Raw genomic sequence first — 60948 nt, forward strand, 5'->3', positions numbered from 1 at the left:
AGCTGAGGCTCAAGTTAGTAGATCAAGTTAGTAGTTAGTAGAGCTGTGAGTGGAAAAAGATAAGGATCAGCAGCTATACCCTGAGTTCAAGTTCCCAGTACCATCACCAAAAAGAAAAGAAGTCATCAACTTTTGTGGTTATCCTAGTAACACTAGTCATAGGCACCTGGAGACTCACTAAACGAAGATTAGAAATTTAGACAAAGATTAAAAAACTTGCAATTGACCATTGAGGATGCTTGCAAACCACCAGTTAGCTGTTCGCAGGCATGCACCGTGCATTCTTTTCCCCTGATGTGTCTCTGCAGTGGATGCAGTGGTAGTGTCTTGAGAAACAAGTGTCATCAGCCATCTTCTGCATATACCAAGCACATGCTCTGCCCATTAAGCTACACCCCAGCCTGTTAGCCACTGGTTAAACTCCTCCTTTGACCTCACTGAATACATTGGAAAAATTAGGTGCTCAGTGATCGTCAGCACCAATACCATCAAGGAGAAGCTCTAAAGCTAAGTGCTGTTCCTTAACGTTATGGTGAAACATTAATGCTCTCTCTCACCTTTGAGAGAATGGCTTCTACCTTCTGAGCTTAACTACCAGATCCAAAAGTATCCCCAACTTAGAGGTTAGCTTCCAATTCAATACAACTGTGGCACCCCACTACTGCCAAGAGTGAGTGACAAAGGACCCTATGAAAACGTTTTCTCCTGCAAAGAGGGTGCAAATTTTTATGATGGCTGCTTTTGCCTCTGATTCCAAGAAGTAAGGGCATGGGTAGCAAAAATATTCAGAAGGCGGGAGTAAGCCAGGCCAAAGACTAAGATTTAACCAAGCCAGAAGGCTGAACTGAGTGGACCAAAGTCTCCAGAACTGGGGCTGGAAGAGAATGCAACCTGCTGGCTGTTCAGCTTGCTTGTCCATAAATCTGCATACTTTCGCAACAACATCCATGAGAAACCTTCGTGTTAAATCATCCCTCTATACCACACTTTCCTTTTTTTTTTTTTTTTTTTTGCCAGTCCTGGACCTTGGACTCAGGGCCTGAGCACTGTCCCTGGCTTCTTTTTGCTCAAGGCTAGCACTCTGCCACTTGAGCCACAGCGCCACTTCTGGCCATTTTCTATATATGTGGTGCTGGGGAATTGAACCCAGGGCTTCATGTATACGAGACAAGCGCTTTTGCCACTAGGCCAAATTCCCAGCCCACACGTTCCACTTAATAATACATAACCTCATTTAGTGGAATAAACCTTACTGGTCTGGATTTAAAGTGATATTATGTAAGGTTTGTTCATTAAGTAATCTCCACCTTTTTTGTTTCCTGCTTGTATGTCCCAGGACTGGGATTTGAACTCAAGGCCTGTGCACTATCCCTGAGTTTTTGTGTTCAAAGCTAGTGCTCTACCACTTGAGCTACAGCTCAACTTCTGGATTTTTTTGTTTTTGTATTTGGTTTTGCTGACTAATTGGAGATAGGAGTCTCATAGACTTTCCTTCCCTGGGCTGGCTTTGAACCACCATTCTCAGATCTCCTGAGTAGCTAGAATTACAGATGTAAGCTACCCCTGCCTTGCTGCATGTCTTATCAAAGTCAGTGGTAGCTGACTTAGCATGAAAATCTGCAAGTCTTCCCCTTACTGTTAATTAAATCTTGTTTTTCTTGATGTTTGGTTAAACATCAACCAACCTGATGTTTATGAGGCATTTAGTTTCATCATCAAAGGTCTGAAAATTCTTATCCAGACCAATGGAAAAATCTTAAAGTTGTCAGAACCCTGTAGTTGACAGTATTTTTCATGAATGTCCTTGAACACCAAACTCAACATTCTACAAAATTCTTATCCACCTAGTTTTTTTTTTTCCTATTCTTTCTTTTCATTTTGGAACAACTAGTCTTTGACTTTAGGACCCAAATCAAACTCTTTATTTTACGCTTAATGAAAAAAAAAAATAAAACCCATCTTCTTATCTTATGGTATTACCAAAATCACATGCTCCATTCCTGTACAGTGGCATACAGAGCTTCTCCCCTGCTATTTCTAGTACCTTTAGTTTCTTATGTTAATTTAAAACTTTAACCTTTGGTGACCCTATTAGCCAATGAGCCTTGATGAATGCCACACCTGCAATGTGCCAGTGGTAGACTCTGGATCCGAGCTGCCGGAAACCAGGAAAATTTCTCCATGTTCCACACATGTGTGGACTAGCATTTCCAAATAGTTTTAGGCTCTGGAACGAGGAACTGTAGAGGAAGAAGATTTTATTGGTATACTCATAGGTCTTGACAGTTTGTTTCTGGATGGTCATAAGAATCAAATTGGCCTGGCTGGGCACTGGTGGCTCACATCTTTAATCCTAGCTACTCAGGAGGCTGAAATCTGAGGACCACTGTTCAAAGCCAGCCCAGGCAATAAAGTCCATGAGACCCTTATCTTCAATTAACCCCAAAAAGCTGGAAATGGCATGGTGGCTTTAGTCTTAAGCACAAGATCTCACGAACAGTGCCCAGGCCAGAGGAAAAATGAAAAAAAAAGATGAGTTGTACAGATTTCCCTCAGCCCCCAACTTTTAATTCCTGATAAGAATAATGAAATATTCTATGATAGGAATAACATCCTTTTACATGTATTTAATTTGATCTCTAAGATTTATGTTTGGATTATTTATAAAATGAGATATTGAACAGCTGCTAATCATCATAAATTATTCTTGCTGACAAATTAATACAATGGAATTACCACAATTACTTCGTTGATCAGTAAACTTTCATAGGAACATTTCTGTTTATATTAACTATAATGGAAAAAACTCTAAAGTCATGTCTTTAAATATTAAGCCAATATTGTTTTCTAATTAACCAAAGACTACCCAAGCCAAATAAATTTGAAATGAATGTGGGTAGCTCTTCTTCTCCTAGTCCTCTCCTTGTCGTCGTCGTCATTGTCGTCGTCGTCGTCGTCGTCGTCGTCCTCCTCCTCCTCCTCCTCCTCCTCCTCCTCTCCTCCTCCTCCTCCTCCTCCTTCTCCTCCTCCTCCTCCTTCTTCCTTTTCTTCCTCTTCCTTTTCTTTTCTTCTTCTTCCTCCTACTCTTCCTGCTCCTGCTCTTCCTCCTTCTTTTTTTTGAGACAGAACTTCATTTCTATTTTCCTTTTTTGAGGCAATTGTAAACAGGGGAAACAAGAGGCCTGCTGGCCTGTGGGAATCCATCAGGACTTACCTAGCTGGACCCCAGCTCCCCAGCCCTGCCTTGTCCTGTGGCTGGCTGAGACTCAGGGTCACCTCTGTCAGTTGCCTCTCAGTATCTTCACAGGCTTTCCAGCACAATGACTATCGCTCCCTCATAGGACCCTCTCATCAACCCTGGGACCCACATATTTTCCACAAACTCTGGTGATCTCCTTCCTCCTTTAAGCTTTTCAGGCCTTGGGGTGCAGAATAAGGCCACCTTGTGTTTCCAAAGACACACTTACTCTGGATTCATCATTTTTGTGAATAAAGTTAGCAGGAGTCTCAGCAAGTGGACACCTTAGATTTGGCAGAATCAGTTTTCAATAGGGGGTCTCTGACTGGATAAGAGCCAGTTAATTATCAAATTCAGTGTGATCCTGGATTTAGTTTTGGCCCAGAGAGCTCAAAACACAAATTTGTGGAGTTCATATGGAAGAGAACACTTGGTCACAACCCACAGGTCTCCTGAGAGATGGGCAAGCACAAGAGGCCCTGGTGGGTCCATCCTGAATATTCCATTGCTGGTCCTGCTGAAGGGTAAATCAGCTTACACATCTCATGTCGGTCTTCAAAGGAACAATTAACCAGGGTGGGGGGCTCATGCCTCTAATCCTAGCTGTTCAGAAAGCTGAGATCTGAGGGACGCAGAAGACAGCCCTGCTAGGAAAAGCCTGTGAGACTCTTATCTCCAATTAACAACTGAAAAGTCAGAAATCCAACGACGGTTCAAGGGGTAGGGGGCTGACCTTGAGTGAAAAAGCTCAGGAACCCGGCCCAAGCCCTGAGTTGAAACATGAAAGGAAGGGGAAGGGAAGGGAAGGAGAAGGAAGAAAGAAAGGAAAGTAGTGTATGTGGTACATTTAGAATTTTAAAATGACCTCAAGAATAGCTTATTGTTGTAAATTTAATGTAACATTATGCAAGATATATGATAAATAAACAAATAAATTAATTTGTTTTTGCCATGCTAGAGATTGAACACAGGACTCAGGCAAGGTGGGCCAGGTGACTTCTATTCCCAGCCAGCTTTCAATCCATCCTTTTTTGTTCTTTTCTAATTTTGAAGTGGTTGTATAAAGAAATACTATTCTCAAGGTAGTCTTTCAAGGTACTAGCCAAAGAGCAAACTACAACAAAATGCTACAAGAAATAAAACATTTTTGAGAATTGCAGAGGTTTTTTTTTTTTTGTTTGTTTTTGGAGTCAGTGTCTAGCTATATTAGTCCAGCAGGCCTTGAACTTGTTATCATCCTGCTGCCTAAATACTGGAATTCAAGCAGGGATAACCACAACCAGATTAAATTAAAAATTGTGACAAGAAGAAAACAGTTGGAGTCTGCAGCTCTGATGATGATAGGAGAGCCACTGTATGCATTTTTTTTTCTTTTGCCAGTCCTTGGGCTCAAACTCAGGACCTGAGCACTGTCCCTGGCTTCCATTTGCTCAAGGCTAGCACTCTACCACTTGAGCCACAGCACCACTTCCAGCTTTTTACTGTTTAGGTAGTCCTGAAGAATTGAACCCAGGGCTTCATGAATGCTAGGCAAGCACTCTACCACTAAGCCACATTTCCAGCCCTGTAAGCATTTTTCTTCCTGTGGGCTCTCAGAAGTATGGAACCTTTTGGTGTCAGAATGGGACACTCAAGAGATAAAGGAGATTTAGTCCAGGCAATTCACTTTTGCACAGAAGGATGCATAGCCACTTGACCCAGAGTTTGACAGGTATACCTGGTCCCCTTTGTTCTTATCCGAACATAAAGAGTGGTGCCCTCCCTCCTTCCAGGTAGGAGTCAGGCTTACATTCTATTTGTGATTGGCTGTCAAGGTCATGGGGTGATTTAAAGAAGCTAGAAAGCATTCTATCAGTGAAAAGTTCCCACTTGGGAAAATGTTGTCAACAAACCCCAAAGGGGCTATTCTTTAACCCCCTTGTAAGGACTCATACCCCTAACACAGCTGCCTGGTTACAAACAACACAGATGACAGTTACAATTTGAAGAAGCAAACAATTCCAGAAATGTAAGTGCAAAATGGTGACTGGTTACAAGACACTTTGGCATCCCAGGGTCTTGACATAATTCTCTATTTCTTTGTATCCTCTCCCCACTTTTCTGTAATGGATGCAAATTAGAGGCATATAACTTTGATGATAAGTAAAAACTTTGGGCTTTTTTTTATATTTCAGGGAATAAGCGCTTCTATACTGGGACCCACATTTCAAGATCTGGCCACTAATGTGAATTGCAATATCAGCAGTCTTTCTGAAATATTTGTGGGTTGTGCTTTAGGATATTTGTGTGGCTCTGTGATTGGAGGAGTTCTTTTTGACTGTATGAATTATTTCTTACTTTTGGGTAAGGAAACAATGATCTTTGCACCTTTGTACATGTCAATGAATTTACAATCTCATATTTACAATATAAAAACTTGTTAACTGAGATGAGTGGTGTTTGGGGGTCCTCCACAGAAGCTGGGTGTCCGTATCCTGCTCTTATCTTGCAGCCACAGGGCATCTGAGCTTGCTCCCTCCTCCCCACCCCCCCCCATCCTTGTGTAGCCCCAACTCCACTGGAACTGCGGTCCATGTTACACACTTGTCCCAAAGCTTTGCACCTCAGGTTTCTAGGGCTGTCTGGGGCTAGATGAGCTCTGGAAACATGGTGTGCCAGGCTCTCTGGACTCTGGGTTGAGAGTAAGAGGCAGGGGATGGTGATGAACTGACACAGGCTACACATTTGTCCTCATGTTAGTGATGAGCTGAGACCACTCTGCCGCAGCCTGGAGGTGCCTGGCAACACTTGCTGTGGTTTGAATAGGGCAATGTGTTTCAAGAAAATTTAATCAATCTGACAAAGCACTGTTGGAAACAAGGAGAATAATCTATGTTTACTGATGATTAAATGCAATATCCTTCTTATTTTTAAAGTAGGTTTCAAATATATGCACACACATGTGTGTAACTTTTGTGACTTTTCTTTTTTGCCAGTCCTGGGGCTTGAACTCAGGTCCTGGGCACTATCTCTGAGCTTCTTTTACTCAAGGATAGCTCTCTACCACTTAAACCACAGCTCCACTTCTGCCTTTTCTGTTTATGTGGCACTGAGGAATTGAACCCAGGTCTTCATGCAGGCTAGGCAAGCACTCTACTGCTAAGCCACACTCCCCAAAATTTGTGATCTTGATAATCCAACTCATAGCCCCATACATGCTACCTAAGAGCTTTGTCACTGAACTACATCTCCAGCCCCAAAGTAAATGTGTCTTTAATTGTCTTCATGATCTGCCCAAACAGTTTATTCTATGTTTTACTAAGCACTATCACATTACTTACCTCATATTTAAAAGTTCCTTTTGTTTCCCCCCCCCCCCCAGTCTTGGGGCTTGAACTCATCGCCTCGGTGTTATCCCTGAGCTCAAGGCTAGCATTCTACCTCATTCAGCCACAGCTCCACTTCCAGTTTCCTGGTGGTTAATTGGAGATAAGAGCCTCATAGACTTTGCTACCTGAGCTGGCTCTGAACTGTGATCCTCAGATTTCAGCCTCCTTAGTAACCGGGATTATAAGCCTGAGCCACCCAGTGCCCAGCTCCTTTTGGTTCTTATATGTAAAATATTTAAGTAAATAAATTTTAGCTCTTCTGTAATAAAGATTTGCATAGTGGCATAATATATAGCATTTAATAATATGCAAACATCTTAAAATATTTTAATGATAGGACCACTTAGAGAAACTTTTAACTCAACCTTATTTTGCATTTTGGAAGTTTTAATGACAATGGTGATTCAAGGCCTTGCATTAATGCCAGTTCTATAGCTGACTTCTGACTCTTGTTTCCAGGGCTATCAATGTGGGCCATCATCGTGAGTTCTTATCTTATTCCATTTTGCAAGACTGTAGTGGTGCTAAAAGTGATGATGTCTGCCATTGGTGTCTCTTTTGGGGTTCTAGATACAGGTCAGTGGAATTGTCAGTGTCATTTCTAGAATCAGGACACTACTTCTGGCAAAGGGAGAGCAGGAGGTATTAACTTGTTCTTTTAATGCTATTGAAGTAACATGACTTTAAGTTAATCATGGGTTCGTCTAGTCAGAACCCCCACATGTAGGAACCACTCTTCTTGCCATTTAGGGCAACTGAATTTTGAACATCTTACTATGAAATGATGGAAGATTGTTCATTTTAAATATTGTCAGGTGCTGGTGGCTCATGCCTATAATCCTAGCTACTTGGGAGGCTAGATCTGAGGAACATGGTTCAAACCAGCCCAGCCTGGGAAGTCTGTGAAAGTCTTATGGCCAATTAACCAGCAAAAAGCTGTAAGCAGAAGTGTGGCTCAGATGGTAGAGGGCCAGCCTTGAGCAACAAAGTTAAACAACATTTTCCACATCTGAGTTCAAGTCCCAGTGCTGGTACAATAAAATAGAATAAAGTAAACATTCACTCACTTTCCCTATGGGTAATTAAAACAAAAGTGACTATCATTTTGATATCAAACTTTATCATTGCGATATAAGAGATAACGATTGTTTGATAGATAAAATAAGTGTGGAACCACTATTTGGCTGCACAAGTATCAAGGCACAACTTTCGGAGTGTTTCTTTTCTTTTCTCTTTCCCCGCCTCGCCCCCCTCAACAGTTCCTATTCTCCCACAGAAGTTCCCTAACTGCCATCAGGGTCTTCAAAATTGTACTAAATAACACATATGATAGGTCTTCACCCTTTTATTCCAGCCTCCCTGCTTGCTCATTGTCAAACTATGAAATATTTTATCCTTCTCATTTTGTTTGGCTATAAAATTCCAGGGTGAAATTATGTGCTTACCTGAGAATATATAATTACAAAAGACAATAATTGATATTCTTGTCTCCTGTAATAGGCATACCAGAATCCTGTAATCAAGTCATTCCTAGGTATTTTGAATCTGCTTTATACATAAATAAAATACTAATCTTCAAGGGTCTCCTTATATGGGACCCTTTGGTGATTTGCTCACTATCCAATTTCCCTTGTAAATATGTACAACTATTTAAAATATACAAGTAGGATAATAATATTAATATTCAATGTAGAGTTGACACTATTTGTTTTTGTTTTGATCATGAGGCTTGAACTCAAAGCCTGGGCACATCACTGAGCTCTTTTGCTGAAGGCTAATGTTCTACCATTTTGAGTCACAGTGCTACTTTCTGTTTTCTGGTGGGTAAATGGAGTCTCCATGGCTTTCCCGCCTGGACTAGCTTCAAACCTCAATTCTCAGATCTTAGCCTGAGTTGGTAGCATTACAGGTGTGAAGCACTGGCGCCTGGCTTATAGGTGTGAACCAATAGAGTGGGAACTGTTTTTATAACAAGCTTTAATAATGAGCCTTGGCAATCTTCTTTGCAGCATGTTTGCGACCTGCCACCATGATTGTGCTGAGCAACCTTGGCAGCCTGGCCTCCAGTTTGTTTCTGGTGCTTTTTGACAAGAGCCCCCTTTGTCTGTGGATAGCAACCTCCGTGTATGGGGCCTCCATGGCCACCACGTTTCCCAGTGGTGTTTCTTGGATTGAACAGTACACCACCATCAGTGGCAAGTCTGCTGCATTTATTTTGATTGGTGCTGCCTTGGGACTAATGGCTACTCCTGCATTAACTGGAATTCTTCAAGGACAATATCCAGATTTACCAGTAGTTCTATATGCCTGTTTTGGGTCTGCAATATTCACTGCTATTTTATTTCCTATGATGTATAAGGTAGCTACCTTGCCTCTTGGAAAAGAAAACAGAAAAGGTGAGTATTTGTGGGGCGCTGGCTGTGGCTTTAAGGGGCAGTCCTAGGCCCGCCTCTTCTCCTGGCCTGGGGCCGCAGTGGCTGCCAGCCCCGCCTCCTGCCTCGGACCGCGAGGGCACCAAGATGGCGGTGGGCCGAACCCAGGGGGCAGTCCTGTGGGGCATGATGACAGCGCATAGAGGAAGTTCCCTGACATCACTGTGATGGACAGCTCATATCAGCCTATCGCTGTGCCTAGCTAGCCACTCCAAATCCCTCCCCTTCCTGCCGCCATTACTGTTATATAAACCCCACCCTGAAATAAAACCTTTGGATTTTTGCATGACGTGATCCCCGAAATGCCTGGCATCCTGAGTCCGTTATTTAAATGTAAGGGGACTGGGTGGGCATATTCGCAACTACACACCATCCATAGCTTCTCACACTAGGGCACTCCCCAGCTACTCCACCTGCGGTACGGTAGAGGACGCCTGCAAGGGAGCGAGGGCCCTGCAAATATTCTGGACTATGAAGACAAGAATGAAAAGTATGATTCAGAAAAACAAAATGAAATTGGTTTGTTCTCTCCCTCCCTCCCTCCCTGCCTGCCTTCTTTCCTTCCTTCCTTTCTTCCTTCCTTCCTTCCTCTCTCCTTCTCTCCCTCCCTTCCTCCTTCTCTTTCTCCCTCCTTTCATCTCTTCTTTCTTTCTCTGTACTGGATTGGATCCAATGATTCCAGAAATCCTCTACTTAATCTAAAACTTCAGCTAGGAAATGGATTTTGAACTGGTTGAAATGAATGGTACAATGAGGCCTTATGTAATATAGACATCTAGTAATACATTGATGGAGCCCACAGTGAGATTTCAAACCAGTTAGTTCCTCTCTAATGCATTGATGACTGAGTCCATTGCAGTTCATGCTGGCCATCTTCCATGAAGCTCCATAAAAGCTCTTCTGTTGGAGAATTAATATCTCCGACTGGTGGAAAACAGCCCTGGCACAGTTACTCCGATGCCTCATTAGCACACTAATAGGCCCTTGGGAACACATTCCCAGTAAGGAGTTCCTTTGTGTTTGAGGGCCAAAGGAAGCCACCTTTTGTTGTGAGAATCTCCCTTCCCCCCTCCCTAGCAAGTCTCCCTGAGGAGACTTGCTTGACCAGCTGCCTTTAGTGTTAGATTCTCACTGTAGATAGGGAAGTCTCCTCACAAGTCTCCTCACAAGTCCTTGGAGAAGTCAAGATCAAAGTTGTCTAGCCTTGAGGAGATAGTAGCTAGGAGATAATTATAGTTCTACCTTGACTGGTTATAGTTCCTTGTTTTGATATCAACAATCTTTGTAGTCACTACCTCCTGTAATAGGAAAAGCATTTGTATCAAGTTCCTGCCCTCACAGTAGTAACCTCCACTTTTGTATTTGAGACAAATGTCATGCTGTATTGATCTGTTACCCTTATAGTTGTGAAATTGATTACTAACCCTATATAAACCCTGGCCCTCTTGAAATAAAGTATGCCTTGGTTCACTCGCCTTGCATCCCCGGTGTCCTGACTACGGCTGCAGTTACCCAGGCCCAACACTCTTCCATAAAAGGGAACAACATAACACTCAGAGAAGATGGATAATTCCTGACTTTTAAAAGTTAATATAATTTTATTGTTTTGATTAAGTTGTTAGGCCAGAGCAGAGTGTATCAGATTTTCAACACACTTGGGGATCATATTTTCTAGGTTGAACCAGGTGTTGGTGGCTCATGCCTGTAATCATAGCTGCTGAGGTGGCTGAGATCTGAGGATTATTGTTTTAAATCCAGCGTGAGAAGGAAAGTCCATGAGACTCTTATCTCCATTTATCCAGCAGAAAATCAGAAGTGGAGCTGTGGCTTAAAGTGGTAGAGCACTAGCTTTGAGTGAAAGAGCTTAGGGAAAGCACTCAGGCCCTGAGTTCAATCACCACACCCAAAAAGGAGAATTTCTAGGTTCACTTAGAGCTCATGCTAAAAGAGTTTGAAACACTCTGAGTCCAGAGTCTTTCCTAAGCTACCATATTTACATGCAGTGGGATCTTGTTATGACACTCACATTTGGTAAGAGCTTAATTAGGTAGATGTTCTATGATCTCCCCCTTTCACAGTGGTTTTCAGGCATTTGAATTTGGCTGTTGTTTTTTTGTTAATTTGAGACATAGTTTGGTTATCTAACCCACGTTGGCCTGGAAGTCACTATATATTTCAAGTTAGCCTCAAACTGTGATCCTCCTGTTCTCAGCCTCCTTTATGCTGAATGAGACTTTTGCTTTTGAGAAGTTGGGTGGTATTCTGATTTCAGAGAAAAAGCAAAGACATGTGGAAAAGGTTTGCTGACCAAATTGTCAGGTTTCTACACTCTACTTGGATATTAGGGAGGGCAGTCTTATGGAAGTGCATCCTTGGAAAGTTCATGTGCTTTGCTTAACACTTCTTTGTAGGTTGAAGTGGAGGATGCTGATCTCTCTTTTGAGTATTTCTGCTCCATGAAGAGGACAGAGTGCAGTGCCAAAGAGAACTGGCTTCAACACAGAACTCAGCCTTCCAGCAACACAGAGGCACTTACTGCAGGCCCCATCTGTGACTTGAGCAATGAAATGACATGATTTCTAAATTGAAGATCTACACTTTCCAGATTTTCTCTAAGATAGCTTCTAGGAATTAATGTAATTGTCAACTGAGTAGTGAAACCAAGACAAATAGCTTTAGGAATTTGCTAGTGATTATTAATATGCTTGAATTCAATGTACTTAATGATGATTGTGTTATTTATGATTTTCTCAATAATGTTTTTTTAATATTGCATTTTATGAAACCTGTCCCAAATTAACTTCTGTGTAATCAGGATATATCCTATAAGAAATGTACCTATACAGTGAGATGTAACTCAGGATAGAAGAGATGTTACTCAGTTGGGTGTTTTACTTTGTTTTGGCACATTGGGACACAGTTGACAGTTTTTTCCTATACATACAGAAAACAATGTAAAAAATATTTTTACCATGTATTAGAGTCAGCAACACATCATTAATACATTACAAGAGCATTTATGAAAAGATGGTGCACTTTTGCCCACATTACTATGAAGTTATTTTTATATTGTATGCTAATTTATGCTGAGATGGGAACTGGATGTTTCCAGTTAGAATCTGGGAGAGTTACCTCATTTCTGGGAGCACTGTAAGCAAGACCTTTTGAGGCCTTCCCTGCCTTCAGAGATTTGGTCTGGTCTTTCCTGTTTCAGCATTTGATTTTCACTGTTTTTCAGAAGTAATAACATTGTATGCACTATGTATAAATGAGGTGATACATCTAATTGACAGTGAGGCATTCTTTCTCTGGTGTTGGAATACCTTCTAATGAATCTGAGTTTGAAATGCTTGAAAAACCAAAGTACACACTAGACGATGTCTTGGTGGTGAAGAATAGGAGTGAGGGATAAGAAAGGAATTTTCTACAAGTCTGGAAAATCTGCCCTTAGAACTGAGGAGTGATTTTGTTTACTTCTTCCCAAGTTTCATGCTGAATGAGATCTAATTTCTACCTGATTGTGATATATTTGCTTTCTCTAATTTCTATAGATTTGCCTTAGGTGAAATACAGCACCTCTCTTGACCACTGCCCATTCATTGTTTGTGACTATTTCTCAATCACTTCTTGTGACCATTTCCCATTTACCTCTCATTACAGCTACTCATTTGTCTCTCATTCATCACTGCCATTAATGTCTCATGACCACCTTTACATCTAGCATGCATTGGCTCATGTGCAAAACTTAACAAACTTGGAGAGGCATGGTAAACAAACTGATAGTGAGTACCTGTTGCTCTTTTCACAATACTTTTCCCTTAGCCAGAACTTGGAAACTAACTCTTCTCCATGTATTTCTTTCCTTGGGTAAGGAAAGGTTGTTGGTCTTTAGGCAGTAGCAGTGATTTGATCACTGTGAAGTTGTTAAACATGGATTCCACTCTCAACATATACCTTTAAGGTATACAAGATAGAACTCTGGGAGAGAAGCATAGTCATAAGAAGAACATGATGTACATTGAAAAACTGGGGTCCACAGTTTAGAATGAAAATAGCCATTGTCTATGTCATCTTTCTATTACTATAACAAATACATGAGATCATCAACTTACAAAGAGAAAAAAATTTGGGGTCATATTTTGTTTATAGCTTTAATACTTCCAAATGCTGCATTGGAGGCCAAAGCCTGTAAATGTTGAACATTTAGAGACATGCAAGATCCAAACTATGGTATTTTGAATTTAACCTCAAACATGAGGTCCATCTCACAGTGCAAAGTACATTCAAGTCACATTCTGAGTCCCTAACATTGCCTGAAAGTATTGCACAACATTGTTCCTTTGACAGGTCTTGCCTCGACAAAGCTCCAATACTTCTGGGAAACAAACCTTTAACACATGGGCCTTTGTAGGCATTCAAGATCCAAATTATAATATTCCTTCTGGCTGTGAAATGTTTATATCCATCTTGCTTTTTTGAGTGTTGCCCATGTCTCCATAATTTATTGAGGCTATCTTCAAGAGTCATTAGTGTATTTAGTACTACGTGATAGCTCAAACACTCAAGTCTAAAGGCTTCTTTGAGATGCAAGGCAAATTCTTCCCTGTGAGCCCCTGTAAAAATAAAAACACAGCCATGGGTGCAGCTCAGTGGTAAAGCATGTGAACAGCACACACAGGCCCTGGGAACAATCTCTAGGCCTCTTGTCACAATCAAAAAGAAAATTAAATATTTCCAAAATTCAATGGTAAGACAATTCCTCCAAAACAGTCCCTCCACAGGGAGAAACAGAGGAATGGAAAGAAGCAGACAGACCAAAGCAAGACCCAAACCCAAGAGAACCAGCATTATGTCGTATGTGCCTTGCAACATGTAGGATACACTAGCAAGCAGTGGTCTCCTCTGGCCTGGGCGGCCCAGTCCCTATCCTGTGGTTGATTGTAGCCCAAATGATTTACTCTATTTGGTTTTGCTCACTGAGGCAGTTTCCCTTGACAGGCATTCCTGTAGTCTCCATTGGAGCTTTGGTTTCATTTCCACAGCTCCCTGAACTGCTTTGCCATTCTGCCTTGGTCAATAGCCCCTGCCAAAATTATGAGTTATATCTTGGCTCCCTTGGACTCTGCCTGCAGCCATTTCTGATTATCTTGCTAGCTGAATACTAGGAAACCAGTACATAGATACTTCTGGGAACACACAGTACTCAAGGATCTTCAAGGGAACTCTTTGAACTAAATTACATGCTCAAGTTTCTGGCTCCTTCTTAGTCTCTGAGCAAAGCCCTTAGCTTCTTTTTGCTACTGTAAATGCTATTTTCTTTTTTTTTTCTGAAAGATTATATATACTCTTTTTGTAGTCAAGCAGCAAATTAAAAAAAAAATCTTACTCTATTTTTTTCTGTCCCTTTTTGTTACTGTAAATGTTGCTAAAAGTAGCCAATAACACTCAGGCCACTGCTTTGAGGTATGGCTGACCTGAAACCTCCTCCATCAAGTTTAGAAGTGGCTTTTAGAGAAAGATTCCCTGAAGTCCATTAAGTTTAAAAGCTAATTCTTTGAAAAATAAGTGATTGTAAGAGCCATCCTTTCTATGCCTACCTGCAGAGAAAAGAATTTCAATGACAAAAACTTGGAATAGATAGTTCATCCTTTGAAACAGTTTAGCAATTGACAACATAATCTAGTTGCTTCCACTGTACTCAGTATTTTAAGACAATAATTAATACTGACAGCATTGCGGCAGCACCTTAGGCTCTCTTTGTTACAATTAGGAATACATAGTCTGCAAAATGCATCACTGACAATTTTACTTGGAAGGATAATAGTTTGGTAATGAGTTATCTGAATCTTAGAAGGGGTGAGGGGAATTATGTGAAGTAGTTATTTAAAGAAGCAGACACTCCATTGAAGTTGGGACTCAGTTAAGACTCAGTTTCCTTAGTAATTAAGTGTTTGACAAGATCAATAGAACATAAGACATTATCTTGATAATTTTTCCCTTTCAGCCATTGTCTTGCAAGTGTTGCTAAAATATTATTTTAGGAATAATAAGAACAAGGTTTTTAATTTAATCTCGTTATTATAGAAAATTGGGTGCTAATTTTACATGAGTGCATTAAATCTTGCCCTTAGAAAAACCTTTTGATAACATTTTTTTTTTTTTTTTTTTTTTTGGTCAGTCCTGGGCCTTGGACTCAGGGCCTGAGCACTGTCCCTGGCTTCTTCCCGCTCAAGGCTAGCACTCTGCCACTTGAGCCACAGCGCCGCTTCTGGCCGTTTTCTGTATATGTGGTGCTGGGGAATCGAACTTAGGGCCTCGTGTATCCGAGGCAGGCACTCTTGCCACTAGGCTATATCCCCAGCCCCTTGATAACATTTTAAATACAGACAACTTAACTAGCTGCCAGTGGCTCTTACCTGTAATCCTAGCTATTCAGGAGGCTAAGATCTGAGGATTGTAGTTTGAAGCCATCCCAGGTAGGAAAGTCCATGAGAATCTTATAAACTATTTTTTTTTAAGCCAGAAGTGGAACTCTGCTGGCTCAAGTCATAGAGTGCTAGTCTTAAGCAAAAGATGCCCAGGCCCTGAGTTCAAGTCCCAGGACTGGTACAAAAATAAATAGACAAAAAAATAAATATAGTCAACTTAATCACATCACACAACTATTAATAAACTATACCTTTTATATACTTCGAAAGCTCTACTAATATCCATCACAACTTTTTCTGAGTCTTCTTTTTTCAATCCTACCCTAACTTCAGATTTATGTTTTAACATAGATTATTGGTATCAGTAAATAAAGCAGAACACATTTCCCCCTAAAATCAAAGCTTTCTTTTCAATGTAATTCCTAAGATATCATCTCTAAGATTCCAGTCAACCACATTTGGTCTATTGTTGTGGTTTGAATGTGAGATTCCTCCCACCCCCAACCCCAAGGGCTCATATGTTGGGGTCTGGGTGGCAATCAACATGCTTTGGGGGGGGTGATCATAACCCCAGGACTCTGAATTAACCCATAGTCCCTTGATGGATTCACAATACACTGGCATTGTTGGGAAGGAGCCACAGCGGGGCAGCTGGGGCACTAGAGGCAAGCCCTTGAGAAGGTACACCTTGGCTCCAGCTCCTTCTGGTCCCTCTCCTTGCTTCTTAGCAGCTTTTTAAGGTAAACAGTTTTCCTGTGCCATCCATGGCCTTCATCCATGTGGGCCAGAACCAGCTTATTAGGAAACAATTCTGCCCATGCTTACAACACTACCCAGTCAGTGTCTTCCATCATTTCCTTGTACTCTCAAACACCAACAAGGCAACTGACATTAAGTCCTGTTTTCACAAAAGAAGACCTAGACTTAGATGCTTTTCTTCCTAAAGCCATACAGCCAATAGTGGCAGAAGTGGTAGTGCGCATGTTATCCAGCACTCACAAAATGGAGGCAGGAGAATCTTGATTCCGAACACAGACTGGGCTATATAGTGACATTCTGTCACACACTCACACACAAAGACAAAAAGTTCTACAGCTATGCTTTACATTTAGATTTGTATGACTCCAAGACAAACTTGTGCTCAGCTATGTTGGATAAGTAATTCGGACATGACCTCTCACCTCATGGTTTTTCATGTTTGCTGGCAACAACCAACCAGAGCACAGTAGCCAGTCAGAAGGGCCCAGTTTACCTAAACAGGCATGATAAGAAGCTCTTGTTTTCAAGCTGATCCTGGGGCTTGAACTCAGGGCCTGGGTGCTTTTTCTGAGCTTTTGTGCTCAGCATTAGTGTTTTACCACTTAAGCCACAACTCCATCTCTGGATTTTTGTTGGTTAAAGAGTCTCATGAACTTTCCTGCCCCTGCTGACTTTGACTCTCAATCCTCCGGTCTCAGACCTCAGCCTTCTAAGTAGCAAAGATTGGCTACTTAGGTGTGAGCCACCAGTGCCCCGCTAAGGAGGTCTTTCTTTTAACCTTCTCAGAAAAGTAATATTTGTAGGAGCAATCTGCTTTGTGTCATATTTGTGGTTACTGTATATGGCCAGAGATTCCCTGACTGACCTTAGGCAAGTGGGTTATGTAGGGATATGTCTTAATCCCACCCTCCTATGTCCAAATAAGGCTAAGGTGGAATTAGTGTTGTGATGACTAATGGAGACGGTACACAAGAGCTCTTGCACAAATCCAATAAATGTAGTCAGAGTGCATAAAGAATACCAGATCAAGAAACCCCAGATATGAGCAAATCAAAGGCAGGCACTACTGTGGAAAGTTATACAAGCACAAGACCTTCAATTCTTAGGGGACCGGGAAGCTTGCCAAAACCCCATTTTGCATTTCTCAGTTTAAATTTCTTACTGAAGTTTGGCTCTTTTGTTAGTTTGGTTGTTTACAAGATCTGTCTATTTCCAGCTCTTGGGATATTATTTTTTGACATCTAGGTTACTTCAGGCAACCAAGAGCCAGCAATGAATAGCAAAAGCACTGAGTAATTGAGTAATGATCGCTTTACCATTCTTTGTTCTCTATCTCCAGAACTGTAATTCTATTGGTATATTATCTGTCGACTTAATGAAGCTGCGTCTTCAACAGTCGTGTAGTCTGACTTCAGCGGCGTCCATAGCAGAATCCGCAGGACGGAAGCTGATGAGCTGTCAAGAAGAGGCTGGAAGTGGCAGTGGGTCCGTTACACAGCTCCGTTCTTTCCCGACCTATTTCATCTCTTCTCCTACTGCCTTCGTTTCTGCACAGCTGTGCAGTTTGGCAGCACTCCAGCTGTTCTTTTAAGACAGCCACTTGCAAGGATTGCTTCATTGGGAGGGCTATATCTAGAAAAGCAAGTGGTTCTTTCCTTGGTCCAGGTACTGGGCATGTTGCTTCAGCGGCTTAAACGGACGTCGGGGGTGGGGCAGAGGGAGAGGCAGAATGTGTTCCATTTCAGATGGAATTCTACTCATCTCCATCGCCGCCGCAGGGATGCTGAATTAATGAACAAATGCGTAATAACTACTGCTTGCCAACTGGCCCCAGCTGTTTCTGTGCTGCATCTTACAGAGCGTAATTGGCTGCGGTGTGCATTGCTTCATTCAAAGCCCCTTGATCCTCCCCAGCCAGGTGCAGAGTCCTCAGAGGGAGCTGCGCTCAGGGGTCTGCCCGCGATGCTGAGAGGCGCGGGCGGAGCGCCCCGAGCCGCCGGGGGCGGAGCTCCAGCGGGGTCCTTGGGACGCCAGAACGGAGGGGCGGTGGGTGTCAGCCCAGAGGACGCGGCAGTTCCGAGGCTGCGTCTCCGGCTCTTCCCACCAGGTGCCGGTCTCCGGGCTCAGCCAGCTGAGACTCGGAAGCGGGCAGGCGACTCCCCGTCTCCCAGGCAGCCGTGGCCGACGCGGTCCCGGTGGGAGCAAGGCACCTTTTCGGCCACGTGACTTGCGTCGGAGTTGTGCAAGATGCCGCGGGTGTGTCCGCAGCTTGCGACACCTGTAAGTTCCAAAGGCCAACCCTCTCCAGGCGAGACTCGGGACCGCTCTCCGGGAGAGGCCGCGCGTCTGGAGCTGGAGGACGGAGGTCGGAGTTGCCGAGTGGCCTCTGGGAGCAAGGGCGTTCTCCCGCGCCGCCGAGCTGGAGCTGGAAGGGGCGTTGCGTGAGGCCGAGGCCGGGGCCGGGGCCTCTGTGTTCCGGCACCGGCTCCTCCAGAAGCAGGAGCCCGAGGCGGTGGCGGTCTCGGGGCTACGAGGCCGAGCCCGGAGCCTGCGGCGCTGGTTCACCACGCTGATCCTGTATCTGGCCTTCCTGGGGCTGGTGAGAGCCAGGGCTGTGCCCTCCAGGCCGGGTCCTGCGGGGCAGGGGGTCGGGGCAGCGAGCACTTCCCCTCCCTCCCCCCCCCCCCCCCGCGCGGTGGGGTCGTGGGTGCTTTTAATCCGCGGCCTGCGCTTCCGTTTCATCATGTACACGGGGGCAAACTCAAATCTCGATTCAGTTACTTACTATCAGAAGTGAAACTGATTGTCTCTAAGGTTTGCCGCTACAGCAGACCTTGGAACGTGTGTCCCCTCTGTGCGAAGGGAAGACTCGCAGTTTGGGGGTGTTGTGGGCTACTGCTGTCCTCATCCAAAATGATTGCACAGAAAACCAGCTTTTCTGGGATTTCCTCTTCCTGCTGGCCAGACCAAATTCAGCCAAGCACTTAACGGAAAAAAAGGGAGAAAATAGGGTTTGTAGGTAGCACAGCTGGTTGAATGGCACAGCCAGGACCATTTCTTACCGAATACACCATAGCATGTTTTTACCTTTTTCCCCCCTGTGATCTTGACTTATTGTATGTCACAATCATGTTTAAATCAACTTTGCAGATTCCTACATGCTTTTCTTGGAGCAAAAGTGCAAGGCTGAAAAATAGACTTTTACAAACCCCTAGGCCACCTCTTCTGGAGATTTGTGACAATCTCTCCTTATCATTTGATAATCATAATTCTGAGAGAATGGAAGGGTGAGTCCTCAGGAGTAGAATCATTTATGGCCATTGAGCATCTATTTCAGACTCAGAGACAGAATGCTTGCTTTTTATCTGATAGGGTACAGAAGGTGAGAAAGGTGAAGATGTCTTGAACATTCAAGAAAAAACACAGACTCCGACTGAACAAGAGGAGAGTGAAGAGGAAGATGTTGATGAAACAGGTGTAGAAGTTAAGGACATCAAATTGGTTATGTCACATGCAAAGGCAGCCCCAGCCCGGAAGAATAATAGTAATGATATTGTAAATGCTGTAATGGAATTAACAACATAACCATATGAAAACAAGGACCCTTTTTTGTGTGTTTGTGTTTCAAGAGGGTGACTGCAGCTTGGTTTGAAATTTGTACTGTTTCTATCATCAATAAAGTTATGGCTTCTTGCTGGATGAAAAAAAAAAAAGAAAGAAGAAGCCACCATAGTACCTGGTGAGCCATCACTCACTGTGTGCCGGCTCTGAGAAGCCCTTAGAAGACATTTGCTTTGTCATGTACTAGGTGCTTGCTGTGCATCTGTGTGTCTATTTTGGTCCATAGTCCTGCCTACTCCTGCTCAGGCCAGGGGCATTCTGTCTTCAGAACAGCAGTGCAATTAGAACCAGTTACCCTTGAAATGCATATGAGTTAGAAACTGGGTTTTTTTTCTTAAATAGTCCAAGAAATTTCCTTTGAAAGCTATCTAGTAGATATTGCTAACAGTTACTAGAAAGAAAAGGTTAGACAAGTCATTTTTAGCCATTTCTTTGCAGGAAGAACTGATTCAGGAATGGGGGCAGTATCTAAATAATAAACAAGAAAGTAACATAGAACTACCTCCATTGCTTGCAGCAAATTTGTCCACTCTGGGTAGCTATGGTGTTGGGAATGAGTGGTTTGGCTCCTCAACTACTTGCTCAAAGAGTAAAGTGTGTCAGGTTGTAGTTTTTTGTTCACATATGAAGGTAGGTTACAGTTCCCTACACACAGAAGCAGGTTTAGACCTTTCTTTCCTTTCCTTTACTGTCTCCTTTCTCCTCCCTCCCTCCCTCCCTCCCTCCCTTCCCTTCCCTTCCCTTCCCTTCCCTTCCTTTCCTTTCCTTCCTTCCTTCCTTCCTTCCTTCCTTCCTTCCTTCCTTCCTTCCTTCCTTCCTTCCTTCCTTCCTTCCTTCTTTCCTTCCTTCCTTCTTTCCCCCTTCTTTTTTCTTTCTTCTGTGCTAGCACTGGGGCTTAAGCTCAAGGCCTAGGTGCTGTCCCTTAGCTTTTGCACCCAGTGTTGGGGCTCTACTACTTGAGTCACAGCTTTACTTCTGGCTTTTTTGCGGACAACTAAAGATTACCTTCCCGTCCACAATGGGTTCAAACCTTAATCTTCAGATCTCAGCCTCCTGAATAGCTAAGATTATAGTCATGAACCACCAGTGCCTGGCTCTTTAGGCCTAATTTAATTTATTAATTCCCAGTACTTGGCCAGCCTCTCAAGTTTTTGAGGTTGACTGAAATGCTGAACACCTTTACACTGTATATCACAATAGTTAACTGATTTGCTCTAAATATGGTATTATGGTGTACACTGACAAATAAGCTAGGTGATTTTTGGTGTTTTCAAGTACAAAGGATGGCTGCATAGAAACATTTATGAGCATTTTTTTTTTTAGATATGAACTTGCTATGTAGTCCAGTGTGGCCTTAAAATCACTATGTAAATCAAGCTGTCTTTGAAATTGTGATCTTCCTACCTCAGCCTACTGAGTGCTGGGATTACAGGCATGTACCACCACACCTGGACCCATTTATAAAATACTTGGAAGGGATACAACACCTTAGGGATACTACTATGATGGCTATTAGGAAGTGATAAAAAGAAAAAGGTACAGTTTTTGATAGATGTCTCTGTGAGCCAAAAAATTAAAATCTAAGTCTAAAGATCCCACAATGGAGTACTTGAGTGACATCAGGACACGATGGTGATGAAATCCTATGGTTGACTGTAAAACTTTCTGATTGAAAGAAGCACTGCTTCTGTAGTTAGCCGGGTAACACAAGATGTAGGAACCTGGAGACCCATTAAACATGAAGAGTGGAGAACGTTTCACATCTCCCATTCAGGATGGCTGCAAACCAACTGTTAGTGCTCCCACGCTCAGGCCCAGTGCTCCTTTCCTCTGAGATGTTTGTCTGAGTGTACTCATTAGCAAGTCTAGAGAAACAGCAGTATCACCAGCCCTAATTATCAGGGCTGATGATTGAACTTAGGACCTCCTGCATGCTAAGCTAAGCAAATGATCAACCAACTGAGCTGTCACTCCTGTCCCTTAGACAACATGTTTTCAATACAGCCCTTGAATTTAAAATGGCCATGGTTAAAGATCTGATGAGAAGTCATTACAACAGTGATCTAACTGGCAAGAAAATTTGGTTATTTCTGTCATGTATCACTTTTAAAAATTATTACTAGCATTATGAGTTATACTATCACTATATTTCCATTTATTTCATACAATTTCTGAAGCACATGTACAGATATCTATATAGCTATAACTCAAAGTAACTTCAATATTATTTGTTATTTGCCAGTGCTTTCCACATAATATACCAAATAAGCCCAATAGTTTAATATTTGTCTATTCTAAGGGATCTTCTAGAAAATCTCCTAATTACTTTGAGGTTCTGAGAATGACTTAATTTAATTTGATTTGTGGAAGTTCACCAAAATATCAATTTAAACACTGATTAGAATAAGTTTATTTTATATAGTGATCCTTCATCTCTGGGTGTGGTAGCTCATGCCTGTAATCCTAATTACTCAGGAAGTGGAGTTAAGAGGACTGTAGTTCAAGGTTAGCCCAGGCCAAAAGAAAAAAAGTTAGTGGTACTTTAAGAAGTAGGCAGATATAGTGGAGTATGAAGGCATAGGCAGGAAAATGGAAGCCCAGGATCAAGCTGTGCAAAAGACCTAAGACCCTAACTATAAACTAACCAGAGGAAAAACACTGGAGATCTTCAGGTCCTGGAAACCATAAGGACTTGAGTTCAAACCATATTGCTACAACAAAATAAATAGCCCTTCATTTAACCAAAGTCATATTAGCACTTCCAAAGGAAGACCAGAAAATTACATAATTGTTGAGGAGGCCTATCTCTTTTGATAAAGAAGACCCAGTTTCCTTAAGGGATAAAAACCTAATAAACACAGAATGAAGCTCAGGAAATGATCGTGGTAAAACCCAGTGTCATTCTTTCCTGAGCTAATGACCTCAAATGCATAGCAGAACCTCTCACCATTTACTATTAAAAGGCAGCCAGTGCTCTGAGGGAACCTTGCTGTCTTCATAGAGCATCTGAATCTAGTTTGGTAATGTACACTAGATGTTAATGCTTAATTTTAAGAAAAGCTTGGAAATAATTCCCTGCTAATCTCAATCAGTTTGGTCATACACAAAGTTCCTTACAAAGTTTTGTTTTCTATAATCTATCTATAATGTTTTTAACCATTCAATCTTTGTCCTAAATTTCTCTCTTCTCATTTTAGGACAACCAAGATTCTCTAGGAGAAAATTACACTGTGAGGAGCTTCCCTGTGAGATAGCACAGGCCTGGAGGAGTTCTCACCCATAGATCTGTGTGACATTGCAGTGGCTTGCTTCCTAGCAACAATAGGAAATTAGGATCACTAAAGGTTAAACATTCTAATTAAAAACAAGGGAAGAGGTGACACTGTTTAAAAATGTACTCATTACCTGATTTATGTTACTGTAACCCCTCTTTACATCACCTTTACAATACAAAATTCTAATTAAATATCAAACTAAAATGAGTGGAAATAAAGGTAAGAGGGAAATCATATGATCAAAATCCATTATATACATATAGGAACATAAAGTATGAGATTTTGGACTTAGTGCAGGAAAAATACCACAACAGACTCAATTCAGTCAGAGCGATTGGAACACAAGTTCCTGGACCCTAAGTCTAAGAAACAACTTGCCCATGGCTTAGTAACTGTATGAGCTCCAAAGCACAAGACCCTGGCTGCCATATGCATTTCGTCAGGTGGTGCTGGCAGGATCACTGGCAGTCTCCTTTACACTGCCCTCCTGGCACCAAGAAAATGAACACATGTTTATTTTCATTTAGCAAGGCTCTTCTGGGGGCCGAGCAAAAACACAACTTGTGAAGTAGGAGCTCCCAGAACCAATAAAGGTAGCGGGAACTGCACCCAGCAATGTGGGAAGGAGGTTACTCGAGGAGTAGCCACATAAGGGCTGTGCACAGCCTGTACTACATCATTCATTATACAAATAGCTCTCAGTTTATTATTTGTTGACATATTAAATTAACTTCTAGTTGATATGAGGCTGTTTTAGGCCAATTTTAATTTACTTTATCACAGTAAATTTAATAATAAATTAAACTTCAAAATTGTGAACCTCCTTCTGATAATGTATATGTAACATTTTGTGGGAGGGAAGGAAGGTACCTGTCCTGGGTTTAAACTCAGGGTCTGCGTGCTGTCCCTAGGCTTTTCTGCTCAAAGGTAGAGCTCTATCACTTGAGCCCCAGCTCCGACCTTCCTGCTTGGGCTGTCTTCGAATCATGATCCTCAGATCTGGGCCCTGCTGTATATGTAATGTTTTGTGCCGGACTCGGGATATCTTTGAAGAAAAATGTAGACTTAAGAGTGTTTGGGCTGGGAATATGGCCTAGTGGTAGAGTGCTCGCCTCGTATACATGAACCCTTGGGTTTGATTCCTCAGCACCACATATATAGAAAAAGCCGGAAGTGGCACTGAGGCTCAAGAGGTAGAGTGCTAGCCTTGAGCAAAAAGAAGCCAGGGACAGTGCTCACACCCTGAGTTCAAGCCCCAGGACTGGCAACAAAAACAAACAAACAAAAAAGAGTGTTTAACCTGTTTATTGTGTATGTGCAGGACTCCTTTTGTACTAAAGATGACTATTTTAACAGTATTGAAAAGGTAAACTGATCGTTTATATTACCAACATTAAATTCTGATGTTAGTGCTGGTAGCATATTTCAAAATACCAAAAACTTATACTAGGCTCCTGTCAGGAGCTAACACCTGTGATCCTAGCTACTCGGGGAGGCTGAGATAAGAAGATCACAGTTTGAAACCAGCCCAGGAATGAAAGTCCATGACACTGTTATACCCAATTAACCAACAAAATGTTGAAAGTAGAGCTGTGTCTCAAGTGGTAGAGTACTAGCCTTGAGCAAAAAGTTCAGGGACAGCATCTAGGCCTCAAGTTCAAGCCCCAGGAATGGCACACACACACACACACACACACATGCACACACATACACACACACACTATGTATGTATGTATATATATATATATGTATATATACATATATATGGTTTTAATGTTGGATATTATAAACTTCATTTTTACTCTTGTTATTATTATTGTTATTATGTTACAGTGCTCATGGTAAAACCAGGGCTTATGCCTACTAGGCAAGCACCACACTTCTGACTTATATCCCTAACCTAAACTCACTATTGGTACAGAATAGTCTTTTAAGGTACTATTCAAATAGAAAAAAAATGCAAAAGAATTAAAGAATTTTTGAAAAGAAGGAAAGCAGTTAGAGTTTGTATCTCTGATGCTATTAGAAAAATAGTGTGTGCATTTTTTTTACTATAATTCTTATGTGGTTCTCCACATTGCATTGTATCCTTTCTCCACTTTTCTGTAGTGGGCACAAATTAGATGTAGATTACTTAAAAACAACTTTTGGTTTTCAATTTCAGGGAACAACTGTTGCTGTACTAGGACCTACGTTTCAAGATCTGGCCAATAATGTGAACCACAATATCAGCAGTCTTTCTGAAATATTTGTGGGTCGTGCTGTTGGATATCTGTGTGGTTCTGTGATTGGAGGAGTTCTTCTGGACTGTATGAATCAGTTTTTGTTTTTGGGTGAGTGAACAGTAATATTTAATTCTTTGTACCTGTCAGTGAATTTACAATTTGTCTCTAAATATGAAAACTTGTTGACAAATGAAATGAGTGGTGTTTGGGGGTCCTCCTCAGAAGCTAGGTGTCTGTGTCTCCTGCTTTCACCTTGGCAGCCACAGGGCATCAGGGCTGGGCCCCCCAAAGCCTTGCTTAGCCCTCAGCTGTGCTGATGGCAGTCCTGAGCCTCTCAACTCCACTGGAACTGAGGCACCAGTCCATGTCACACTCTTGTCCCAAAGCTCTGCACATCAGGTGCAGGGCTGGTCTCTAGGGCCACCTGGGGCCAGATGAGCTCCAGGAACATGGCCAGGCTCTCTGGACTCTGGGTTGAGAATAAGGGGCAGGGAATGGTGAGGAACTGAGGCAGGCTACACATTTGTCCTCATGTAAGTGATGAGCTGAGATGGCTCTGCTGCAGCCTGGAGGTGCCTGGCAACACTTTTAACACACTGTGGTTCAAATGGGGCCACAGGTTTCAAGAAAATTTAGATTAATGTGACGTGAACAGGGAAATAGTTTGTGCCAATGAATGAGTAAGCAATCCCTCTTAATTTCAAAGTGAGCTGAAGGAAATACATACACACATACATACATATATGCATACATACATACAAAAACATTTTGCTGTCTTGGATATTAAGCCTATCACCTGAAGCATGCTGAGCAATATCCCTAGACCAGACCAAATTATGTATCATATATTTCCCTCCATAATTCTTTTTTTTTTTGCCAGTCCCGGGGCTTGAACTCAGGGCCTGAGCACTGTCTTTGGCTTCTTTTTGCTCAAGGCTAGCACTCTACCACTTAAGCCATAGTGCCACTTCTGGCCTTTTTTATGTATGTGGTGCTGAGGAATGGAACCCAGGGCTTCATGTTTACAAGGCAAGCACTCTACCACTAGGTCACATTTCCAGCCCCCTTCCCTACTTCTTATTTTTTTTACAAACTGCTATACAAATCACTTCTTTTGCCCTTTTAGTTAGTTATGGTATATCTAAGAGTTCCTTAGATGTTTACTGAGGTATGAAACATATATAAATATATATTACATATATAACATTTGGAAGGCCTCTTTTGCTATGAAAATTTGTGTTACAATGGCAAAATGCCTATGTGCATCTGATCATATAAAATAATATTTATCAAAATGAATTCCAGGAAATGGAAATAAGAGGGTTTTTTCTTCACTGCTATTTTTCTTTCCTTTTTGTCTTGTTTATCTGCCTTTAGGAGGGAAAGGAGGGACACAGAAATGGAGAAACAAATGGTGAACAAATGCATCAATGGTGCTCATTAGACAATATGTTGACCATTGTCACCTATACACCCTGTGTGTGGGGATGGGAGGGAAAAACTAAGAGAAAGGGAGAGAAGGAATGACATTGTCCAAAAAGAAATGTACTCACTACCTAACTTATGTAACTGTAAATCCTCTGTACGTCACCTTTAATAATAATATTTTAAAAAATTTAAATTTGTTATAATTTATAGTGATAGAATACACTAATGTCACAGTTTTTTGTATGACATAAACTGCAAAAGATTTAAATGATAAAATAACATGAATCAAATTCTCAAGGTTAACTAGTTTTATTCTGACCTTATTTTGCATCTCTGTAAGAACTTTAGGATATTGACCCATGGCCTTGCATGTGAACAGATATCACAGCTGGCTTTGTTCCTGTCTTTCCCAGGACTATCCATGCTGGCAAGCACAGTTGGTCTTTATCTTACTCCATTCTGCAAGCAAGCAGTACTGCTGATTGTCATGATGTCTGTCTTTGGCCTTTCGTTTGGTGCTCTGGATACAGGTTAGTGATGCTCCATTGTCTCCTCTAGACCAGGACACTACTGGGAAGTGCAGAGCTGATGAAATGATAGCATCATGTGCAATGCTTTTGAAATAACACAACACGGGCTGGGGATATAGCCTAGTGGCAAGAGTGCCTGCCTCGGATACACGAGGCCCTAGGTTCGATTCCCCAGCACCACATATACAGAAAACGGCCAGAAGCGGCGCTGTGGCTTAAGTGGCAGAGTGCTAGCCTTGAGCGGGAAGAAGCCAGGGACAGTGCTCAGGCCCTGAGTCCAAGGCCCAGGACTGGCCAAAAAAAAAAAAAAGAAATAACACAACACTCTGAGCTGATCATGGGGCACACAGTCAGAAGTACTCATCTTGCCAATTGAAGTGCTTGTTTTTTTAAATAACCAATTATGAAGTAAATTTAGAAGATTTTTGTTTGTGTTCAATTTATATTATTTGGACAGGAAAGAACCTTCAGGCTAAGGGTAATTCCAGTGCAGGAGAGAGTTTCCATAGGATTGGAGCATCATCGGGAAGAAGAATGAATGAACTAGTAAGATTAAACAAGTGTGGAATCACTATTTGGCTGAAAAAGCATAGAGGCAGCCATTTAGTTAGAAATACACACTGGCTAGGCCCTGGTGATTCATACCTGTAATCCAAGCTTAGGAGGCTGAGAAGACAGTAACAGCAGGAAAGTCTGTGGGACTCTTTATTTCTAATTAACCACCAAAGAGCCAGAAGTGGAGCTGTGACTTAAGTGGTAAAGTGCCAGCCTTAAGTGAAAAATCTCCAGGATGATGCCCAGGCCCTCAGTTCAAGCTCCAGGAGCAACACACACACACACACACACACACACACACACACACACACACACACACACAATTTTTCTGCTTAAAGAAGCCTGTGCACTGTGCAACTTTCCTTGTTCTTCTTTTCTTTCTCAAAAGTTCCTGACCATTAACCCTTCTGTACATCACTTTGACAATAAAGAAATGAATATTTTTTTAAGTTCCTGACCTCAGCATTAGATGTTCTCCAACTCCATTATATATTTGAAGACTTGCTAAATAACATATGTGATATTTGTTCACCTCATTCCAGCTGTTGGGCCTGATTTTTCTCTAATGTTAGATATATCATGGAACTATTTTATAGTGTAGGTTTTGTTTAGTTGTCAAATGACAAAGGTAGAATAACTTACAAAAGAGTCAACTTGATGCTTATTTCTTACCTCAGGCATACCTGGAGTTTACAGGTTCTGAATTAATTTATTTTGTTTTATGCAAATACCAAAAAGGGGTGCCAGTTAAAAGGAGAGAAAGAGGGCTGGGGATATGGCCTAGTGGCAAGAGTGCTTGCCTCCCATACATGAAGCCCTGGGTTCAATTCCCCAGCACCACATATATAGAAAACGGCCAGAAGTGGTGCTGTGGCTCAAGTGGCAGAGTGCTAGCCTTGAGCAAAAAGAAGCCAGGGACAGTGCTCAGGCCCTGAGTCCAGTCCCCAGGACTGGAAAAAAAAAAAAAAGGAGAGAAAGATTTGGTCACTATCTGATGATAAGATTTTGTCCAATAAACATATATATATTTAAAGTATAGAACACATGTACAAATACTATTTCCTAGAGTGATATCAGCAATTCTTTATTTTATAAAGTCCTTACTAATGTGTCTGGCTGATGGAGGTACCATCCTATAAACTTCCAGGAATGCTATCTTGAAAGATACTGCTCTCTGGTGAGAGCTTGTCAGAGTTCTTCACTCACAGATTCTACTCAGAGCCAATGTCTGAATAACTTACAACAATGTGGTATTTATGTCATGTAATTACAGACACGTCCTCTTTCTGAAGATCATGAAATGTTTTATCCCAAAGTTGCTATGTGTAACTTAAAAGGTTCTCTGTCTCTCTTTGGTAGGTGGGAATGTCCTCATCTTGGCTCTTTGGGGGGACAAGAGCCCCCCATACATGCAGGCCTTACACTTCAGTTTTGCCCTGGGTGCCTTCCTGGCTCCCCTGCTGGCTAAACTGGCCCTGGGCCCCACAGTGTCTGCTGACAACCACACAGAGCCCAACTTTCTCCCTCCAGCCCTGAACCGGTCATCTGAAGCTGCCTCAGTCTCCCTACTCGGAGCGCCCCATGACATGAACTTACTGTGGGCTTATGCTTCCATCGGCACCTATATTCTCATAGTTTCTCTGTTTTTCTTTGTTCTGTTCTTCATGAAGAGCTCAAGGCAGAGAAAATCAACAGCAGCATCTGCTCAGGAATCTCGAAGAGCTAAATACCACAAGGCCCTTCTCTGTCTCCTTTTTATATTCTTCTTCTTCTATGTTGGAGCTGAGATAACATTCGGCTCTTACATTTTCTCCTTTGCCACCACCCACGTTGGCATGGATGAAAGAGAAGCAGCTGGCTTGAACTCCATCTTCTGGGGGACCTTCGCAGCCTGCCGGGGTCTGGCAATCTTCTTTGCAGCATGTTTGCGACCTGCCACCATGATTGTGCTGAGCAACCTTGGCAGCCTGACCTCCTGTTTGTTTCTGGTGCTTTTTGACAAGAGCCCCCTTTGTCTGTGGATAGCAACCTCCGTGTATGGGGCCTCTATGGCCACCACTTTTCCCAGTGGTGTTTCTTGGATTGAACAGTACAGCACCATCAGTGGCAAGTCTGCTGCATTTTTTGTGATTGGCGGTACTCTGGGAGAAATGGCAATTCCTGCAGTAATTGGAATTCTTCAAGGGGAGTATCCAGATTTACCAGTAGTTCTGTACATCTGTTTGGGGTCAGCGATCTGCACTGCTGTTTTATTTCCTGTGATGTATAAACTAGCTACCTTGCCTTTGAATCACCAGAGAAAAAGAAACAGGAAAGAACAAAGACCAGAAAGCTTTGGCATTTAATTTTGGGTTATAAAGGAACAAGATGAGGGCTCAGGCCTCCAGGAAAGAGTAGCTATAGTCCTAGATACTCAGAAGATTGAGATCTAGGATCACAGTTCAAAGCTAGACTTGGCAGAAAAGTCCAGAGTCTACCATGAACCACCACTGTGTACAAACAATAGGATCTTGTCATGAGACTCCTTGGCCCATGGCTGGTTTTGTAATCTTGAATGGTCTCCACCTTTGAGAACAGGAAGGCATTTGCGATTGAGAATTGGTGGTGCTAGAGGGGAATGGAGAGGATTTTCTAAGTAAATGATCCTTGTTCTGAGAATTAGGGAGAACTGTTTCTTCATGAAAGAGCATACTAGAAGGAACTTTTTTTTTTTTAACTCAACACAGAGTTAGACTAAAGAATACTAAGGGCTCATTAAAATTTTTCTATAAAAACACTTCACAGGACCTACAAGACCTGCCTGAAGATGTGGCTGTGCCATCTAGGGCTATACTAAGCACTTTACTTTACAGTAACTTACCTAATTTCCTGATCTGTAATCCTAGAAATCAAAATGAGATGATTTACAAGCAGAAAAGTTTGAAGTTTGTGTAAGATTTCTGCTGTAGCATCCTCTTTATTTCAAATGGAAATCTAACTAACATGATAAATGTCTTTAAGATTATGGTACTGATAGTGAATGCATATCAAATGAATATGTTTAATGTTTAGTTCATTCTTGTTAATAATTGACTGAAAAATACATTAATGTTGCTGCATTTCACTCATGCAGGGTAAACCTTTCCTCCATAACTCTAACATGTCTGAAACAGGACATATCTCACCATCAGTGACCATGTAACATCTTGACAAATTATACACTTCAAATTCATACACATATTTAAAATTACCACACTATCTTAAATAACAAAATAGTAATCCCTTAAATTACGGAAATTATATTGTTTAATTCACTTTATTTTTTTGCCAGTCCTGAGGCTTGAACTCAGGGCCTGAGGACTGTTCCTGGCTTCCTTTTTGCTCAAGGCTAGCACTCTACCACTTAAGCCACAGCGCCACTTCCAGCTTTTTCTATATATGTGGTGCTGAAGAATCCAACCCAGGGCTTCATGTATACAAGGCGAGCACTTTACCACTAGGCCATATTCCCAGCCCTTTGTCTTGGCTAATGGCTGCTGTATTGGCCAAAGTGAGAAGTGCAGAACCAAATATTAACATCCATAAATGTTTCAGGAATTATTTCTTTCCTGGTATTCTGAAAATGAGCAGGTTATTTGGGGTCAGAAGTTTAAATAGGTAGTTTAGTTAAATTTTAGGCATAATGTCAATTGTCATAGTCTTTGAGAAAGGTGTAGATTTCAGAGATCATGCTAGTTAGCAGACAGCAGTGCTGGCTGGGGTCTTTCTGCTCTACCCAGACAGAAGTCATGAATGAGGAGGTGAGGAGCAACTCCTCCTGTTATTCTCGGCCCTGGGTGGGTATTTGCAGGTGGTCAGTGGATAGCCACAGTAGGCTCTGGGCTCTGCAGCTAGGGCAGCGCCACAGGGTTGGATTCTTAAGCACTTGAGGACTAGGGGAGTGGTACAGGCTATGGGCCTAAGGATTTGTGCTGACAGCTAGAGTGGTGGCACTGGACTCAGTCTTCAGGTTTGGGGCAGAAGCTCTAAGTGCTAAGTGTTACAGCTCTTTTGTTCCCCAGGCAGAGACCTTCCTATGTGTGCATATGCCTACGTGTGTCTTTGTGTATGTGTGGGGTAGGGTGGGAAGGGGATCTCACATGGCAAATACCAGTCCCTTGGAAGTTTTACTTTCAAGTCCACCTCTCTCTACATGCCCAAAGCTTCCTTTTGGCCTGTAGCTACTGTGTTGCCATGAAGGCACTGTGCTCCCCACCCCCATCCTGTCTCTTTCTCCACTGGATCTGTTGTAATTGCCTGAGGCTTTCTAGTCCTGAGCTGTTCCTCTACAAGGCTGCCTCTGGGAGCAGCTTTCTTCCTGGTGCTGCCCCTTCACGCATGCCCCCCTTTTCTTCGTGCCAGTAGAGTAAAGGTAGGCAAAACTACTCCAGAGAGTCTTTACTGGGACCTCAGGTGAGGAAGATCAGAAGAATATCTCCCATTTGTTTACAAAGTGAATTTACAACATGACTCGCTTAGCCATAGGAGGAAGTGATAGTGAAGCCTTGGTTTGCACCAATCACAGAAGTCCCTTATGTAAATGTAGCACTGTGTTTGCACCAATCACAAGTCTTCTGTTGGACCACCATGGGAAATACTTAACTCCCTCCCTCCACCTCCCTCACTCCCACCCCTGCTGGAAAGGGATATGGGATCCTCTAGCATTTGCCAAGATTTTTAGTATCAAAAAGACCTGGGCAGGCTATGTTTGCTGAGATAGTTCCTTTAGGAGTCAGAGGTGTGCTTGGGTATGCAGCAGCATCAATACATCCACAGAATGTGGAAAGCAGCTGGTGCTAGCATGAAGGTTGTCAGGCCGGCTGCCCACCTGAGAGTATTACACTCAAGACAGGCAGAACCCTAGGGAAGGGTCACAGGGGTGGGGATCTTTTCCAAGGACCTTTAGATGTTTATGGCATCATTAGAGCCATTCAAAATTACAACATAGGCATAAAGCAGCCAGTGGTGAGACGAACCATACGTGAAGCATAAGTATCTGTCCTATAACAAACAATTTCCAGGGCCTTATACAGCCCATCCCAAGCAAGAATTGTCAATTATGAAATCCAATTACTCCAATATCTCAGCACACACACACTTAAAGGAAAAATAATAACTACTAAAAGGAGTGTAATCAATCTTAGTAGTACTTTCACAGTATTTTCACTGCTGTTACAAAGTACACCAGGAAGGCTGCTGTCTACCACTTCTTTCAGTTTGGGCCTCCCTTGTGTGTAACAGAAGCAAACTAAGGTTGGTGACCTTGGCTGTGATTGGAGGATCTGAGAGCTTTTCTTAGAATGTACTTTGGGGGCTGGGGATATGGCCTAGTGGCAAGAGTGCTTGCCTCGTATACATGAGGCCCTGGGTTCGATTCCTCAGCACCACATGTACAGAAAATGGCCAGAAGTGGCACTGTGGCTCAAGTGGCAGAGTGCTAGCCTTGAGCAAGAAGAAGCCAGGGACAGTGCTCAGGCTCTGAGTCCAAGCCCCAGGACTAGCCAAAAAAAAAAAAAAAAAAAAAAAAAGAGTGTACTTTGGCTTGTTTGCATTTTAGTTAAGTAAAGCTTGAGTTCAACATGCTTATATTTTTTTGAGTCATGGTCTTGCCACGTTGCCAAGGCTGGCATCCAATTTCTGGGTTCTAGTAATATTTTGACTCTAAGCCTCCTGAATATCTGGGACTATAGGCCTTCCCCAAAGAGCCTGGTTCTTACTGTTTGGTGTTTTTTTTTTTTTTTTTGGTCAGTTGCGGGACTTGAACTCAGGGCATGGACACTGTCCCTGAGCATTTTTTGCTCAAGGCTAACACTACCACTTTAAGCTATAGCTCCACTTCCAGTTTTCTGGTGGTTAATTTGAGATAAGACAATCTCACAGATTTTTCTGCCTGGGCTGGCTTTGAGCTGCTATCCTCAGATCTCATCCTCCTGAGTTAGGATCACCAATGTGAGCCACTGGTACCTGGCATCCACCTGGTTGAGTTACAGTTACAGTTTTAAATTATGTATAGTTTCACATTTAATGCATGAAAATTTTATAAAGTCAAAAAGTATTTTTCTTTATTCTTCTACACTTATTCAGGTGTTTTATATCTTGTTCTATATCCCTCTCTCCTCTTCCTCCTCCTCTTCTTCTTCCTTTTTATGAGGTAGTGAAGTCTAAACTTAGGCTTTTCAGCTTACTAAGTAGGCCTTCTGCCACTTGAGCCATACCTTAGCCATTTTATGCTCTAGTTATTTTTTAAATAAAGTCTTGAGTTTATGCCCAGGCTGGCCTGGACCTTAATCTTCTTGTTTATACCTCACACATAGCTTGGATGCCAAATGTGAAGCACCACACCAGATTGAGATGGGGTCTTGGTAACTTTTTTGCCTGAGGCTGGCCTAAAACCACAATCCTCCATAATAGCTGGGACTATATGTATATGTCGCAGTGCTTTCTTGGCTTTTAGTTCTTTTAGTTCTATTAGAGAAGATTAGTGCCTGGACAAAGGTTTGAAGTTGTTAGATAATGGAAGCAGCATAAGAGACTGGTATTTTTAGCTTTTGAACAATTTGTTGCATATAAGGATATTCTATTCAAATTTCTTCAGGGTGATAAATTATATGCAAGAGAAATCTTATTATTTTGCCATCTCTATGACAGTCTACTAAGTGTAGTCTACTAAATACATTCACATTGTTGTGCAAGCATCACTACTCCATCTATGCACAAGAGTCTTTTGTCCTACCAGGCACTGGTGGCTCATATCTGTAATCCTAGCTACACAAGAGGCTGTGATCTGAGGTTCATGGTTCAAAATCAGCCTGAGCAGGAAAGTCCTTGAGACTTTTATCTCCAACTAACCATCAGAAAACCAGAAATGGAGCTGTAGGTCAAAGTGGTAGAGCAATCCCCTTGAGCAGAAAATCTCAGAGACAGCACCCAGGACTTGAGCTCAAGCCCACAACCAATCAAAAAATATCTCTAATATCTCTATATCTATCTATCTATCCATCCGTCCATCATCCATCTATCTCCCCTTCCACCCAACCACCTGCCCAGGCTTCCACTATTCTACATCTAAGTCTATGAGTTGACTACTCTAAGGGCCTCATGAGTGGAGTTTTGCAGTATTTGTCTTTAACAGCTTTTTTTTAGTTAGCACAATGTCAATGTTTAGTGGGTGTCAGGCATATCTGTCCTTGTCCAGCCTGAGTAATATCCTCCAGTATGTATGTTCAACACTGTGTTTGTCCATTGATCTGTGGATGGACACTTGGATTACTTCTGTTTGGACTTCTATGAGCAGTGTTGCTTACAACATGTGTACACAATATTTTTATTTTCAGTATTGGGGTTTAAACTCAGGGCTTTGTGCTTACTAGGCAGATACTCTACCTCATAAGTCACACTAGGGCCAGCCTGGGTTGCGATTCTTCTATTTATATTTCTTGCATAGCTGGAATGATATTTGTGTGCCTGTGTACCAAGCTTTATATTAATTGGGATGGGATTATGTGAACTCCCCCTCCTGTACAACCTGGCTTCAAACTACTATTTTCCAGATCTCAGCCTCCTCAATAGTTAGGATTATAGTTGAGACCCACCATGGCTGGTTGAACATAATATCTTCAAGGCTCATCACTGTTTAGTGGACGAGCATTTATGTCTCTGTTCATCCTGAGTAATATTCTATAGTACATATAGTCCACACAGTGCTTGTCCATTAACCCATGGGTGAGTGGATACTTAAGCTTCCTCTCCTATTCTTGGAGAGCCAACTATCATTTTCATGTATTTGGAAGATTGGGTCCAGTTTTCTGCTAAGATCATGGCTCTGTGTCTTCTATTCATTTGCGTACACCCACAAAGGGCTGTCTTGGAGTGAATGGTCTGAAGTCAGGTAGCCATAGGCAGTCTGCGTTGAGCTTCTGTATGGGCTTCTCTCTTCTTACTCCTTCCTGGCCCATCCTTTCTATACTCCCTGTCCAGAATCCAAAAGGAACCTGTGTGACTTGAGTAATTACCATTGCTCTTACTGAGTCCTGGTCCGGTTTCTCAATGGCTTTGCCTCTTGGGGAACCTGCTGCTTCCTCCTAGAGCCTTGCCATACTCCTGACCCTGGGCTATGAACGTGAGAAACTTTATATAGAGAAGGAAGTTGAGATGTCTTCTTAGCACTGAGTAGTCTTCTCTATACTGAGATGCTAAGCAGGGTGTATACTTCTAATGGTGCCTGAATGGCACTGGCATACTCAGTTAATCTTTTCAATTAAAATGGCAAACAGAAGCTCAGAAAATGGCACACTTTTTCTGGAAAAGAAAGCCTTTTACACAAAGTTATTGGACTTCGATTTTCAAGAATAGTAAATACTAGCTTAATAGGATAGCATTTATATTTACATAAGCTATAGCAGCTTCCCCTTTAGAAGAAGACAATTACTACTCTATTTTCTGTGGACCAAAAGTTTCCAAATGAAGCCTGGAGTTGGTGGCTCATGCCTACAATTCTAGCTACTCAGGAAGCTGAAATCTGAGGTTTGTGGTTTAAAGCCAACTTGGGTAGGAAAATCTATTGACTCTACTTTTTTGGAGATAAGTATATCTGTGGCTCAAGTGGTTGAGTGCCAGAACAAAAGCTAAGGGACAGCACCCGGGCCCTGATTCAAGCATCAATACACACACACACACACACACACACACACACACACACACACAAACACACACACTTTGTTCAAATGGAGGCATGTTAGTCATTTAATATACATCTACTATGCATTTACCTGTGTGCAATAATCAGGGCCCTGGGAATAAAATGCAAGACAGATGAGATCTTTGCCTAGCTCCAGCATATGTTTTATCATTTCAAGTAAGACTTGCTAGACACCCTGTCTATTAGCTGAAAATCCTGTAAAGCTCTTTATAATGCTTTTCACAGAACTCCAAAAAAAGTAAAGTCACTATCTTCTTTGATCCCTGGTGTGTGTATTTGCTCATTTTCAGTATTTTTGTTTGTCTTTGAGGTTATACTTGATTTAGAGTTTGCAAAAAGACAGCACTGTGCAGGTTAGGTTGACACAGTTAAAACCTGTTGTAGAGCAAAGGAGTCTGACAGCAACATTGGGCAAGATAGAACAGCCAAGGGGACACATTTATGACTGAGCAACCCAGCCCGTGGGGTAAGTGAGCAGCTTCTCAGCTCTCAGGTCAGTCTCTTACCACAGAAACTCCACCCCTGCAGGACAGCTGTTCTCAGTCCACACATAGCCACCCCTAGAGCCTTTGCCTTGTTGAAGAATGACTCAGGTTAAATCATTTCAGAAAGGAAAATTGATTTTTCAAAGACAGCCAGAAAAGGCTGGCTTGCCAAGTGAAAGGTAAAAGCATTAGAAAATAAAAATAAAACCCAAGATTCCTCAGTTTGTTTTATCGTGCTCATAAGGAAAACCAGCAAAAGCTTCCATGTTTATGATGTTCATAATGGTCAGGGGAACAAGAATCATGGACAGAACTACTCGTGACAGAGAGCTCTGTTTATGGGAAACTCTCACAGTTATTGCTTTTCTTTCCTCTTAGATAACAGTCAGTTATACACTATCATTCTGTTCTATCTTGGGGTGCAAGGTGCTTTGTTTCTGACTGTGATATGGGAAAGGCTCAGTGATACTGAAGCAGGGCAAAGTGACACTTGGCTCTCTCCCCCTTCAGAACCCCAAGCTCAGGAGGGAAAAAGACCCAAGGGAAAATATGATGCAGAAGGCAATCTTATCCCCTAGACCTTTTCTCTGAGGATGCTGACCTTGGCTGCTGTGAAGATTACCTGCATGATTTCAAAACCACCACTGAAGTTTGACTGGTCTGCAGTGGAGCCTGAGTGTAGGTATTTTAGATGTTTCCCTGGAGAGTATAATGAGAACCAGAGCCTTTCACAGTGCAGGAGACTGGGATGCTCTGCTGGTCAGAGGGAATTTTAGGCTGGTTGACAGCTTTGTTAAGCCATGCTGTTTTATTGTGAAATGATTCTATGCAGTCTCTCTGAAGGAAAAGCACGTGGAGGAGGCTTCCTGTTTTCTATGTCCCCACTGCTGCTTGAGCAAGTAAAGCAAGCAGCTACTTGTAGTCCTGGAAGTTCTGCTAAAACTAGAACCAAGGCTAGACTTTCTACAAGTTGTTTGGAAGACAGCGGAGGAGCTGCAGAGCCCTAGCTGAGCTCCCTCCGACATCGCAGTTTTCTCACCCCATAGAAACGTTTACTCCTAGAAAGACAGCCAGAGTAAGTTCTAACAGTACAGGGATTCTGGCCAGGAAGGAAAAATCGACTTTGCTCATCTGAAAACACAGATTTCAGCTCCGGGTGGCATCCCACCGCCGCGCCAGTGCCGGCACTGGCACAGCGCCTGGCACAGCAACCCGCACTCCGCGCAGCTAAAGCACACAGCGTAGACCAGGGAGAAATACTCCAGACGGCGGCTGAGCACAGACGACCTGAAATCACAGAGAAAGCGTGAGTACCCCACGAAAGATATTCTCACTCGCGCCCACAGAGCAGCTTCTGGAAGGCAGCCCTTCCCCCACCGCCAGAGCAAAGTGCCATCTTTGCCACTGGCATAGGCTCAGACCAGATTGGAACTAAATCGGGCCTGGGGAAAGCAAGGTCAAAGTAGCCATCTTTGAAAAGGGCAAGAGGGACCGAACAGTGAGAGCCAGCTCTGCCCAGGAGAATGCCCCCTGCCCAGGCGGGAGGCATGTCCTGGGCCTTGGCTTAGCCAGAGGTGCCCCGCCCTGCCCACCGGAATTTATAAATTTAAAGTGAAAGCAGCGAGCAGCTCCCGGTGGCACGGAAACACCAGACGGGGGAACAGTTCCTGAGAAAGTTAAACAGTCCCGTCACAGAGGAAGCCCAATTCCCAGCCCGAAACGGAGCTCAATTCAGTAGCCAGCTTCACCCAGGAGGCTGCCCCACCCAGGAGGGAGGAGCCTTCTCCAGGCAAGCAACTCTCAGCCGGGTAAAACAGGCCAGAGGTGCCCCGCCCTGCTGAGTCCACAGCCTATTCAAAGCCAGGTGTTAAAGGCAGCGGCCCCACAGCAGACAGAGGAGCCACGGTCCCTTAGACTGCTCAAGTCCCCATCTACAGAGGATGCCCAAGGCCTGCCTGCAAGCTGTGCGAACCACAGAGACCCAGGATTGCACCAACAGGGGAGAAGGGTCAGAACAGATCCACCCCTTGCAAACTGAAATCAAGTCAAACCAGCCAATCAGGAAAATAGACTGCAGACCATCGCAAGGAAACCAGAGACTGGGGAAAGACCACACAAACAAGAAGGACTCCATTTTTTTTTTCTTCTTTTCAAACATTTTTTAAACTTAAAAAAAAAATTTTTTTCTCACTTCTGAAACATCGTCGGCTTTTTTTGTTTTGTTTTGTTTTCCATTTTTACCTGTTTGTTTTATCAAGTTTTTTTCTTTTCTGTTTGTTTGGGCAGTTCCTTTTCTGTTTTTTTTTTCTTTTTATTTATTTATTTATTAAATAATTTTTCTCTGTTTTGTGCATCTGTCCTCCACTGTTTTTACTTTATTTCTCTCTTTGCGTTCTCTTTCTGCAAGTTGTTTGACCTTCTGCATAGATGTTGTAATCAAATTGCGTTTTTTTCCCCTTAAGCAGTAAGAATGATCTTATAAATCCATTATGGCTGAATATGTGTACATTCTTGCCTTTTTGAATAAAATAATGATATTAATAAGTACTTCAGTTAGTTGGTAGTAAAAGTCACTTGTCATTAGTTGTTCTTTTGAAGTTTACAAAGGATCTTTCTTCTTCAGAAATTAAGCAAGAATAACTTTAGATTTTCTATTGTTACTGTCCTCAAGTGTATGAGATAGTTGTATTGGATCCTACAGTGGGAGCAGTGTTTTTGGTTTACATGGATTCTATGAAAATGACATGCTTTGTTCCTTCAGCCTCTAAATTCTAAACATACCAGTCCACAAATGAAACTGTTACTGGCTTCAATATGATTTTTTAGTGGAGATGATTCCAGATGTGTATCTGTTTCAGTTGGAAGTTTTCTCACTAGAACGTCAGATGACATCTAGATCCTAACTTCCTTTCTCCCAGCAGCTGCAAGCCTGTCAGTGACCATAACCTTGCTTTTCACTGATTAAAACAACAATGAGAATCTGGCTCAATGCTTCCTACATGAAGCTCTGTCCAACTCTCTCCCTAGAACTCTTCACACTTTATGACTCTTGGGAAGAGATATTTTAAACTGACACTTGAAACCAAGAAGGAAAATTTCTACAAGAAAAATGTCTATTCAAGGCCTGTGGGCTTGGCTTGAGTATTCCACTTGCTAGACAAGCATGAGGCCCTGAGTTCAAAGTCCAGTTCCACAAAGAAAAAAAATTAAAGTGATTGTTTATCAATCCATGCTCTCTGTCTTATCTAAGCAACCATAGTAAATGACGACTGCGATCTCTGATTGGCCCGAGTTATAGCTGTGCATTCTGCTCAGGGCAAGACCTTCCTTTACCTGTGGGTTTCAGGTTTCCCAGCCCAACAGACTGTGTGAACATAAGGGTCCCCAGTGCTCCTACCCTGCTATGCCACCCCCACCTCCACCCCACTTCCCACCCCAGGGCTCAGTGCAGCTCTGCATTCCTACTTCCTCTCCACAGACTAGGATGGGGAGGAGGGTGACTCAGTGACTACACAACTCACAGTGAGAGGCTTGGCAGGGCCAGAAATCTTGGGGAATCAACTGTGGCTTACCAAGACAGAGGTGAGGAGCCTTCCCTCTGTTACTTCCCTCTTGAGGCTTGGGGATGACATTGTTATATTTGTCACTAAAACATTTGTCTTTTAAAACTTAAGCTTTTATGATGTATATAATTCCTAAAATGTTCTCCTAAGCTTTCCTTTACCAATATTTTTTAACCAGCACCAGCACTACACACGTCGCCTAAATGTCATTGTATAAATAATTTCAGTTTTCAGTAGGGCCTTACATCAGATTCTGTGTGGTTTAGGATATGACACAGGCCCATAAAAATAGCTAAGCCAGAAGCATGGTGCAACTGTCTCTACCATACTTCGAACCCTATCCCCAAGTCTTCCATCATCACCTGGAATCCTGAAGCACCTTATGTGGCAAGTAGCCATTGTCCTGTGATACAGAGAAGACATGGGGGGTAGATGCTGCTTTCTGAAATTAAACTTGGGTTTGTATGACTCCAAGTCCATGGTCAATTTCTTTTTTGCCACTCACCATATATAAAGTAACCTCTTGAGCAAGGTGGGTGACTCAGCCCCCTCGATGACCATTGACCCTCTGTAATTGACTATTGACCCTCATCTGTCTACAGAACTGCTCTCGCTCCATTGAAAACTGGTTTCTAGACCTTGGGGACAGCCTTTTTTTGCATGGTCATTTTTGCATCAATGTGTGACCTCCACACTATAAGCATTGTACTTGTATAGTGGTGTTTGTGGTGAGCTTTTAGGAGTAAATCAGACATGATCTCTGACCTCATGATTTTAGTATCTTAAACCATAAATCAAAAAACAGTACCCATCCAAAGGGGTCCAGTTTACCTCAGAAGGTATAGTAAAGAAGTCTCTGTCTGTCTCTCTCTGTCTCTCTCTCTTTCTCTCTCTCTCTCATTTTTTTTTTATTGTACCAGAGTTTGTACTCAGTGCTTCACGCTTTTTAAAAAAAGTGCTATACCATTTTATTCATGCCTCCAGCCCTTGTTGCTCTTGTAATCTATTTTTTCAGATGTCGGTTTGCTTTTTCTAGGACTGGTCTCAGATGGTGATTGTCCTATGTAGCAGCTCACATAGTTTCACCATGCATGCCCAGGAAGGCTCCCTTTGTAATCTCTTCAGAAATTAACTTTTGAAGGATCAATTTACTTTTCTTCCTGTTTATACTTTTTCAGCCTTTTCTGTATATAAATCCAAGTGCTTCTGCTCACCTCATCCAAACATCAATTCAGTCTTACAGAACAAGATGTTTTTCACCCCTTGAATCTCTACCAAAAGCCTATTCAAACTTTTAATTACATTTGTTATAATTTAGCCATTAAACCAAAAAGAGGCCCAAGTTTAGAAATCTCTGTTGAAGTAGTATTGGCAGAGCTTGGGTGATAACTGAGATGAGAGAAGGAAGCCTCAAGGAGGATCCCAGATTCCTTCACACAGATAACAAGATAGAAGGTAGTGGTGACACAGTTGAATATAACAGAAGGGAGAGCAAGTTTATTGAGGATCACAAGATGAGCTCAGGCTGAGGTGATCAAGAAGAATCATTGTGAAGCTTGATATTCTCAGAAAATATTTTCAGGTGTTAAATCTCAGCTTTCCAATAGAAGTGTGCTGGGCAAGTCCAATTGCTTTCTTTCTTTCTTTCTTTCTTTCTTTCTTTTTTTTTTTTGGTCTTCAAAGCATGTTACCACGGGGTCCTAGCCAGCCTCTTCCAGAGCATCTTCCATTTTGCTTCATGTATGTTCTATTTCAAGCAGATTTTTCTCAAAGAAACAAACATCTAACACCAAAAATAGGTCTCTAAACTGACATCCTAAGCAGCTTCTTTCATTATTAAGCAGATTTTTAAAAGTATACATCATTTGTGCAATTATTTCATAGCAAACTCGACTTCTAGTCTAGACTGGAAAAAATATTTACAAAAAAGTGCAATGCATCACTCTAGTGTGCATGGCCACCATTTTCCATCCTTGTTTGTCCAGATACATTTGCATTAATAGTTGTTCTTTTTACTTGGAATGTTCCCTTTCCTACAACCTTCTCTATTGCCTTTCAAAACACCAAATGAAATGTCCTACAGAGTAATCAGTGGGAGCAGTGGGAACACTGCAATTAGCTCCTCCCTTCTATGTGTTCCCATGGCCCTCAATTCATATTGCTTATCCTTCTAATCTAATTCATGATTCAGGAATTCTGGAGTCAACAATCAATTTACATGTCTTATTTCAACTAAAGAGAAAATATATCTCAAATACTATCTTTCCAATGTGCCTGACTGTAATTGTTTTTAGACAGCTTCTCACTGGGTGGCCCAGGATTTTCGTGAACTTTTGAGTTTAGGTATTCCTATGAAAGCCTTAGCTTTCGTAGTAGCTGGTACTACAGATGTGGACTGCCAAGGCCAGCGCCTGAATCTAATTTTTAAAGTCTTATTATCTGTCATGACTTTGATGTTTAAGAAGCTCCAGAAAGGGTGTAAGATATCACAAGAAATGTACTCATTGCCTTATTATGTGACTGTACCCCTTTTGCACAACACCTTGTCAACAAAATTTTTAAAAAAAGAAGCTCCAGAGAAATTCTCCAGTTTTAGACCCTGTAAATCTGCCAGGAAGCTTCACAATAGTCTAAGCAAGAAATGAGGAGTACAGGAGCTAAGGTAGAAGGGGTGGTGAGTTGGAAGCTGATTTAATATATTTTTGCTGCATATTGGGAAGGATTTAATTACTACAGAGATGAAGCTGGAGTAAAAGTTACAAAGATGATAATGATGATGAAAAGTTCATAGGGAAAAGGAGAGATACATAGATGATAGGTAGATGACAAACAGACAACAATAAGGTGAAAATGAACATTCAGGTAGATAGTAAAGAAACAAAAGGATGGAAGAGTGACATTGATCAAGATAATATTGATCATAATCTGACTGGTGGAATTGGAACCCATAACTACAACTACTGTACAACTACTTAATTTAAAAAAAAAAAAAAGCCTGGGGATATGGCCTAGTGGCAAGAGTGCTTGCCTCATATACATGAGGCCCTGGGTTGGATTCCCCAGCACCACATATACAGAAAATGGCCAGAAGTGGCACTGTGGCTCAAGTGGCAGAGTGCTAGCCTTGAACAAAAAGAAGCCAGGGACAGTGCTCAGGCCCCAGGACTGGCCAAAACAAAACAAAACAAAACAAATTTACATTTCAGTTTGAGACTGTGGTGGGATGCAAACAATGCTCTAGTCCCATAGAGAAGAGAAAACCAATACTCTAGAGGCTAGGCAGGAAAATTACAAGTTCAAATCCAGTCCGTCCTACATATAGAATTCTAGGTTAGCCTGGGCTACATTGCTAGACCCTGTCACAAATAAACAAAACAAAACAATCAAATGACCAAGGCCTTTTCTTCTCAGCTGGCCCAACTTCACTCAGCAATCCCACAAAGTCATGCCTTGTCTGAATAATCTGTTGGAATTGTGATGGCTGGAGGCCCAGATTTATTTCTTGAATTACTATTACACCATTGGTGTAAGGGCAGCAATTGGTTGACTGACCTGGGCAAAGTTGTTATTTGCTCTGTGCTCCTTCACCCTCCTGGTTGTGGTGTTATGAGGGTTAATTGAGATAGCACATGCCAGAGTTCATGCATGAACTTCACTTGTGGAAGGCCCAAGGGCAGGGTCATACAAAGTTTATATGGGCAAGGCCTGCCGGCTGTCTCTGCACCCCAGATGGTCAATTTTCATTTTTGCAGTTCTGGGCTTCAATTTCCTCCACACGCTTGGTGGCATCTGGCCCTTGATCACGGCAGCTCCAGCTCCATGACTGGGCTCCAATCCAGGGGGCTTGCATGCACAGTGATAAGTGCGATCTGAAAGTGTGGACAGCCTCCGCAGGATCCAAAGTCCGACCACTAGGGCCTAGCCTGGCTCTGGAAGGTGCAAGGGAGTAGGGCGGCGCCTCTGGGGACAAGCAGGCCTCCAGGGGCAGGGCTGGGCAGGGCAGGGCAGGTTAGGCCTCTGTTCCCCATATCTGACTTGATTGAAAAGAAGACATTGTCAAAGCCACTGGGGGAGCCACCAAGATGGAGTTGGAACTGGAATTCCGAGGAGCTGTGGCTGGGGCCCAGGCTGCCGGGCAGCTGCTCCTCAGGACCGAGGTCTCCACGAAGAATGAGCAGCTGGAGGAGGTGGCCGTCACCCAAAGGAAAGGCCAGGCCGGAAGCCTGCTGTGCTGGTTCACTACCGTGATCCTGTATCTGTCCTTCCTAGGGCTGGTGAGAGCTGGGACTGCGAACCCCCAAGTCCAGGGAATTTTGTCAGGGAATGAGAACCTCCTTTCCCCCGCCCCCCCCCCCGCCCCCACCTACACGGTGTGATCTTGATCACTTTATTTTCATAGTCTGTAGAATGGGCACACTTCTAATCAGGAAGGGTTTACTGTCTGTCATGTGAAACATTTTCCTGACATTTTCCTACAGCAATTTTTCCTAATGCCTGGGTGTGTTCAGGAGATTCAAGAAGATAGGCTGGGTTTGCAGATGCCCTTCTCTGCATGCGCCTGTCCAAGCTCTAAATGATGGCACCGTAAAGCTGCTGCTTGGGGATTTTCTCTTTCCGGTGGCCTGACCATATTCAGCATGCCGCTGAACTTGGTAGGTAGGCCCAGAGAGGTCCAGAGGGAACTGATGTTTCCAGATCACACAGCTGGTTAAGTGGTAGAGTCAGGAATAGTCTTCACCCTGCTACCAGTAGATTTAATCAGCCTGCAATCCTTAAGTGCTTTTCTCAAGCAAAGTGCACAAATAGAAATGCTCAACTTGGTCAATTTTTATTCTGGAGTGTGGGAGGGTGAGTCCTTCACAAACAATCATTTCTGATCAATTAGCATCTTAGAAAGTGAGCCACACCTATTTCTTAGAATCAAGTTGTTTTAATTTATTTTGAGATAGAGTTTTGCTATGTAGATCAGGCTCTCCTTGAACCGTGAATCTTCCTGTCTCTACCTCCCAAGTGTTGGGCTTATACTGGATGGGCCACATGCTGAGGTTGTTTCTCACAGTCTTTTCATGGGGGAGGTGATGAGAGGACTCCCTTGCTGAGCCCTCTGTGTACCAGGTCTTGTTGGGCCTTTGAAGACCTTAAGCACCATAGTACTTGAGTAGATCAGTTGTCAGGTTCTTTGTATCTGATGCTTGCTGGGGCATGTGCTCAGTGGCTTCTTAGTCCTAGGCTGCTGGTGCATGGATAGGAGATCAACTCTTCATTTGGAGCTGAACAGTGTAATTAGAATCAAACATTTTTGAAAAATGGATGATCTAAGTTTTCTTTTTTTTATTTTAAGTTTTTATTATCAAACTGAACTACAGAGAGGTTACAGTTTCATACATTAGGCATTGGATACATTTCTTGTACTGTTTGTTACCTCGTCCCATGAGATCTAAGTTTTCTTAAAGGGTTTTACAAATATTCTGAAATTTAACTGTAACCCTCAGTTCTTGCTAACACATTCTGCATATAAAATTTTGTTAAAATCATTCTGTGCATGTGTAAGTCCTATTGCTAGAAAAGCCATGACGATGAGGCTCTTTCCTGATGGCTTTGGCATGTCATTGAAGATTAAGAAATACTCAGACTGTTTATCTTCTGTATGGTAGACATGTGTATTCAAGAGTCAGGTCCCTATGTGGACCAGAAATTTTATTTTATTTATTTTTAAATTAAATAGAGTAAGTTTATTTGAAAATGAAAGGAAGTAACTCCATCTGGAGAAGATTCTAAAGAGGAGTCCCAGAAGTTTCAATCTTAATATAAAAAACTAGGAATAACAATTTTGATATTTGATAATTTCAAATTTTACCATCCATATTCCTTTATTAGGCATGCAAGTAATATATTCTTTGGGGGAAAAAAAAGAAAATGTTTTGAGAATAAATTTGTTTAATCTTTTTTTTTTTTTTTTTTTTTTTTTTTTTTTGTCAATCCTGGGGCTTCGACTCAGGGCCTGAGCACTCTCCCTACCTTCTTTTTTTTTTTTTTTTTTCTCAAATTTTTATTATCAAATTGACGTACAGAGAGGTTACAGTATCATACGTTGGGCATTGGATACATTTCTTGTACTGTTTGTTGCCTTGTCCCTCATGCCCCCCTCCCTCCCCCCCTTTCCCTCCTCCCCCCTGGTGTTCAGTTCACTTACACCAAACAGTTTTGCAAGTATTGCTTTTGTAGTTATTTCTCTTTTTTTACCCTGTGTCTCTCGAATTTGGTATTCCCTTTGAATTTCCTACTTCCAATACCAGTAAACACGGTTTCCAATATACTCAGATAAGATTACAGAGATAGTGTAGGTACAAACATAGGAAGGTGATACAAAACATTATCTATAATAGAAACTACACATACACATAGGACGTTGAAAGTGGTTACAACTGTGATATATCACTTGTTTCCATAACATGGAGTTCATTTCAATTAGCATCATCTTATGTGTTTCTAAGGGTATAGCTATTGGGCCTTGTGATGCTCTGCTATGGCTTGCCTAAACCTGTACTAATTATTCCCAATAAGGGAGGCCATAGAGTCCATGTTTCTTTGGGTCTGGCTCACTTCACTTAGTATAACTTTTTCCAAGTCCTTCCATTTCCTTACAAATGGAACAATGCCATTCTTTCTGATAGAGGCATAAAATTCCATTGTGTAAATGTACCACATTTTCCTGATCCATTCATCTATGGAGGGGCATCTGGGTTGGTTCCAGCTTCTCGCTATGACAAATTGTGCTGCGATGAACATTGTTGTGCTGGTGGCATTACTGTGATTTTGTTTGTGGGCTTTTGGATAGATACCCAACAGTGGGGCTGCTGGGTCATAGGGGAGTTCTATATTGAGCCTTCTGAGGAATCTCCATACTGCTTGCCAGAGTGGCTGAACCAGTTTACATTCCCACCAACAATGAAGTAGGGTTCCCTTTTGGCCACATCCCCTCCAACAATTGTTATTATTAGTTTTCTTGATATATGACATTCTTGCTGGGGTGAGATGGAATCTCAATGTTGTTTTGATTTGCATTTCCTTTATGGCCAGTGATGTAGAGCATTTTTTCATATGTCTCTTGGCCATTCTCATTTCCTCATCAGAGAAGTTTCTTTGTAAGTCTTTAGCCCACTTGATGAGGGGGCTATTGGTTCTTTGCAGTTTTGTTTTGGAAGAAGGTAATTTTTTTAGTTCTGCATATATTTTAGAGATGAGGCCTTTGTCTGTTGAATGTCCGGTAAAGATCTTCTCCCAGTCTGTGGGCTTTCTGTTTATCTTGAGAGCTATGTCCTTTGCCGTGCAGAAGCTCTGGAGTTTGATGCAGTCCCATTTGTCCAACCTTTCTTTGATTTGTAGCCTTTCAGGGTCTTTGTTAAGGAAGTTCTTTCCTGTGCCAAGGAGCCCAAGTGTTTCTCCTACTCCTTCCTTTAGTGTCTTCAGGGTGCCTGTTTTGATTTCAAGGTCTTTAATCCATTTGGAATTGATTTTGGTGCAGGGTGATATATAAGGATCTAGTTTTAGTTTGTTGCATGTGTTGAGCCAGTTTTGCCAGCACCACTTGTTAAAGAGGCTATCTTTCTTCCATACTATTGTTTTAGCTCCTTTATCAAAGATTAAGTAGGCATAGTTCTGTGGGTTTAATTCTGGGTCTTCAATTCTGTTCCATTGGTCTTCAGGCCTGTTCCGGTGCCAATACCAAGCTGTTTTTATAACTATAGCTTTATAATACAGCTTGAAGTTGGGTATTGTAATTCCTCCAGCACGGTTCTTTCTGCTTAAGAGTGTTTTTGCTATTCTAGGTCTTTTATTGTTCCATATGAATTTCTGGATTGCTTCCTCTATTTCATTAAAGAATGGTGTTGGGATATTAATGGGTATTGCATTGAATTTGTAGATAGCCTTTGGCAATATTGCCATTTTGATTACATTAATCCTCCCAATCCAGGAGCATGGGAGGTTTTCCCATTTTCTTAGTTCTGACTTAATTTCATTTTTCAAGCTTTTAAAGTTCTCTTCAAAGAGGTCTTTCACTTCTTTGGTTAAGGTTATTCCTAGGTATTTTATGTTTTTGGGGGCTATTGCAAAAGGAGTTGCTTTCCTGATTTCAGCCTCGGTCTTCGGGTTGTTAGCATAGAGAAAGGCCATTGATTTTTGAAGGTTTATTTTATATCCTGCAACTTTGCCAAAGTTTTGTATCAGCTCTAGTAGCTTGGGGGTAGAGTCTATGGGATTCTTTAGGTATAGGATCATGTCATCTGTGAAGAGAGAAAGTTTAACTTCATCTTTTCCTATTTGGATCCCCTTTATATTCTCTTCTTGCCTAATTGCTCTGGCTAGGAATTCTAGTACTATGTTGAAGAGCAGGGGAGAGAGTGGACATCCCTGCCTTGTTCCTGATTTTAAAGGGAATGGCTTTAGTTTTTCACCATTTAGAGTTATGCTTGCTGTTGGTTTGTCATAAACTGCCTTGATTATATTCAGGAATGTTCCCTGGAATCCCAGTTTTTCCAGGGCTTTTAGCATAAATGGGTGCTGGATTTTATCGAACGCTTTTTCCGCATCCAGCGATAAAACCATGTGGTTCTTTACCTTGCTCCGGTTGATGTGGTGGATTACATTAATTGACTTGCGTATATTAAACCAGCTTTGCATCCCTGGGATGAATCCAGTTTGATCGTGGTGTATGATTTTTTTGATGACCTGTTGAAGTCGATTGGCCAGAATTTTGTTGAGAATTTTTGCATCTATGTTCATCAGGGAGATTGGTCTGTAGTCCTCTTTCCGTGATGAGTCCCTGCCTGGTTTTGGGATGAGGGTTATACTGGCTTCATAAAATGAGTCTGGCAGTGAACGTTCTCTTTCAATTTCATTGAAGAGTTTGAGAAATATTGGAGTGAGTTCTGTTTTGAAGGCCTTGTAGAATTCTGCGGTGAATCCATCTGGACCTGGGCTTTTCTTGGATGGGAGATCATTTATTGCTGTTTCTATTTCAATACTGGATATGGGTCTGTTTAGAAGGTTTAAGTCTTCATAGTTGAGTTTGGGGGTATCAATTTTTTCTAGGAAATCATCCATTTCTTCCAAGTTCTCGAATTTGTTGGCATAAAGGTTTGCAAAATAGTCCCTTATTATTTTCTGAATTTCGGTTATTTCTGTGGTGATGCTACCTGTTTCATCTCTTATCTTGTTTATTTGAGTGTGCTGCCTTCGTTCTTTGGTCAGGTTTGCCAGGGGTCTGTCTATCTTGTTGATTTTTTCAAAGAACCAACTCTTTGTTTTGTTGATTCTTTCGATGGTTTTTTCCATCTCTAATTGATTTAATTCTGATTTGAATTATTTGCTTCCGTCTATTGACTTGGGGTTTGGCTTGCTGTTCTCTCTCCAGAAAATTAAGGTGCTTCCTTAAATTACTGAGTTGCTGTTTCTCCAGTTTGTTGATGTATGTACTCAGAGATATAAATTTTCCTCTGAGTACTGCCTTTGCTGTGTCCCAAAGGAGCTGGTACTTTGTGCCCTCAACTTGGTTGAAGTCCATAAACATTTGAATTTCTGTTTTAATTTCTTCAATGATCCACTGATGGTTCAGCAGTGTGTTCTTTAGTCTCCATGAATTGTGGGATTTTCTGTGGTGGCTGAATGAGTTGAGCTCTAATTTTATTCCATTGTGGTCTGAAAGAATGCAGGGAATGATTTTGATACTTCTGAATTTGTACAGATTTTCTTTGTGCCCTAAGATGTGATCTATTTTGGAGAGTGTTCCGTGTGCTGCCGAAAAGAATGTGTATTCTGTCCTTGCTGGGTGGAATATTCTGTAGATGTCGATTAAGTCTAGTTGGTCTATGCAATTGTTTAGTTCTGTGGTTTCTTTGTTCAGTTTTTGGCGTGTTGATCTGTCCAGAGGTGATAGTGGAGTGTTAAAGTCCCCCACTATCATTGTGTTTGGGTCTATGAATGTTTTTAGAGCCAGTAGTGTTTGTTTGATGAAGTTGGGTGCTCCTGCATTTGGCGTGTAGATATTTAGGATGGTTATTTCTTCCTGTTGGAGAGATCCTTTTACTAGTATGTAGTAACCTTCTTTGTCTCTTCTTACCTTTTTTAATTTGAAGTCAATTTTGTCTGATACTAGGATTGCAACTCCAGCCTGCTTATGGGGGCCATTTGCTTGATAGATTTGTTTCCAGCCTTTCACTTTTAGAAGATGTTTACTTTTGCTGGATAGATGTGTCTCTTGGAGGCAGCAGAAAGATGGATCTTGATTTTTGATCCAAGTTATGAGCCTATGTCGTTTGATTGGAGAATTAAGTCCATTAATGTTGACAGTTAGGATTGAGAGGTGATCGTTTGTTCCTTTCATTATCACTGTCTTGTTTAAAGCTGTGTCTTCCCATTTCTTGATCTAGTGTTTACTAATTAGGGTTCATTTCTCTGCCTGTGTTGGGATCTTGATTATTTTCCCTGTATAGTACATCTTTAAGGATTTTGTGTAAAGCTGGTTTGGTGGAGATATATTGTTTCAGTTTTTCCTTATTGTGGAAGACTTTTATTTGACCTTCGGCTATGAAGGAGAGTTTGGAGGGGTACAGAATTCTTGGTTGGTAGTTGTTTTTATTTAGAGTTGGGTATACTTCATTCCAGGCTCTCCTTGCTTTCATGGTCTCTGCTGAGACGTCTGGGGTAATTCTGATTACTTTTCCTTTATATGTGATTGTTTTCTTTGCCCTAACAGCTTTGAGTATTTTTTCCTTGCACTCTGCTGAAGCTGTTTTGATCACAATGTGTCGGTGGGAAGTCCTATTCTGGTCTGGTCGATTTGGGGTTCTAAATGCTTCTTGTATCTGTATAGGCCTTTCCTTCTGGATGTTTGGGAAGTTCTCAGCTAATATTCTGTTAAATAGGTTGCCTATCCCATTAACCTCTTTCTCCAAGTTTTCCTCAATACCTATTATCCTTAAATTGGGCTTCCTGATTGTGTCTTGAATCTCCTGTAGCGATCTGTTTTGTTGCTTGGACTGGATTTGTATTGATTTTTGATCTTTCTCCATAGAATCTAAGGAATCTTCAGCTCCTGAGATTCGATCCTCTGCTTCAGTTAGTCGGGACTGTAGGCTAGCTACTTGATTTCGAATCTCTTTTCCTTCTAACTGGTCTTTCCTGATGATTTCCATGTCATTTCTTAGGTCCTGTATGGACTTCTTTACTTCATTAACTTCATTACTTTGGTTTTGAGTGTTGTCTCTCAAATCTTTAAGTTGGGTAGCTATCTTTTCATTTGACTCTTGAAGCTCACTTATCTTTCTATTTGTGGATGCCATGAAATTCTCCATTAATTTTTGCTTTGCCTCCTCACGCTCTAACATAATTGACTGAAGAGATTCAAACTTTTCATTTATCATGTTTATCAGTAAACTTTGTAGAGCATTTTGGGGGTTTTCTTCTATGTTTTTGATTGACTGCTCTGCTTCCTGCTTGTTTTGGGTGGGGGATAAGACTTCATTATTTGCCATCTTTCTTGTGTTTCTTCTGCCCATTTGGATTGGGAATGCCAGTCTACCAGCACCTGTGAGCACTGTTTAAGACCCAAAGCAGCCCTTACCAAGCACTGTTGTGTAAATCTTACAATTTCACAATTATATACAGATAACTTGTATACCTGTCTATAAAGTTAGATTTGGTGTTCCTAAAGAATACAATTTCAATATAACATCTGATCCTGGGCCCTGTATTCAGTAGTTACTTATTTACTGTTACAACCTTATACACAATTCTTGTTTTTATATTAAGTTCTTTTAGGACTGGCTTTCTCTATGAACCCCTTTGATTCACTCGTATTAAGCTGGGATATCCTCTATCCAATAACCAGGAGTCAATGGAGCCTGGAGGTCCAGGCAGTAAGTCAGGAGGGTAAGTTGGAGGTAGTAAAGAGAATAGAGTAAAGTGTATTGGGGGGGTGGTGGTGATTTTGGTTTAGTTTCAGTGACGTGGAAATGTGGAGAAGAGTAGAATCAGTAGAAAGCACATTGATAAAATGACAGACACTGGAGAGTTAGCAGAAAAGGGTGTAGGTGATATTTATAGGAAAGTAATTTTTAAAGGAAGAGGACGCAATGAGAGAAATGAAGTAAAAATACTGGAAGACAGATACACAAAACAGAAAAATTATTTCAAGGAAGCATAAGTAAATAAAAAGGAAAATAACAGAAAAGGGACACACAAGCAAATAAACAAACACAAAAAAAACTTGATAAAACAAACCAGTAAAAATGGAAAACAAACAAACAAACCAAAAAAAACAGCCAATGATGTTTCAGGTGTGAAAAAATTAAAAAGAAAATTTAAAAGAAAAGTTTAAAAAAAATGTTTGAAAAGAAAAAGAAACCAGTCTCAGGTTTCCCTGCAGTGGACTGCAGTCTATTTTCCTGATTGGCTGGTTTGACTTGATTTCAGTTGGCAAGGGGTAGATCTGTTCTGACCTTCTCCCCTGTTGGTGCAATCTTGGGTCTCTGAGGTTCGCACAGCTTGCAGGCAGGCCTTGGGCGTCCTCGGTCGATGTGGACGTAGGCAGTCACAGGAACTGTGGCTCCTCTGTCTGCTGTGGGGCCGCTGCCATTGATGCCTGGACTTGACTAGACTGTGAACTCAGCAGAGTGTGGCACCTCTGGCCTGTTTTGCTCCACTAAGAGTTGCTTGCCTGAGGGAGGCGGCCTCTTTGGCATAGGTAGCTATGGAATGCAGCTCCGTTTTGGGCTGGGAATTAGTTTCCTCTGTGACGGAACCGTTTAGCTGTCCCCGGAACTGTTTGTTCCTCCTTCTGTTGTTTCCGTGCCCCTGGTAGCTGCTCGCAGCTTTTGCTTTAAGTTTAGAAGTTCCTGCGGGCAGGGCGGGGCATCTCTGGATAATCCCCGGACTCGCCTCCCGCCAGGGCAGGGGGCGTTCTTCTGGGAGGAGCTGGTTCTCACTGATTCCGCCCCTCCTGCCCTTTTCAAAGATGGCTTTTTTGACCTCGCTTTCCCCAGGCCCGCTTCAGTTCCAGTCTGGTCTGACCCTATGCCAGTGGCAAAGATGGCGCTTTGCTCTGGCGGTGGGGACAGGGATGCCTTCCAGAAGCTGGACTGTAGGCACAAGCGAGAATAATTTTTTTTTTTTTTTTGCGGGGTACTCATGCTGTCTCTGCGATGTCAGGTCCTCCGTGCTCGGCTGCCTTCTGGAGTATTTCTCGCTTCAGCTGCGCGGAGTGCGGGGGGGCTGTGCCCGGCACTGTGCCTGAGCCGGAGCTGGCGCTGCGGCGGGACGCCGCCGGGAGCTCAAAACTGTGTTTCCAGACCAGCAAAGTCGATTTTTCCTTCCTGTTCAGAATCCCTGTACTGTTAGAACTTACTTTGGCTGTCTTTCTCGGAGAAACAGTTTCTATGAGGTGAGAAAACTACGATATCGGAGGGAGCTCTGCAGGGCTCAGCCGCTCCTCCGCCGTCTTCCGCCGAAATCCTCCCTACCTTCTTTTTTTATTAAGGCTAGCACTCTACCACTTGAGACACAGCACCACTTCTGGCTTTTTCTGTTTATGTGGTGCTGAGGAATCAGACCCAGGGCTTCATGCATGCAAGGCAAGCACTCTACTACTAAGCCATATTCCCAGCTCTTGTTTAATCTTTATAACTATAAATGCAGGATAGTGTTTTAAGGTATTATTAAAAAACTCAACACAATTGCAACAGAAAACAGTTTTTAAATTTGGGGTAAATAAAGGAGAAAACCATAGCTCATAATAGCTCTACCGATAAAATAATGTGCATTGTACCTCTTGAGCCATAACACCACTCCTGGCTTTTTCTGTTTATGTGATACTGAGGAATCAAACCCAGAGTTTCATGCATGCTAGGCAAGCATTCTACCACATTCCCAGCCCATGGCTATTATTTAATAGACATCATTTTTAATGATTAATGACTGTTAGTACAGCGCTTTTTGTCTTTTTCAATTTTAGGGACTGAGTAGTGGTATCCTGGGACCCACATTTCAAGATCTGGCCATTAATGTGAACCGTAATATCAGCAATCTTTCTCTAATATTTGTGAGTCGAGCCTCTGGATTTTTGTGTGGCTCTATGATTGGTGGAGTTCTTCTGGACCACATGAATCATTTTTTACTTTTGGGTAAGGAAGCACTGACTTTCACTTCTTTGAAATTGTCAGTTTGTTCACAAGGTTGTGAGAGACAACAGCCTGATGATGGTGTTTCAGGGTCTTCCACAGAAGCTGGTATGTGGCTTCTGCTCTCACCTTGGTAGCCCCAGGGCATCTGGGCTGGGCTCCCCAGAGCCTTACTTAGACCTCAGCTGTGCTGATGGCAGTCCTGAGCCTCCCGACTCCACTGGAACTGAGGCACCAGTCCATGTCACACTCTTGTCCCAAAGCTCTGCGCATCAGGTACAGGCTGGTCTCTAGGGCCGCCTGGGGCCAGATGAGCTCTAGGAACATGGCCAGGCTCTCTTGGTTGATAATGAAGGGGCAAGGCGCCAGTGATGAACTGATGCAGGTCACAAATTTATCCCTACTGCTGCCCCAGCTCAGTGATGAACACAGACTACTCTACCACATCCTGGAGACACATGCCAACACTTTCAACATTCGATTTTGAACACACTGACTTGTTTAAAGTAAGTTTGGATTAATATGATAAAACTCATTTGGAGGCAAAGAGAATTACTTATTGTTGATGAACAAGAAAAAAAATCCCTCTTATTTCCAAAGTTGGTTAAGATAATATTTTTCTTGACCTTCACTTCCTTCTATTCCATAAACTAATTTATTTAGCATAGTGTTATTGCAAGTGGATAGACTGATTGGATCATATTATTTCCTTTTTACATCATATATAAAAAATCCTTTAGGTTTAATAATTATTGTTCTGTCTCCTTTGCAGTGACACTTGGCTTTATAATTTATTAGTTTGGTGTTTACCAGTTCTAGAGTTGAACTCATGTTATAGCAAATTATATTTTATAATCCATAAATACTACAGAAGTCTTGGATAAAATAACAACTTGTAAAAATTGCTACTCTTATCTCAAGATTACCTAACTTTCACTTGACCTTATTTGCATTTTTGTAAAATTTTCAGGATATGGACTTGATCTATGATCCTTTGACTATTGATACAGTTTTCATAGCCGGATTCTTTTTCTTTTTTTTTTTAACCTTCCTATTCAGGTATATCAATGCTGGCTACAACAGTTACTCTTTATCTTACTCCTTTCTGCAAGACTGCAGAATTTCTAATTGGCGTGATGCCTGTCTTTGGCGCTTCCTTTGGTGTTCTCAATACAGGTCTGTTAGTCTTTCATTGTCTTCTTAGGGATTTGGGATATGGCAGGTAGGAAAAATAGAGCAGATGAAATGATAACATCACTTGCATTGTCCTCGAAATGATGTGAAATATGAGGATACCCTATCAGAACTACCTCCTAGAAACTACCACTTTTGCCAATCAAGTCACCATTTTTTAACAACTTCCTAGGAAGTGGTCTTTGAGGGTTTTGGTTATGAGAGGTATTGACTTAGTGTATCCCAACAGTGGAAGGACACACAAACTAAAGTTCATCACAGTGCAGTTGAGTGGGCTCACATTTTTTGATAGAATCTGGTAATTGTAGAATAAGGGGAAATGGCTTTGCCAGTCTGCCACCAATGGACTACCACTACTGACACCAGGAACAGTGCACACAGGCAGTGTGGAATTTGTGGATGACAACATTTCTGTCATCAGACAGGTGAAAGGCCAGGCTCATGCCCATGACGTGCTCACCCTGTTGGGTCTTGTATAGCTATACCACTTAGCCTATGGGATGACTAAAAAAGAAAATATTTGTATTAATTATTTTGTGTGTGTATGTTGATGTGCCGGTCCTGGGGCTTGAACTCAGGGCCTGAGCACTGTCGCTGAGCTTTTTTAGTCAAGGCTTCATGCTCTACCATTTGTGCCATGGGTTCACTTCTGGCTTTAAAAAAAAAATTGGAGATAAGAGTTTCATGGGGGCTGGGAATATGGTCTAATGGCAAGAGTGTTTGCCTCATATACATGAAGTCCTGGGTTCAATTCCTCAGCACCAAATATATAGAAAATGGCCAGAAATTGCAATATGGCTCAAGTGGCAGAGTGCTAGCCTTGAGCAAAAATAAGCCAGGGACAGTGCTCAGGCCCTGAGTCCAAGGCCCAGGACTGGCAAAAAAAAAAAAAAAGAAAAAAAAAGTTTCATGGACTTTCCCACCCAGCCTGGCTTTGAACTTTCAGCATCCTGAGTAGCTAGGATTATAGGTCTGAGCCACCAGCACCCAGTTGTGAACATGTTTAAATACAAAAGAGACAGCCAGTTCTAAAGAAGCTAATCTAAAATACAACTAGGCATAGTGATATATATGGGGTTCAATACATTTGTACACAAACAACAAACAAATCAAAAGAGGAGATGAATACTTAGGAGAGGAAGCTAAAGACTTAACTCATCTGAACTACAAAAATAATGTTTATCAAAATGAATTCCTGGAAATGAACCATGTTTGTTTTGGTCAGGGCAATGGGAACATAGGAATGGAAGGAGAAGGGTAAACAAATGTAGTCCTTGTGTTCAATATACCTTATTTTAAAAAATGAACTATGTAACTTGTAGGTAGGTAGAAGGGGAAATGAGGGAGAACAGAGAAGGGGTGATATTGTAAAGAAGCATTGTACTCAAACATGACTGGAATTATAACATCTTTGTACAACTCCTTAATAATAACAATTTTTAAAAAAACAGAGACAGCCAAAGACACAGGTGGCTCACTGCCTAAAGTCTTCGCTACTCCAGAGACTGAGATCTGTTTTGGAACCGGGCCAGGCAGGCATATCTCAAAGACTTCTGTCTCCGATTAACAAGCAAAAAGCTGAAAGCGGACCAGTTGCTGGTGGCTCATGCCTGTAATCCTAGCTACTCAGGAGGCTGAGATCTGAGGATCATAATTCATAGCCAGCCCAGGCAAGAAAGTCCATGAGACTCTTATCTCCAATTGACCACCAGAAAATCAGATGTGGCACTGTGGGTCAAACTGGTAGCCTTGGGCTGGGGATATGGCCTAGTGGCAAGAGCGCTTGACTCGTATACATGAAGCCCTCGGTTCGATTCCCCAGCACCACATATACAGAAAATGGCCAGAAGTGGCGCTGCGGCTCAAGTGGCAGAGTGCTAGCCTTGAGCAAAAAAAAAAGAAGCCAGGGACTGTGCTCAGGCCCTGAGTCCAAGGCCCAGGACTGGCAAAAAACAAAACAACAAAACAATAACACTGGTATCCTTGAGTAAAAGAGCTCAGGGACAATGCCCAGGCCCTGAGTTCAAGCTCCACAACTAGAAACAAAACAAAACAAAAAACCAGGAAGTGGAGGTTTAGCTTGTGTTAGAATGACAGTTTTGAGTGGGAGCATGAGGCTTTGAGTTCAAGACTCATTTAAGAAAAACAAAGTAAACTGAAAAACAGAGACAGCCAAAGCCATAATGCTCTTGACTTTTAGCTCCCAGGTATTCAGACAGTTTAAATGCAGGTTGGAAATGTGCTCTTGTTTTGCACTTTGGACATACTGGGATCTTGTTTTGTTTTTTTGTTTTTTGGCCAGTCCTGGAGCTTGGACTCAGGGCCTGAGCACTGTCCCTGGCTTATTCTTGCTCAAGGCTAGCACTCTGCCACTTGAGCCGCAGCGCCACTTCTGGCCGTTTTCTGTATATGTGGTGTTGGGGAATTGAACCCAGCACTCTTGCCACTAGGCCATATCCCCAGCCCCATATTGGGATCTTGGAGCATGTAAGTGTTGAATAAGTGTCTTGAATGTAATTTATACACAAGTAAAATTTCCTCAGTTGGAATTGAGTACCAAGTGCAAGTATGGAAAGCTTTGGTAATTTGGCCATTTTATGATAAAACTTTGCCTAGTAGGGGTGTGTGTTTGTGTATGTGTGTGTGTGTGTGTGTGTGTGTGTATCTTTTGTAAATATATAGAAATATATAGCTTTTAAAATCATAGGCAAAATTAATAAATATGTATGTCATGTGTATAAATATGTTTTGTTAGCACTATTCTATGAAAAGCCCTTACTAATGTGCCTGCCCAGAGGTGGCATAGAATTCCATGTATAACATTGAAACACAGGGACCTCTGGCATTGGTGACCCACAATTTTTTTAAGTACACAGTGGACTCAGGGCTAGTCCTAGATAATTTGGAACATGACAAAGATTTCTATGTAATACGAGTCATCCTCTTTGAAATGAGATTGAACTGTGTTTTTCCTTTGGTAGGTGGGAATGTCCTCATCTTGGCTCTTTGGGGGGACAAGAGCCCCCCATACATGCAAGCCTTACACTTCAATTTTGCCCTGGGTGCCTTCCTGGCTCCCCTGCTGGCTAAACTGGCCCTGGGCCCCACAGTGTCTGCTGACAACCACACAGAGCCCAACTTTCTCCCTCCAGCCCTGAACCGGTCATCTGAAGCTGCCTCAGTCTCCCTACTCGGAGTGCCCCATGACATGAACTTACTGTGGGCTTATGCTTCCATTGGCACCTATATTCTCATAATTTCTCTGTTTTTCTTTGTTCTGTTCTTCATGAAGAGCTCAAGGCAGGGAAAATCAACAGCAGCATCTGCTCAGGAATCTCGAAGAGCTAAATACCACAAGGCCCTTCTCTGTCTCCTTTTTATATTCTTCGTCTTCTGTGTTGGAGCTGAGGTCACATACGGCTCTTACATTTTCTCCTTTGCCACCACCCACATTGGCATGGATGAAAGAGAAGCAGCTGGCTTGAACTCCATCTTCTGGGGGACCTTCGCAGCCTGCCGGGGTCTGGCAATCTTCTTTGCAGCATGTTTGCGACCTGCCACCATGATTGTGCTGAGCAACCTTGGCAGCCTGACCTCCTGTTTGTTTCTGGTGCTTTTTGACAAGAGTCCCCTTTGTCTGTGGATAGCAACCTCCGTGTATGGGGCCTCCATGGCCACCACTTTTCCTAGTGGTGTTTCTTGGATTGAACAGTACAGCACCATCAGAGGCAAGTCTGCTGCATTTTTTGTGATTGGTGGTACTCTGGGAGACATGGCGATTCCTGCAATAATTGGAATTCTTCAAGGGCAATTCCCAGATTTACCAATACTTATGTATACCTGTTTAGGATCAGCGATCTGCACTGCTGTTTTATTTCCTGTGATGTATAAATTAGCAACTTGGCCTCTGAATTGCCAGAGAAAATAAAACAGAAAGAACAAAGACCAGAAAGCTTTTCTTCCTACTTTCAGACAATAAAAAAAAAGACTAGGCTTGATGCAGAAAAATCACAGAATCATATTTGGAAATGTTTGAAATGAATGGACAATGAGTTTTTATGAAATAGATACATATAGAAATTTTGATGGAGCCCAGGGCTGAGATTTCCAGACAATTCCTCTCCAGTGTGTTGATTGTTAAAGTCCATCTCAGTTAATGCTGGAGATTCTGCGATGAAACTCTAGGACACAGGGATGAACATAATACTCAAGGCAGATGGATACTTCTCAGCTTCCTTGAAAAGAAAAAGAAGGAAAAGCACAACACTTCTGAAGAGATCAGATCAGCGAATTAGCAGATTTTCAGCATGCTTGGGGAATCTGAATTTCTAGGTCCACGGTTTGAAATTCTCTGTGAGTCCCAGAGTCTTTCCTAACCTACCATGTTTACATGCAGAAGGATCTTGTTTTGAGACTCATGTTTAGCATGAGGCTGGGTAGGTCATCTTGAATGAGGGCATTTGTGTTTGAGAAGCTGGGTGGTGTTGTATTTTTTTTTTCAGGATTAAGTATGTATTTATTTTAGTTCTGTTAAACAAAATACATTGTTTCATTGAAACTGGTGTAAGCACTCTTTGCCAACAAGTCACACTGGAATTGTCGGACCTAACAGTACAGTGGGACCTATTTACACTATATACACACCAAACTGACACAACCAGGACTTCCAAGGGCTTTATCACACTACATCACATTTGGTTTCCTTGTAGGTCACATTTAGGTAACTACTGCATTTTGAAAAATTTAGACCAGATTTAGAAATCCAATTTTCATAGTGTGTGTGTGTGGGCGGGAGGGCGGGGGGGGGGGGAATCCAATGTCCAACCAGTTTACTGCAATATAAACAAGTATCAAATGTTTAGTATTTGCACACAATGTCAATTTGTTTTTAATATGGAATTCTCTGTACAGGTACTTTTTTTGGTGGAGGAAGGGATTTCAAAATGCAGTTAAG

The 60948-nt window shown here is 42.0% G+C and overlaps 3 protein-coding genes across 3 annotated transcripts in view; all 3 read left to right on the forward strand.

Annotated features, from left to right (window-relative positions):
- The window catches only part of LOC125357572 (sodium-dependent glucose transporter 1-like), a 12840-nt gene extending 2913 nt beyond the window's left edge, over nucleotides 1-9927 (forward strand). The window contains exons 2-6 of the mRNA XM_048354532.1: nucleotides 3155-3280; nucleotides 5413-5581; nucleotides 7066-7182; nucleotides 8595-9010; nucleotides 9502-9927. Of these exons, the coding sequence (XP_048210489.1) occupies nucleotides 3155-3280; nucleotides 5413-5581; nucleotides 7066-7182; nucleotides 8595-9010; nucleotides 9502-9513 (840 nt within the window). The 3' untranslated portion in view covers nucleotides 9514-9927. The remainder of the gene's footprint in view (nucleotides 1-3154; nucleotides 3281-5412; nucleotides 5582-7065; nucleotides 7183-8594; nucleotides 9011-9501) is intronic.
- An 8598-nt stretch (nucleotides 9928-18525) lies between these two features.
- Nucleotides 18526-30941, forward strand: LOC125357188 (sodium-dependent glucose transporter 1C-like). Its single transcript, XM_048353920.1, is given in 6 exon segments — nucleotides 18526-18824; nucleotides 24443-24487; nucleotides 25286-25454; nucleotides 27188-27304; nucleotides 29219-30171; nucleotides 30173-30941. Coding segments are annotated over 4 exon segments (1137 nt in total). The 5' UTR covers nucleotides 18526-18824; nucleotides 24443-24487; nucleotides 25286-25432; the 3' UTR covers nucleotides 30218-30941.
- A 13764-nt stretch (nucleotides 30942-44705) lies between these two features.
- On the forward strand, nucleotides 44706-59973 carry LOC125357573 (sodium-dependent glucose transporter 1C-like). Its single transcript, XM_048354533.1, is given in 4 exon segments — nucleotides 44706-44897; nucleotides 54635-54803; nucleotides 55860-55976; nucleotides 58976-59973. Coding segments are annotated over 4 exon segments (1476 nt in total).
- Nucleotides 59974-60948: the final 975 nt, after the last annotated feature.

Source organism: Perognathus longimembris, chromosome 9 (assembly GCF_023159225.1).
Source record: "Perognathus longimembris pacificus isolate PPM17 chromosome 9, ASM2315922v1, whole genome shotgun sequence".
Classification (NCBI taxonomy): Eukaryota; Metazoa; Chordata; class Mammalia; order Rodentia; family Heteromyidae; genus Perognathus; species Perognathus longimembris.